The sequence below is a fragment of the Oryza glaberrima genome, chromosome 2, assembly GCF_000147395.1.
Source record: "Oryza glaberrima chromosome 2, OglaRS2, whole genome shotgun sequence".
NCBI lineage: Eukaryota > Viridiplantae > Streptophyta > Magnoliopsida > Poales > Poaceae > Oryza > Oryza glaberrima.
Genome location: NC_068327.1, coordinates 11,268,276 through 11,332,062, shown reverse-complemented (window position 1 = coordinate 11,332,062; position 63,787 = coordinate 11,268,276). Strand labels below are relative to the sequence as shown.

Genomic DNA, 63,787 nt, shown 5'->3' with positions numbered 1-63,787 from the left:
AACATACACACAAGCCAATACGCCGCCAAATATCGACATTAGAGATTAGTCTAGACATATCCCATCCAGTGTCTATCTCTGATCTCGACGGGTTCATATTCGAGGAGGAAGACTGCCCTATCGTCGACTATGAGTTGGTTATCTAGCCGCCAAGTCGACGACAGCTAGATAGGTTCCCAGATATTGTACTTGTGTGATCCAGATGAATAAAGAGCGACACCGAATTCGGCCAACAGGATGTATGGCTATTACCTATCAGATAAGGGGTCCGAACCTGTATAAAAATCCATGTCTCCATCTCTTTTACCTCAATCTCGCATATACCCTGATACCGACGATTCCCATGCTATCCAAATACCCTAGTCACGATATCAAACGTCGACATAACCCACTACACTTCATCCTAAAACCAAATACTCCCTCTATTATTTAATAGATGACTTCGTTAACTTTTATACATATATTTTTAATCATTTATCTTATTGAAAAGTTAACGGCGTTGTATATGAATGAAGATAGTAGTACATGCTAATTAAGATATCCTAGTAGCTTCAATGTTGGAGTTATTGTTTGTCCGAATAGAGAGGAATATTATCTTTCCGAACTAGCTAGAGAAACAAAACCGTTGGGCACGTACTGCCTCCAGATTACCGCCATCGATCCATGCATGTTTAATTTGCTGGAAGCTTACTTATATAGGTACTACCTCCGTCGTTTTTTATCGTACGACGTTGTTAATTTTTTTATCAACGTATATTCATTTATCTTATTTATTTATTTTTACAAATATAAAAAATATTTAAATCATACTTAAAACCCATTTTATAATAAATCAAGACAAAATAAAATAAATAATAATCATATTTTTGGATAAAACGAATAGGCAAAAATAGCTAAAAAGTCAGCGACGTCGTACTTTAAAAAAAACGATGGAGTACTACTATAGTTGCTTCACGTCCATCGATACACAAAATACGGCCGGATCGATCGACGAATTCATTCTGCGCGCTTTACGGCCAATTAATACGTATATATACGTATGCTCGACACGTAAGTACATGGAGTATACGGTGATACGGATACGGTTTCTGACGGCTGACGTCCGTCCGCGCCTGAACGTTTGTGGAATTGATCGATGGAGCGACGGACGGATCAGATGCATCCATCCAGGCCAGCTTCCCGGCCTTTGATCCGTTGCGCTCTCGTTCCTATCCACACCATGCACCTCCAGCTACGCGCATTGATGGCCCCCCTATCTGCGCGCTACGCTACCCGCGCGCCGCGTTTCTGACCGCGCTCTCATTCACTGCGCGCGCGCACTCCCATGCACCGCCATGTCCGTTCGATCGTGCGCCGGATAAGGCAGAGCTTAGGCTGTGTTTATATCCCGTGTAAAGTTTTGGCGTGTCACATCGGATATACGAACACATATTTAAAGTATTAAATATAGATTAATAAAAAACAAATTACAGAATCCACCTGTAAAATGTGAGACGAATTTATTAAGCCTAATTAATATGTTATTAGCAAATATTTACTATAGCACCACATTGTCAGATCATGGAGCAATTAGGCTAAAATGATTTGTCTCGTAATTTACAAGTAATCTGTGCATTAGTTATTTTTTTCGTTTATATTTAATATTCTATGCATGTGCCCAAACATTCAATGTGAGATAATAAAAATTTTACCAGCAGATCTAAACAAAGCCTTAATTGGGTGTCAAATAAGGCGACGTGGTAGTTGTCTACGCCACCACACGGACAAGTAAAGAGTAGAGACTAGAGAGGGTCATAGAGTGGCTCGGCTAATTAACTTTATAGGGTTCTATTTGGTGCATATACTATTTCTTAGAGTAAATTTCATAAAACTACATGTTTTGTAGTTCAAGTTGCAGAAAACCACACACATTTTGACACTTGGCACTTAAGTACATATATTTTGGTAGTGTAGTTTCACAAAACCACACTATCAATGAATGGATTCATCCGTGAGATGACGTGACTGTTTCATTTAGGACGAGAACATGTCATCCTATTAACAGCCATCGCACGAAATTAATAGGATGCCACGTCTTCATCCTAGATGGAACGACCACGTCATCTCATGGGTGAATCCATTCATCGATAGTGTGATTTTGTGAAACTAAACTACCAAAATATATGTACTTAAATGCCAAGTGTCAAAATGTTTGTGGTTTTCTGCAACTTGAACCATAAAACATGTAGTTTTGTGAAATTTACTCTATTTTTCTTATGAAAGTGTTTATATGAAAATTATTAGATGAATGTATTTTCCGATGAAAAATTTTCAGATGGAAGTTTTTAGAAAAAAAAAAAGAACATAAGCTGAAAATGCGTGTGCACTAAATAGTATTCCATCCGTCCCAATATATAGCAATATATAGGTATGTCCAGTATCGTCGTCTAGTTAACCTTGATACCATCACTAATTGGTTAGCCATAAACCGCTGCATCATATTCATCCATCAATTTACGATTTTTTTTTCTCCTTGGTTTGATTAGTATAGCAGCTAGTAGTACGACTCTCAAGCCTACTCGGCTAGTCATATGATATACTCCCTCCGTTTAACAAATATAAGTCATTTTACCATTTCTCATATTTATATTGTTGTCAATGAATCTAGACAGAAATATATATATATATATATATATATATATATAAATAATATGACTTACATTGTGAAAAGGAGGAAGTACGATTTATTAGAAATAATAATAAATTATGAGTAAAATTTTTATGTATTTTTTCTAAGCGATTGAAAAGTAACTCCCATAAAAATATCATTTGTTGTTCAACTGTTGCTCGGGTGCAGCTACGAATTCTTCATCAACTACTTTAGCTGCTAGCTAGGCTAGGAGCCTAAAATTTTCTTTTGCATGTTGGTTGTGGCGGCCTTCAGTACAGTACTGTATTGTTGTACACGTAATTCCCTTTTGTGCCATGCCCTCGTCGTAGCTAGCTACGTTTCTCATTTGCAAGCCATCCTATCTGGGGAGTCAAAAGTGTAGTGCAAGTGTAAATGCAAGATCTGGTCAATGACTTCTGGCCATGGCTGCTTACTGTGTAGTACTTATATGTCTTTCATCATTTGATGTACAATACCGTGGTTGTGTTTAGTTCAGCGTAAAGTTTCGATTTTGGTTAAAGTTGGAGATGATGTCACTGAAAAGTTGTGTGTATATGATAGGTTGATGTGTTGGACTGAAGTTTGGATCCAAACTTTGGATCTAAACACAGCCTAGATAATTCTAAAGTTTAGAAGTTTAGTTCCAAAGTAATTCTTCAAACTTCTAACTTTTCCATCACATCAAAACTTTTCTACACATACAAACTTCTAACTTTTTTGTCACATCGTTCCAATTTCAACCAAACTTCCAATTTTAGTGTGAACTAAACACAGCCTTCCTTCATCCCACATTAAGTTCATTTTTAATTTTTTTTTCATTTGTTCCAAAATAAGATAGTATTTTTTAAAAGTAATTGATACATCGGAGGTTGTGAAAATAGAGAATAATAATTATATTAGAAATAGATAAAGTGATAAATAGTTGTATTGAGATATGATAAAATAAGAGTATTCTAGTTTTAGTTTTTGTATTAGTATATATGTGTGATGGGTGAAAAATAGACTTATTTTGAGATGGGGGTAGTATGTCGTAAGATCTTCCGAGTACAATCGACCGGTCCAAGGAGGAGAACACACATTATTAATGACCATGCTAGTACGGCGTATACAACTGTACATACTCCTACATGCAACGTAAGTGCATAGCGATCGAGTTAGTACGTGTACGTACGCGATAATACAGCAGATAGATAGATAGATAGATAGGGTTGACAATGGGATCGATGATGAACCAAACGCAATGCAAGATTCGACACGGTAACGGGTATAGATCAGCTGCGCTGCACGTATAAAAAAATCCCGGGTGCTATAGCTCTCTCGTCTTTGGAATATGTGCCGTGCGTTTTGACCAGCCAGCCATCCACGGCCGGCCAATTCATCAATCTGTGTTTCACGTCACGGCCTGATTGATTTGATCCATCTATCCATCATCATCATCATCCACACGCTATTCTCTGTAGAGATATCACGCGCATGATGCTACTGTTGTATTACTAGTGCAAGTATTATTACCTCCGTCCCAAAATAAGTGTAGCAGTAAAAATCCGTGTCCAACATTTAACCGTCTGTCTTATTTGAAAAATTTATGAGAAAATTAAAATAAGTTAGTCACAAATAAAGTACTATTTATATTTTATCATCTAATAACAATAAAAATATTAATCGTAAAAAAATTTTAAATAAGACGAACGGTCAAACGTGATACATAAACGGTGCAAAACTACACTTATTTCGTGACGGAGAGAGTAGAAGTTTAGGTTAGCGTACTGTGAAGATATTTATTTTCTTTTTATATGCTGTGAAGATATTTATTAGTAAAGCTGTACCCTGTTTGTTTAGGTTATTGAGCGGATTATCGTCACGAGTTATTTTAATTGTATGGATAAATCAGGTAAGAAATAAAATCAACAAATAACGGTCTAAACAATTTGGTAGATAATTTTTTTATAAAACATACTTTTTAAAAAATTGGGAAGTAAGTAATCTGTTTCAATAATTCGATAAATAAGTTGAAAATGAAACGAGCATCCTGAGTACTTGCTATAGTAGTAATAATGCTATTAAACTAATTTTATACGTATTATGCATAAATATCTAAGTACTATTGAGTTACTGATTGATTGGCAGCAGCATCTTCATCCAAAGTGTTTTGCTGGAAAAAAAAGGGGGGGCCCAAATTCGATCCACCTCTCGGTTGGCTAACTTAATTAATTTTTTTCCTGATTCTTTATGTTTATCTGCTACGTTTTCTTCTCAAAAATATTTCGCAGGGGTTAATTACGTGGTGCCATTAATCACTGCCAGGTGCCATGGACTCATTGCGCATGCATATATATACGGAGACACTTGGCGTCATAACCAAATAAAAACAGGCAAGAAAAAATAAATAAAAGCATAAATGTAGGGGGAAATGGGAAAGTCAATTCTTGGTTTGCATAGCTAGTGTCTCCTCCTCTAATATGAGAGTGTAGCTTAGCCTGCTAACACACTTATTACGGCTATGGCACTAGGCCATAAATTCTGATTCCACATATCTTTTCTTTAAAACAATTTCATCCTTATCACTATAGCAAATCAACCCAAATTTAAATGCTCCTTTGGAATAAAGAAATTTTGGAGGAACTTAGTTTAAATAATATTTGAAAGAGCCCCCCCCCCCCCCCCCCCTACCAACAAAATTTCTTCATTCCAAAGGTCGAACTATGTTGTACTGAACATATTAAGTATTCAATTATATAATCACGTTACTCTTGTAGCTATAAGCTCCGCAAGAAATCAAGATATTAAGAGCTGGTCAAAGAGAAAAATTGGACAATATGTACGTGTCGTTAAATATAATTTAATTGTTGAAGCGAATGTATCATCTATGTTGTTACTTACTTTTCATTAGTTGTATAACAACATTGCACACCGCATTTTACACATTGTAAAAACTTTCAAAACCAAAGCGCGTATATGTACACTGCTAGCAGAAGCAGAGCAACACAACATCCTTGTGAAACATGGATGGGTTGACATGCATGCACGGGTTGGGTTGACTACAGCATCCTTGTGAACTGGAGAAACAGAGCAACTAATCTCATCCATTTATCATTAATTAGCTTACTCAATTTGTGACATCGCCCTCTTTAATGCAAGGCTTTGACCAAATCTGAACAATTACTATTAAGTGAAATTATAAATTTACCACCGTTTTCAATCATTATTATAAACTTACCACTAAAAAGCATAAAAATACCACTAGAGCTGTCATTCTAATGGCATTGTTGCAAAATATATAAAATTAGTGATAAATTTGCAAATGCCTTTATTGTTACTCTTCTGTTTTGGGGAGGTATTGGTGGTGTGTGGTGGTAAGATTCAATTGTGCATCACTCTATTTTTGAGAGTTTAAATCCCGATCCACAAATATCATGTACAGCGCGAGGGCTTTTTAATAAAAGTTTAGTGGGGCAAAGGATATGCCGTTGGTCTCCAAATCTTTAGATTTGTGTTAGGAGAATGTATTCATGGGTGTGTGCGCATGGTGGTGTGTGTTTTCATTGTAATCAAATACTTTCTCTTCAGCTGAGGATGTGATTAGTAAAAAATAAATTGGGCAAATAAAAATATTACGATATTAATATGTATGCCGACTACATCTAAGTGGAGATATTGCTCTATATCTAGTGACGATGCCAAATGCGTCACATCAATCTCTATATCTCTAGTTAGTAATAGTGCATTTATTATTTATACTCCATGCCTCGAAAATGAAATCCAAATTATCTAGGACTCTCGAAAAGGAAAAAATATCGAATCTAAAAACTATGTGTGTAAATAATAAATGGGCAGCATCTGCCACTATTACACATTTTAATTTCATATATGAAAGATTCTGTGGTGCAAATGTATACATGATCTTCATTAATTAACTATTTAATTATGCAAGATATAAGCTCTGTTGGCATCATCACAATGTAATTAAGCATGTTTTTTTTTATAAAACTAATGTAATCAAGCATGTGACTGGCATAAGTCTTGACATGCATAGGTTGACAAAGTGACAACTGGATCCTTGTGAAGTGTACTAGAACTAGGGATGAAAACGGTCGGAAACGATCGGAAAACAGCCTCAACCATTTCCGTAACCATATTTTTCTCGGAAACGAAATCGGAAACGGTAAAGTCGGAAACGAAAACGATATCGGAAATATCGGAAAACCGGAAACGGAACAATACGGACAGAAACATGTCGGTACAGATCGGAAACCGGTAACAAATACGGAAACATTAAACTATAAAAACATATATTTAACTTTACATAAGTATTATATATATATATATATATATATACATAAATTCAAGCTTATACTATATAAATTATAAATTAACTTCATTTTAGCCATGTACAAAAGTTAGAGATTTTATTGAAGAGTCATTCAATCTATAAGCTGTGGGTCAAGTATAGACATGTCCTATAATATCGACATATTTAGAATACGGTAATTACCATATTATAAGAAACGGTAATTTCCACGAGAATACGGTAAATACGGAAACGATCGGTATAACAGCAAAACCATTTCCGTTTTCATTTCCATATTTTTTACCATTTTCATTTTTGTTTCGGTCGATTACCATTTCCATATGGCTCGGCCGGTAGAAAGTCGAAAACGAACGCCGGTCGGCCGGTAATTACCGTTACCATTTTCACCCCTAACTAGAACAGAAGCAGAGCAATTATCATGCACCCATTTCCCATTAATTAGCTTGCATCACTTGTGACATCAATCTCTTTAAGAGCAAGTATAATAGTGAGCTATAAACGTACTATAAGTTTAGGTGGAGGAGAGAGGTAGTGAAAAATTAAGGATGTTGGCTCTCATGCAAGAGTTAGCTTATCACAAGCTCCAAGACAAATGCATTAAATGTGTAAGTGAGAGACAGAGAGAGGAGAAGAAAATTATAGCCAACCTTATAGCTAATCTATTATATATGTTGGCTTTAAGATAGGCTAATAGTAAGAAGTGGGCTCTATTATTATCCTTGCTCTAATGGAAGGATTTAGACCAAGTCGGAACAATTACTCTTCAGTTTAGGACGTATTCCCTCCGTCTAGAAAAAATAACTTTTGAAAATATCAGATTCATCTATATAAATTGATTCTTTTTCATGGAGGGTGTAAGGAGTTGTAACAAATAAAAAGATTAAGATGCATTAATTAATATGTAAGCCGACTGTGGAGATTTTTGCTATGAATGGTGACGCTAGATGGCATTTGACATAAATCTCAAGTTCTCTGCATCTCTAGTTAGTCATAGTCCATTTATTATTTATACCCCACTCCTCGAAATTGAAATCCAAATTATCTAGATTACTCTCAGAAAAAGGAGGGGAAAAAAACCGAATCTGGAAAATTCGTGTGCAAACAATAAATGTGCAGCATCTGCCACCATTACAAATTTCAATTCCATATACATCAAAATATTCGGCGCAAAAGCTCTTCGCGCATGATCTATTGATCTTCATCCATTACTCAATTTAATTATGCGAGATATAAGCATGTGACTGTCATACGCTTAGACAATGGCTTGCATAACACCAGTAGCAGTAGTAGTCCTAGTCTAGTAGTAGTGCTACGACGTAACAACACTTCGGTGAGCGTACGGCGGCTGATCTGGGCCGTCGGTTGCGGATCCGACGGCCAGGAGCGTGCCCGGGTGTCCCGCTGTCAGTACGTGGGAGGCGGTTACCCCGCGTTGCGCGCGTAGACGTACAGGGCGAGCCCTACAGGCCCCGGGACGGTGGTGGGACGGATCGACACGGCGCGACGCACACGCACGCAAACCAAATCTTTTCGGACCAACTCCTCCCCCCCACGAATATTAATCATTTCTAAGCGTATTTATTGTCCTGCGAAGTTTTTGTTTTATTTTATTTTTGAAAAAAGAGATAGAGAGAGAGAGAGCAAAAGGTGACCACCAAGAGAAAGACCGGAGTCACCAGCACTGACCACCAAGACCGTCACGGGAGCGAGAGGGGACGGCCGTGGGTGGGTGGGCCCGGCTCCCGGCTCCGTGCAGGCAGGGCCGCAGCGCAGGGGGAGTCGAGTCTATTTAAGGCCCCCCTCCTCTCGCCCCCTCAGAGCATCCATCCTTCGTTCGCTCATCGCGTCTCGACTCCACTACTGTGGTTGCATATACTACTACACTTGCAGTTGCATCCAGAGCCCGCCCCGCGTCTCTACTCGCTCCGCCGCGCCGTCGTCTCTCCCGACTTCGGCGACAAGCGAGCGACGCAGGCCACCGCGCGCGGTTCGTTTTCGCGAGGGAGGCCGCCCCCGCCGCCGCCGACCAGCCGCCATGGTCTCGCCGGACACCATCCGCACGGCCATCGGCGTCGTAGGTGCGCCCTCTCTCCCTGCACTTCCTTTTCTCTTCTTCGATCTCGGCCATGGCCACCCCTTCTCTCTCTCCCTCTATCTCTCCCTCTCTCTTTTTGTGTTTTTTTTTCTTCCTGTTACCTCTTTTCGGTTGCGCGTGTGTGTGCCTCCTCACCAACCTCCCTGCTGTCTCGTGTCAAATGCGGCACAGATTGTCGCACGGATTTTAATTCTTGTTGTTGTGATGGGGGGAGAGGATTTAATTTCGAGTCGTTTTCATCTGTTGTTCCTCTCCTTTTTTTTTTCTTGGTTTGCTCCTCACGCGAAATCATACTAACTTGCACTTTTTTTTTCTCTGTTGCTTTTTCTCCCATCTTGCAGGCAATGGAACCGCCCTTGTGCTCTTCCTCTCCCCAGTGTAAGTGTCACAAACGGATCATCCTCCCCTCTTCTTCCTCCCCCTCGAGATCAACAAGAACACACTCCATTGATGAAACCGGAGTAGTACTACTACTAGTACCAGTTACTAGCAGTATGTACATACGTGTCACAAAGAAAGAAACGGATGGCGACACGTACTGGAAGAACAAAATTAAATCAAACCACCTAAAATCTGACGAGAGAAAAAGAATCAAGCCAAGATAGATAGATAGATAGATAGATAGATAGATAGATCCATTCCAAGAAAGATGAATGTGTACATGTATTTGTACGTGTATTTGAAGATGAAATACGTATGCAGGCCGACGTTCATACGGATCTGGAAGAAGGGGTCGGTGGAGCAGTACTCGGCGGTGCCGTACGTGGCGACGCTGCTCAATTGCATGATGTGGGTGCTGTACGGCCTCCCCGCGGTGCACCCGCACAGCATGCTGGTCATCACCATCAACGGCACCGGCATGGCCATCGAGCTCACCTACATCGCCCTCTTCCTCGCCTTCTCCCTCGGCGCCGTCCGCCGCCGCGTCCTCCTCCTTCTCGCCGCCGAGGTCGCCTTCGTCGCCGCCGTCGCGGCCCTCGTCCTCAACCTCGCCCACACCCACGAGCGACGCTCCATGATCGTCGGCATCCTCTGCGTCCTCTTCGGCACCGGCATGTACGCCGCCCCCCTCTCCGTCATGGTACGTAGTATTACTCTTACTCCTCCACTTCTTCTAAGATTGACTGACTCATTAGTACTAGTATTTAATTTTAATTGGATGGATTAACTTGGTTAATTAATTTTATTATGGTACTAGGTGGTTTGTCGGTGTCAGTAGACAGTAGCAGAGCAGATGATCATCAACAATTGGTTGCTTGATTCTTTAACACTGGATGGAATGAAAATAATCATATGAAAAGAACGGGGGGATTAGTTTAGTCTTTGTTTGATTGTTTATTACTATTCGATTGACCAGGAGTCAAAACATGATCAACTTTGGTTGGATAAAAGAAACAAATAGTAGGCAGTCACACACATGCATGAGCATGGCCATTAATTCCTTTCTTTATCTGCTAGAGCAGCCCACGCTCTGTCGTGCCAAATCTTCTGCTGCTTTCTCTGCTCTTCCTTACGCTTTTACTCCCAATGATTTGGCTTTTTTTTCTCCCACACACAGAGAGTTAATTTTCTGGTCCCCTTTGAACGAAAAAGAAATAAATAAAGCTATAGGCCTATAGCAGCTAGTACTAGAAGTTGCTTCAGGTTTTCTGCATGCTCTGTATGTACCATGTTGAAAATTCTATGGATGGATGGGAGTTTGTTGATGTTGTTTTTACCATGTTAATTAATTAGATTGTGCTGTAAAAATAAATGGTGATTCATGTGGTTTGGTTTCAGAAAATGGTGATCCAGACTAAGAGCGTGGAGTACATGCCCCTTTTCCTGTCCCTGGCGTCACTGGTCAACGGCATCTGCTGGACTGCCTACGCCCTCATCCGCTTCGACCTCTACATCACGGTAAGCATATCCCAGCTTAATCAAATTTAATTACTACCTCACTTTTTACTCTACTTAATTACCACCTTAAGTTAAACGTAGTAATTAATATGCCTAAAGTAATACTACCACTAATAGTAGAGAGCCCATGCTGATTACCACTTAATTAATTGCTTCTAGAAGCTTAAGCTTAGCACTAGGATTACAAAAGGCTTTGGCAATCGTCTCCACCCAATGATAGTATACTCCTATATAAGGAGTACTTTCTACTTAGCAAAGTAGAGTATCATTGGAGTTTACCAAGGCAGGCAGGAGAACCAATTCGGTCGAGGAGGAGGGTGTGTGTGCAAGTATTTAGGAGGTTGCCACTACTGTCGCCACACGGCACATGGCCCCCCCTGCTCCCAAACTGCTCTCATGCCATGCCATGGCAACCAACCAAACCGCAAGCCTAAAAACTTGGGAGTCCTCTCTCTTGCTGCCTGCACATGTGCGAGTGTGATCCGGTGCCATATATGGCTAGTTGTCACTCACAAGCGACCGGGTCTCTATGCATGAGTTGAGTTGGTTGCGTTCGGATTGGGTTGCCATGGCTGCTTAGGTAGCTGGGTAGGGTAAGGTCGTAGTACCAGCATCATGCGTGCAGCTCCAGCACGCTGTCTCTCGCTCGCTGCTGCTACTAGTAGTGTGGCGCCCCGTGACACGCCCAGCTCGTGGTGGTCGTGGGAAGTTAACAGGCAGGTGAGGTCCGTGCGGAGGCCTCCAATCCCGTGGAGTGCGTGTGCAACGCGTGCGTGCGCCCGGCTCGTGCATGCATCTGCACCATGCGTGGATGGGTGCGTGGGTCCCGGCTGGTCAGAATCTAGGGCCGGGTTGAACCGTGGCCGTGAGAATGGATTTCACGGACGCAGATGAGCCAAATGGATTGATCTTTCGGTCAATCAATCCGCGTTGCGGCAGCAGCAGAGGCGTTCCCGATGAGTTACACTACTACGCAACTTGGTGATCTGATCATCATGCAGAGGCGCAAGCGGACAGATGCCACCACTGCAGCAGCAGCAGCTCGGCTTGTGTCACTGCCTGCCTATGGCTTACCTCTCCCTATCCTTTCCTATCCAATGCTGCAGCTGCGGGCAGGCTTCCCCTGACCGCTGCCACACGCTACTCCGCTACGCTCCGCGCCGCGCCGCACCCCGCACCCGCGTGATGCAAGCCCGGACAGCGCAGCCTCACCTAATTGCTCCTGTAGTAGTAGCATCATGTGATTTTGATATGTCATTAACGATTGGTTCTTGCAGCTAAATGTCTACTAGTACTGGTAATTGTCTGTCTGAATGCCTGAATCTGAATCTGAATCCTGATGTTGTTATTGGATTTGCCTATAATATGTGCAGATCCCCAACGGGCTGGGAGTGATGTTCGCGGTGGCGCAGCTGATCCTGTACGCCATCTACTACAAGTCGACGCAGCAGATCATCGAGGCGCGCAAGCGCAAGGAGGCCGACCATGTCGCCATGACCGATGTCGTCGTCGACTCCGCCAAGAACAACCCCTCCTCCGGCACCGCCGCCGCCGCCGCCAACGGCCGCTACTAGCTCACGCCGCCCTCTTTACTTCACCAGCTAGCCAGTCACTCAGGAGGCATGGCCACCGATGAGGCCTTCATGACTTACTAGCAAAGTGGAGTACTACCTTTAGCTAAGCCGTCCCAAAGGGATATTACTACATGTCTCAAATTAATTAGCTAATCTAATCACCATCACCCTGCCTAATCCGCTGCTGTTAATTAGTATGGCAGAGAGCAAAAGAAGAACAAATTGAGCTGCACTTCTTATATGTACTCTCAAGTGCAGTGCTACTATTGTCAGTCCCATTGGGGGTAATTTACTGTCTTATTTACAGGAGGAGGGCCTGGCTGCTCTTGTTAAAAACAGCTAGCCCTGCCTTTTCTTTTTTCAATATCATCATCATGCCGTGCTTTTCGATCTACTCTACTGTAATTTTTCCTTGCTTTTTCTTGCCTTTCTGTACCTGCCGTAATGTACCTTGGAGGCCATCCAGATGGTGTTGGGGATTATGATACCTGGAAAATGAAGAAAAAAAAGATTTAAAAATATCGTTGCTGTTGTTGTCCTGCTCTGCATTCTAGTAATTTTTCCTCTTCTTTGCATGCCTGTATTTGTATGGTCTGTGATTCTTGGTACCAACTTGAAGCAACAAAAATAAGTATTACCACCACTACTTTTTTTCGAGTACAGTCAGAAGATTGCATTATTTTGTACTATCAGGAATAAGATTCTTGAAAAAAAATACAAGAAGAATAACAGGAAAGCAACGAAAATAAATTACATGAGATTAACCGCGAGCATGGAGTCATTGATTCAGACATGGCCTAAGATCCTCCAAAATAATGCTGACGATTCGTTTTGTCATCATCTAAAGCACATGGTTAATGTCCTAGTCAACTTTGTAAAAAGTGCTCATGGCAACACTGTTTGATTAGGAGATAACAATCTCGGCAACATGAGCAAAATAACCAACTAGAGGAACAAGGAAGAACCCATCCTGATTGGCTTGATAGTTCAGTCACTGTCTGTCTGGTCCTGCAGTTTAAATTGGCTCTGTATTGCTTATCAATCTTGCACAATCCAGGTAAACTGATGGCGATGAGTAATCAAGTTGGGGGTTGCTTAATTAATCATCCCAGCTCAAAGAAACAGAACGCCGTGATGAACCAAACCTCACCCATTTGGAAAACCGGCACAAACGCCCTGCCGAAAGAGGGGGACATGGAGACTGTCGCCTTGGCATAGCATGTGGTAGACAAATGGTATTTCTTCAGAGAGATCAAAGGCAAGTTGAGATGATACATGGAAATGCCTGCCCTGACAAAATGCTTGATGCACACTGAGATGAAAGGGAATTGTATGGGTTGTGTGGCTATATTGGACCAGCCAGCCAGTCAAGAAATAATGCTTGGGAGGAACAGGGCTTGTTGGTTGGTTGGTTCCTTCGATGAATTGGTCACTTCGGTTTGGGTTTGTTGGAATGATCGGCTCTCATATATCTTTGGTCAAGTCTTGGCGTTTGATTGATGGTAGCTATGTGGAAGGCTACCACTTTTTGTGAAAGTTGTTTGTCCATGATGACCTTGTGTTAGTTTTCTTTAGGTTTTATTTCAGTTCCCTGTCATATTAAGTATGCATTCGATAAAGTTTGTATGCTAAAATTTAATGAAAATATTCATAATGTTAGAAAAATTGCACGCAAACGCAACATATCCACCGTGTCATTAGACTATTGCTGCGAGAGACTTTTGATCATCTCCTTTCAAGGTGAATTGCTCAATAATACTGTGAAAACAAATCATAATCTACAAGTTTCTATTTATACATGTTAGTAGTGTTAGTGAACAAGTTTCCTTTTCAAACATTTTTAAATCCCCTTTCCCTCCAAGAAAAAAGTTTTGACAATAAATTTCATATAAGGTGTGTTTAGTTCTTTGGGTGTAAAATTTTTGAAGTATACGGACACATATTTGAAGTATTAAACGTAGACTAATAACAAAACAAGTTACCGATTCCGCCTGTAAACTGCGAGACGAATTTATTAAACCTAATTAATTCTTCATTAGCAAATGTTTACTATAGCATCACGTTGTCAAATCATGGCGTAATTAAGCTTAAAAGATTCGTCTCGCAATTTATATACAAACTGTGCAATTGGTTTTTTCCCCACATTTAATGCCCCATGCATATGCCCAAACATTTGATGTGACGTTTTTGACCAAAATTGTTTGGGATCTAAACAAGGCTATAGCCCTCTTGAAGTTGTTTTGGACACTAGTTTCACCTATCTTGATGCTTACACTAGAAGTTTTGACTAAGTGATATATTTACATTTCGTTAATCCATGGCTCTCAAGTTAAATTCTATCAGCATTATACTGGTCTTTGGGTATTGTTGTAAGAGAAGAAGGGGGTAAAAGAGAGAGAGTTTAAACTGAAGATTTTGATGTATATATATTCAATATGGACGCCATGTTGCTAAAATCACCTAATGTATATGCAAAACTAGACAAAACAATTTTGAAAAACCATTTTAGTGTTTATGTAAACAATTGTAAAGTTCAGATGATAGGAAGTGGCCGTTTAAAGTTTGGGGACGAAAATAAAAAGAGATTTCAACTCAAAGTTTAGTGGGGAGGGGGAGAGAGAGAGAGAGAGAAAGGCAGATTTATAGGATGTAAATCCTTTCCAAGAAACAATAATGGAACCAGCCAGCTTTTTCCAAAATTCCAAATACCAAACATACATAAAGAAGTATGAAAAGAAAAGCAATCCCTCCAATCAAAAGATTCAGATTCGAGAGGCTGCTCCTGCCCTGCCTGCCTGATCTGCCGGACTGCTGCATCTGCATTACCGGTGCCAGAATCTAGACGTGGCGACCAACCACACGGGAAATCTCAAAAAGCCCAATGGAAAAGTTTGCTTAGCTTCGGTAGATCAAGCCTACCACTACAACCACACACACTGGATCTACATGTCTTGAACACGTACTCCGATCAACCGGGAGATCGAGACGATTAGACGACGAGGACGACGATCGACAACAACACACCTACTACGTACTTTACTCATACACTGCACCAAGGTTTAACTTTTCGATTTCGAAGTAAAAATCGTTTCTCACCGGTTTACCCAAATCCGACCGAAAACAATAAAAACTGTCGACTTTCAATCAACATCGAAAAAAACCAACTAATACCGATCGGTGTTTTCATAAACCGAGACGTAGCGGTTTCACGAATGGTTTTTGCAAAAAATTTATCGGTTTTGTGAACCCTGCACTAAACTGATCCGTGTTGTCATCTGCAGCTAGTGTTGCGTTGCGTTGCATGCCGCAGCGAATTTGTTCTCCAGCGTGCAGGTGTGTGTGTACTAGCTAGCTGAGGTGACAACCGCGCACCTAGCCAACTTTGGGGCAGTAGGGGGCACAGAATGATTGTGATTCCATATCCATCTCTCGATCACTGCCTTCTCTTTTTCTTTTGTCTCATGCATGTGTTCTTTCCTGCACAAAATGAGAGCACAAATTTTTTGGGTGTTAAAGGTGCAACGGTGGACAGGTTTTTTTCACACCGGGGGACCGAGTGCGCACGGGTGGGTGTGCCCCTGGCCTTGATTGTGCAGTACGGACAAATGTTGAATACTACAGCTTTAACACGGTTCAAATGTCTGGTGTACATCGAGCATTATGAACTAGTGATCTGATCGCTGCCATTTCGCAACTGGTGTCAGGCACGTGTCAATGATAATTTTAATATCACTACCGGCTTATTTCTAAAATTCGAACATTTCAGAGTGAACTCCCTTATCAATGCTTTTCTTAAAAAAAAATACTAGTATTTTTTTTATTGTGGTAATGGTAGCTCAACATGCCCATCGGTCCTTTTTCTTCTTCTATAAAATATTACAATCATCATTATTCGTGGCGTATTCATGAAACTGTTACTAGCAAAGAACTAGTGATTACTGTTATTTCTTGACTGGCATCGAGCACGTGGCAGTGTGATATTTATATTTTTATAATAAACTACTAGCTGGGTGGCCCGTACAATTGCGCGGCTAGCACCTATATAAAATTAGAGTGATCTTTGTACATATGATTTTATTTAAAAAATTTTAAATAGTATATAGTCATCTTATTGTCTTTGGATTTTTTTAAAAATCAAACCTTATCATCATCAGTTTTCAATTTTATAATTTTTAAAAATCAAACCAGCCGCCACTCCTTGTTTCTTTGCAGCTATTTTATTTGCTTGCTCGGTCTATTCGTTCTTCTTGGGATATTTAAAAATCAGATTTTGTATTTTTAGAGTTCATTTGTCTTGCTGGTATCGTTTTTATTATTTATAGAAGTCTCGTTAAACGTTTTCACTGTGCTCATTTACGATCCACCCGTCCTCTCTTTGTTGTTATTCGAATTTAAGAAAAAAAAATCAAACATGGTCACTGCTGGGTTTTTTTTTACTTTTATATAGAAGTACTGTAAACCATCGCGACTCAACTCCTTCACAGCCTGCCCGCCACCCCCTCCTCTTGATCAATATTAAGATTCTAAAAATCGAAGCTAATTATTCTTTGTTTTGTTTTATAGTTTTTTAGTCCCATCAATCGACGTCACATTACTCCTTTACAGCTCCATCGCTGCCTTCTTGTTGTAATTTGCCATCGTTGTGTTTTAGGTGAATTGTTTCTTTATTATTTTTTTCCAAATTCTTGTTATTTTTAAATTGTATTCCTACTTAAACTCTCTCTTTTTTTAAATTTCAGAATTTATTTTATTTTTATTTAAAATTTTAATTAAACTCGTATTGTGTTTTATATGGACTGTTCTTCTAATTTTTTTTGTTCTAAATTTCAATTATTTGTAAATTATATTTCTAATTGTCTTATCTAATTGTGTGATTATCTCCAATCTTGTCGTTGATTGCTAGCCTCCGTGGATTCTAGCTTTCACACTTCCTCTTAGTTTTGCTCAGGTGTCCTGCTAGACAGACATCAATGCAAGGCAATTTGATCGATCCGCTCTTCCATCCTAGTGTGATCCTGAACAATTATCAGAAAGGTTTTCCATATTGTTTGGACTTATTTATTTTCTTTATTTTTATCCAAGTTTTTAGATATTTAAAATTGTGTTTCTAGTTGAACTTTTTGTTTAATCAAGGCAGTTATTATAATATGTGTTTTTCTATTTTCCTTGTCTGTTTCCACTTTTTTTGTGCGTTTACAATCCCAATCCTAGTACCTTTTTATTTTTTATTTTTCCCTCATTTTCTTTCAATTAATGTGGGATTTTCTAGGCTACGAGAGTGAATGTGGAGGTTCCTATTTCTATTACTTTATTAAGTTAATAGATAGATTTCACCTAACCACGTGTATGATGGTCTAAGTTAGACAAAACCATAAAGATTTAAGCACGTGACACAACTTAAGGTATTATAGCCATAAAGTTTCATAAAACCACACACTATATATTGATCATTTGGACTTTGATCTACCATATATATACTTTGAGCTCTACAATCACACCTCAAATTTACAAGTTCTTCATTCATCATATAAATGTTACATCCTCGCAAGTATATCCTTTTTAAATTTTGAAAAGAGAAGTATGTCAAATTGGTTAACACTGAAACTTTAGGACCATAATACGTAGGGTTATGTGTTACGTAAAAAAAATCATGTGATTTTGTGAAACTTCATAATTAGTGGGGTTTTATGAAATTTATTTACATTTTTAATATCACTCTGGGTTATTTCCAAAATTTGAATATTTTTGGGCTAGACGCCTTTATCACCGCTTAAAAAAAATTAGGCCGCTTACCGTCAGGGCACGGTAACCTCGGTCCCGGCGGTTTGGGAAACCCAGGACACATCCAATATTAGATTTTTATATTTTAGAATGGAGGAAGTACAATTATGATCATCCATGGTAGATTAATGGAATGTTAAAACAGTCTCCCCTAGCTACCTCGATGAAAAGAAGCTAGTATTAGGGTATCTTATTTGCTTTTACTTTTTGAAAAGTAAATGCGACAAAATGTTCACGGTACATTATTTAGGGGATACTTGTTGATTGTGGGCAAGGATTTTGTGCATGATTTATACTTCTTTGCGATATTGGGAAGAAACAATGCTTTTGCATTGTATTGGATATGGGAAAGTATCAGAATCGATTCAGGATGGAATGTTAGGAGCAGTCAGCTTGTGTTTGTTCGTTTCCAACTTTGAGGAGTCATGTCAATGTAGAACTGTACAAGGTAATTTCGTCTGATCACGCTAGCTATCGTGCAAGCACCACCACTACACTCTACACATATACGACGTGTAGCTAGTTGATGATGCCCTGAGAATTTCCAGGTTCTTGGAGATAATTTATAATTAGGTGTTGGTGCTGATCTTCCGTATTTCTTCATCGGAAAATTTTGAGCGATTCCTTGCCACCGTTAATTTTCTTTACTGAAAGCTGAGAGTATATATATAATGCTAGCCTGTTAATTTATCCTACAATCCCAAACTTACACAAACGTCTAACAATAATAATAAATTAATACCATGCATTACTCACCCCTAAACTTTTTAAAAAATTAGGATATGGTTTGTGATGTGGCACTGGTATAAGATAAGGTCGAAAACAATTTATAAATAAAAGTGACTTATACATAGGTTCTAAGTAGTCCAATATGCAACTAGAATTTTTTTCAGAATTGTTTTAGTACAGTTACTAATTTTTAAATTCAAATACATAAACCATGGCTGAAATTGCATTTGATTTTTTTTTTAAAAAATAAAATTACTTCAAACAATTCTTTTTTTTTAAAAAAAACTTACACTAGCACATTGGTGCATTTGAAACTAAAATAGTGGACTTAATAGCATATTAAAGTATAATATTCATAGCACAAAAATGGTCTCTGTCTAGATTTTAAAAGAGTAAAGTGTACAGGCAGTACTTAAACTTCTAGGGGTGTGTCATTTAAGTTCCTAAACTCTCAAAATGCATATCCAAGTCTTAGAACTTGTCATAGTGTATCATCTAGGTCCCAAATCACCACAACCCCTTTAGGATCTTATATGGCGTTGATGTGACATGCTACACGGACATGACGTGGCATCATTTTGACCCATTTAAAATTTTTCTTTTTTCCTTTTTTTCTTCTCTTTTTTCCCCTTTCTTCTCCTTTCTCTGTGACCCGAGTAGAAAAAAGGAAAAAAAAAGAAGAATGAGAAGAAAAAGAAAAAGAAAAGATGGAAAAAAAGGACACGTCACGTCATGTCCATGTAGTATGCCATATCAGCGTTACGTAGGATCCTAGAGGGGATGTGTCGATTTGGGACATAGATGATACACTTTGATAAGTTTTAGGACCTGGATATGTATTTTGAGAGTTTAGAGACCTATATGACATAACCCTACAAATTTAAGTACCGAACAATGCACTTTACTCATTTTAAAACTACCTTTTGCTGGCCAATTATTTTTTTTGCTCGACCAAATTTATGCAGCTATGAGAAAATGACGGTCTTTTAATAATTTATAAATATTTTTTTAATTCTGAAAAATCCAGGGTACTGAAGGACCTCTTGTTTTTTTTTTTTCTCTTTTTGGAAAAGGGAAGGAGCTCTTTGCATTGGCTCATTATTTGTGTGTTCTGCTGGTAGACGATGCAAATGCAAATATGCAAAAGATGGTCTGTAGAATACTAGAATGAACTAAAACGCATGCATATGCATTAACACTGTCCTGGCTGGTTGATTAATTACGATCATGTGCTTTCCTAATGATATGTGGTTCAGCACGTTTCTGTAATTTTTTAATTTACACACGTGCTAGCTCCACAGTTGCATAACATTTCATTGCGTCACGTGGTCTGGTCATGCGTGACAGCGTGACGCACACGTGTGCCGTCTGCTAGATTAATTAGCAGATGCTGCAAATGCATAGATTAACTTGGTTAATCACGATGTAGAACCCAAGTTGGTTCTTGATAGGTCTAGTAGGCCCATTTTGCAAACTTGGGCTAGCTCTTCACTGGGGCCTGTTGAGACTCTTCCATTCTTGTGAATCACTCCAAGGCCCAAGCAGGTCCGGTAGTCAATGCCTTGCACATGATGTCAAGATGATCTTAAATATATCTTACAGAAAAGAAAATTTATTGATTGTAGTAGGAGTACGTGTTTGACAACAGCTGTATTTCTGCAGTCTCCAGCTTGCTGCTCAAGGTTGAAAACCTCAGAAATTTTGAATGACCAATCTGGAGTTGTGGACATACTATCCCCAAGAACTGAACTCACCTCAGTAGCAGGAAAGGAAGTACTATCATCTCTTCTGGAGAAAAAAAAAACTATACTCATCACTACTACCAGAAAACTGGGATTGTAAGCATGCAAGCAGCAACACGTTTTTTAGCACTTAAAAGTTCATTCTGAAAGGGATATAGGAGTAGAAAGTCGAAGGTTTACCATCAGGTCGCCATTTAGGATCTGAACAGATGTGAATCATGGTCCTTCATGCTAAACATTGCTAAAAGATAAGCACCTTTGGAGTAGACGAGCTAGGTTACACAAACACTGCTACACGTACTAATTTTTTCTTACTGAACTTTTACTAACAATCATTTCAGCCATTTGATTTAAGTAGATAGAAGTTATGAAAAATCTAGATGCACTCACAACATAACACATCGGTTTTAGGAAGAATATAGTACGAATCTTGGAATTATTCACCAAAAAGCGAGTTCAGACTGTCTTGATAGGATTGCGCGTGTAGCGTGCCTGTGATATATATACAGCGCACAAACTAAATTAATGTACTGGATAGAAAACTCTGTATAAAAGAATGTAAAACGTGAAGGTTGATTTGAGCTGAGCAGCTTTGACTTAATTTGTGGAATTTGTGGGGTCATATTAGTCATGCAGCATTTCATTTTCAGCCAATAACAAAATTCAGAATGAACTCCAGTTTGTCTGTCAGTAAGTGCAAGTCTCCATACATCACCTTTAGTTCTTCAAAATTTTCAAAGTAAAATCTCAAAAATTGGACATGATTACGTCCTTGTTGACGGCTTTCCATGATTTAATTCCTTGTCCTCTTGGTCACTAAACTTACAGCGTAGCTGTAACCCTTTCTTATAGCACAAATACTTTTGAAAAGAACAAATTTCCTCAGCAAAATTACCGCAAGACGCCGACAAAAGGCACCGTGCAACAAACAATCTGATAAGGAAATCAAGAACCTTTTATGTTTGCCTCATCTATTTGGGCTCTGCACAATTCACATCCTCACAGAAGCAATACATTTGCCATACAAAAGGCTGAGCTGAACCGAGCAAGTGAGAGTAGGCTAGCAGATATTGTTACATAAACAGAATGCAAAACTAATTGGTAGTTTTCTTTGTCATCTAAAATTCCACATCATTTAGATTCTTCAACTCTCTAACGTACAAGTCACATTCTTCAACTGTCAGTGGGCACTATTGCTTCTTGTCTTGTGCCATCTTCTTGCGGATCTCCTGTGCCGCGTTGAAGATGCCGAGTGTTGGTTTGTTGCAGACAAAGCACTTCTTATTCTTCGAGTGATGCTGAAAACAATAACACAAAAAACATACACAAATCATCAGAATCTTCTTTGCCATAAGAGGCATGAAACATGAGCAACTGAACCGTATTTCAACATCTCAAATGACAACGGAACTTGCACATAACACAATAATCAATCTGACACACTAAGAAATGATCAACATAATCAAATTCATGAATCCAATACTAAATAAACAGCAATGTGCACCAAAGAATTGAAAAAGTCAGGTTCTAGAAAAAAAAGTATTTTAACATGGTTGATTCAATTTTCACTGTCACGTTCTAATCCAAGTTAAGCAGTACAAAGATCTAAATTTTCAGCGTTATTCCACTCTGCATACAACTCACATCAAATAAAATAAACTAGAAGGATCCATTGGCATTTCAAGGCTTAAAAAAAGGAAGTACTTAATTAAAAAGGATATGGATGGCCATTTTTTATCTCTTAGTCCATGTCATTTATATAAGATCACAACATTCAGAAAGAAAAATGGTCCATAGCAGCTCATTAGTCATTCACTAGTTCAGTCGAAGAAGATACACAAAAAGTTGAGATACAGAAGGAACAAGCTCATCTTGTCAGCAATGGCAAGAGAAAGCATCAAGGAGTCTAGCAGCTCTAAAGCTAAGAAGAAGCCTCATTTCAACCTTAAGCCAGAGACAAGTAATTTTAATGCCTCTAAATCATGCTGCTCCTAGAACTTTGTTGTGCAAGTTCTACGAGCAGGAAGGACACATACAGAAGGGTTATGCAGGTTCCAAACAGAAGCTAGCTAAGAAGGGTAATGAAATAAATTCATATGTTGATGAATTTCTTTACTAAATTAACCCCTAATTCATGGTGAATTTGACTCAGGAGCCACTGTGGATATTACAAATTCTTTACATGGATTATGTTATGTGAGGGCCATAAAAGGGGAGTGACATCTTAGGGTCGCCAATGGAACAGAGATTGAAATTAAGGCAGTTTTTGCTTCACCACTTGCATTAGGAGACAATGTTTTATTTGTTCCCAGTCTTTCTCCGGATGGCCATAACTTGTTTATTTCAACAATGGGAATGAATAGAACATCACCAAGAAAAAAGACTAAAGTCGACTCCTAAATGCAAGTTGAAGGACTGTCTTGACTTGAGTCTCTGCTCTGTTAGCGACGCTAAGATTTTGCTACACTCCTCTTACAGTCATCACAGAATGCCATCTGCATGAAGTATTCTTAACGTGCACGGTGCCACCTAAGTCAATGCACCATGTATGAGGAGTGAATTCTTTAAAGAAAGATTCATCAACATAAGAATATACATCACTGCCTTTCTTTACTAGCCACTAACAGAAACCTGCACATTCGTTCATTCTTTCTGTGTCATGACCTGTGCGTGTAGAACATGTATAAGATCCAAGAGCAATAGGAGACATTTCCCTTGCTAGCCTTTTATGGAAGAAGTTAAGCTTCTTTTCGGCCTTAAGAGCTGCTAGACATTCCCTGATGCTTTCTCTTGCCATTATTGATAAGATGATAAGCCAAGACCTGAAAATGGGTCCCTTCTGGAGCAATAACTGGCAATAGTGAAGAGTTGACTAGAGGTTGGAAAGATTGATGCAGCTGGACTTGTTCAAGGAAATAGCTAATTGTTTGCCTCATGGCTGTAGTTTGACACTTGCTCACAGCAAGATGATGAGACAGGTACAAGGCCTAGCAGCAGTAAATCACAGAAGGAATAGAATCCAACAATGATATACATTACACATGTAAACCCCCTTCAACTATTCAGATTGTCTAGTTTTGACACTGAATTCACTTGAACAAATAGGTAAAATAACACCCAGACATGATTTCCATTCGGCATGGCAGCTGTTTTAACACACAAGTGCTGACTCAGTTCTCGAGTCATCTCCCTTGCCCCAAGCAAGTGGCACATGCCATCTCTAAACGGGAAATATGACCAGATATAACCTGAAGAAGCTATTCTTACAAAACTATTGTTTCAAAGAATGCATCTAGAATAACCTCATAATAAGAACCTAGGTACAAAACTAAACAAGCCTATAAATTGTACCACATAGCCAACAGAACTACAGCTAACCCAATATTCACATCCTAGACAAATTCTCCAACTCACAGCATATGAAAGGTTAGGTTACTTTGTGTAGTGGTACTCATCACAAATTGGCAGTCTATGTACAAAAAAGACCTACTGTACCAAGCCCCCAAAAAACTCATGTCTATACTAATCGATGCATCATGAGTTGTGGGTGGGTTACATAGAGCCATAAGAGTAAATAGTGGCATATCCTCCAATAGCAAGTTAAAATGTGGTCTCTAGTACTTAACCACTGGTTTTACGAGGCATCAGTTGTCACAAACTGTAAACTTGCCAACACGAGGCTAAGTGGGACCCTTTCTTTATAATCAACACCATACATATACATTGGACAAGAAATGAAGAGCCACCTAAGTTTTCAGAACTATTCCCCACAAAATGAGAAACAAAATGGTATTGCATTACTCCCTCCGTTTCACAATGTAAGACTTTTTAACATTGTCCATATACATATAGATGTTAATGAATCTAAACACATACATATATCTAGATTCATTAACATCTAAATGAATGTGGGCAATGCTAGAAAGTCTTACATTGTGAAACGGAGGAAGTAGTACTTATCTTCAGTGTTTGTTCCACGAAAGTAACAACACCCAAGATTGCATGGTATTTCGTTGTTTCATGATATAAATCAATTACTTAGTGTTAGTAACTAAACTTTATCGTGATTTTTATATACATATTTGATATTCTTCATAAAAAAAATCCATGTCAGAAGTTGCCTCATAAGTGGGTTTAATTTTGTCAAAGAAGAATTTTATGTTATACTACACACTTTCATAGTAGCTTCCAAAGACCGGTAACTATCATCAAATGTAATACAAGAAAAATCTTCTTCTCCAAAAAAAACTATGCCCTTGCTTCTAGCGGTAAAACCTTCTCTTATCCCACTCACATTTATTCTCTTCTACAGTTCTAAGTTCTAACTATAAATTTTTGTTTATTTGCAGTAACACTTATACATAGGTTTTTATAGTTAGGTTCAGAAAACTACCATAACCAAACCTCTCATCTCTCTCCATTAGTCCCCACCACCTGCATGAGATGTTGTCGAGCTATCTGGTATTCTGGTCGAGCCACTGCTTTGTGGGACCAAAGCACCAAAACCTTCAGCACTAACCTCCATCATGACACTGACAATGCACAATGCTCTTGTGAAACCATATGGCCAAAATCTTATGGTATAAGCACCGCTAGCCAAGAAAACCTAGATTTATCTCGAGCTACGTTCATTAAACTAACCGTTTTGTCTAATTTACTCTAGAGTCTAGACTCTAGACTAACACTTGTTTCTGCAAGCATTCCTAGATTATGTGTCTGAAGTCTGAACTATCAACACAGCCAAGTAAATGGTTACATTTGATCCTCTACAAGAGATATTCGTCAGTTGGCATTCATGATTATCGATAAATAGTGAATGCAGAACAGACTGAAACATAAACATAAATATAAGCATATAATGAAAACAGAATAAACTGCCGCATACCTTTAATGCACAGTGCTCGCAGAAATAGTGCTTGCATTTCGTGACCACTGGATCAACAAAAGGCTCCCTGCAAATGTAGCAGGCAAAGGGCAACGCTTCTTCATCATCATCGTCATCCTCCTCCCCTGCTTCGTCATCACTACCATCCCCACCCATAGCGATGCGGCGCTTGCGGGCCTTCTCCGCCTCCTCCCACTCCTTCTCTATCTGCCATCCAGACTTGTAGTCCCCTCTGTCATGCATGAACTTGCAGGAATCGCCATAGCCACAGTACCCTGTCTCCTTGTAGTCCTTGCAAATGTCCGGCTGGTAGTCGAACCGAGCGGAGAGCCGGATGTGCGCCGACGCACGGAGCGGCCCGTGCGACCCGCCGGCCTTCTCCGACGACACCGTGTGCTCCCGGCGGAACCCGGCCTTGTAATCCGTGTAGCCGTGGATCCCCTTGTACACCTCCCCGGAGCCAGAGCCGGAGCCGGAGGCAGGAGCGGAGGGGTTCTTCTTCAGGGACTCCTCGGCCTGCTTGAGCTGCCGCTCGCGGATGGCGCGCGCGTCGCGGTCGAACTCCGTCTCCGTCTCGAGCGTGGCGGTGGCGCGGCTGTCGGTGGAGGCCTGGATCGTCCGCGACGACTCGTACTGGAACCGGCGGGGCTCCGACGAGCCGTCCGCGGAGGAGAAGAAGAGCTTGCTGGTGGACGACGGCGCCTTCTTGGCGCGCGCGGCGGCGATGGCGCCGGACCCGTCTTCGTCGTCGTCGTCGGAGCCCGCGGGCGCGGTCGGGCGCTTCCGGATGTTCTTCGGCGGCTTCCTCACGAAGCTGCAGACCGGCGCCGAGCCACCGGACCCGGCCTCCCCGCCGCCGCCGCCGTCGGCCATCGAGGTGCCCAAGTTCTAAGGGTTCCTCCTTCAAGGGGGCGAGTCGGGATGCCGCCTAAGCGCCGGCGAGGATGGGACGCGCGCGCAACGGGAAGCCGCCGCCGAGAACGGGCTCGCGGCGGGGAAGCAGCCGCCGGAGATGGGGCACGCCGGGGATGGCTGAAACCCTAGGTGGAGCGGGTCGAGGTGGGGAGAGGAGGCAGATCAGATTAGGTTTGCGAGAATTTTAGCCCATTTCGGGGTATTTGCACTTGTCTGATCTCAGTCCACCGACCTTAAGTTTTAAGCCCATTTAATAATGATGGTGGGCCCACATTGGCCGTAAGCCAGCTGAATTATACCAATGTTGGCCCAGAATTTAGCCTAGGAAAAAGTTCACTCGAGGTCCCTCTTGTGGTCGAGTTTCTAAATCATCCTTGAACCGCGAATTGGATACATCGCGTCACCCAACTTCTAGAACCATTGTAAACTCAAGGGCTATGTTTAGTTCACGTCGAAATTGAAAGTTTGGTTAAAATTGGAATGATGTGACGGAAAAGTTGAAAGTTTATATGTGTAGGAAAGTTTTGATGTGATGGAAAAGTTAGAAGTTTGAAGAAATATTTTGGAACTAAACACGGCGAAGGTCTTTTAACAGTATTGTTTTCGGTTTGGATTAACTAGATCCATGCCATTGCAAATTTGCCTATTCAAAAAAATATTATTACAATTCATCTATTCGTAGCGATGCCACTAGAATTTTATAAAATTAGAACTGCCATCACTTTTTCCATCCATCAACTTCCCTTCCCGTCTTCTTCTTCCTTTCTCCCGTCTTCCTCTCTGCATCTCACTCTGTATCTTCCGCAATGCCTGCGCAAAGCCATCCCGTGCCCTCGTGCTCCATCCCGTGCCGGCCGCATGTCCGTGCATGGTGAAGAGGATGGCTGGGGAGGACGAGTGGTCCACACCAAGGGCCGGGCATGGTGGCCGGAGATGACCACCGTCACGGTGGCACCATCGTCTGGATCGCGTCGTAAGTTGATGGATGATTGGGCAAGTTGATGGATGGTGGCACAGTGGCGGCGCTGGTCAAGTCGTGCATCACCATCGTCTGGATCGCTTCGGCGCTGCACGTGGCCGTCAACTCCGGCCAGTACCCTTACGGCGGCTTCTCGCCGAACCGGCCGATGGCTCACCATCGGCAGATGCCGGAGCGCGGCACGGAGGAGTACACGGAGCTGGAGCGGCGCCCGGACGCGGCGTTCATCCGCACCATCACCGGCCAGCTGCGCACGCTCCTCGGCATCTCGCTGATCGAGATACTGTCCAAGCACTCCGACGACGAGGTGTACCTCGGCCAGCGCGACACGCCGGAGTGGACGTTGGACACAGCGACGGAGGCGTTCCGGCGGTTCGGCGACCGTCTCGTCGGGATCGAAGCGCGCATCGCGGAGATGAACCGGGTTACCGGGACCCGCGCCACAGGAATCGCACGGACCCGACGAGGCTCCCCTACACGCTGCTGTCCCCCAAGGCCCCAACACCTCCGACGGCTACCACAAGCTACTTCCGCGGGCGCTCCTCAAGTCCGGCCACCACTTTGCCATCGGTCGATCTCCCTCAACGGCTCCCCTCACACCAAATCCTTGCACCACCGGATTTGCCTCGTCGAGGAGAACCCATTCCCCTAGTTTCCCCTCTCTTTTAGCCACCCCATCCCACCACCACCATCACCTTCTATGCCGCTGGAGACAAGTCCTTCCACCCGCCATTCCGGCCATCTCCCTAGCTCCCTGTACCGGCCGACACCTTCCTCGAGTGAGCCAAGCTCGGGAACACATTTGGCTGCTTGCGTCGCCCCCTCCCAGCCACCGGAGCACCGGCACCCCACTACTATTTTCCCTCTGCTCTACCTGGGAAGAAAGAAGGAAAAAAAGAGAAGAGGGGAGGTTGGAGGAAGATGAATCTGACGTGTGGGCCTCATGTGCAGATGGGGAAGAGATGGAAAATGTGATGGCGATGGCATGTTCTAATTTTGTAAAATTTTGAGTGACACGCTTACGAATAGACGAATTGTAATGGAATTTTTCTGAATTGCCATATTTGCAATGGCATAGATCGAATTAACCCTTTCGGTTTTGGCTGACGTGGCTTCTTTTACTATGTCTTCGTCCCACGCGGCATTGGCGTGGAGTTTATGTAGCAATTTGATAAAAAAAAGTGGGGAGCACGTGTCAGTTACATAAAAAATAATTAAAAAATGGTGGGGCCCATGTGTCACCCCTCCCCTCGCTATCTCCTTTGGACCAGCGTGCCTTCTCCCGCCTTCTCACCTCGATCTTCCTCTCCAAATGCAGGCAGTAGGAGGCGAGCAGAGGGAGAGGAGCTAGGCGAGCAACAGCAGCTAGCGGGAGAGAGCGATAAACTGGAAAGAGCTGCCGGGACGCGGGCAGAGTGATGGCCTCGGCTTCGTTGCGGGGGGCCACTCCTCTCCTTCCACGAGGGGCAGCACATGAAGACGATCTTGCCGTGAAGGAACAAGCTCGCCGAGGAAGGACTAGCTCGACAGTGCCGACTGAGGGTGGCGGCCAATAGGGAGAGAGATAGGGTGGCGGCCTCCTTCCCCTTCTCCCCTCTCCTCCCTAGATGCGGCAGGCTGTGGCTGTTGTCGTTGATCTTGGCAACGAAGCCGGCGGCATGGTGCTGGGCGGGTGATGGCATCGACGCCACTAGACCACACCACCTCTCCACCATCGCATAGCCTCCCGAGCTCAGTGGGATCATGGTCATTTCCGGAGCAGGCAGCGAGACGGCTTGGAGGTTGCCCGACCTTGGAGCTTCCGTCTTGCTTCTCTTTCACGCTTGGAGGCAGCGACGAGCGTGGTAGAGGTGTTGGTGATAGCTGATTTGGACTTGGAGGAGCTCGTGGCCTCCCATTGTTGCAAAACACAGTGCCCTGGAAGTTATGCTTAACTTCAGTGCAGATTCAAATAATTGGGTTCAAGGGCGTGTCAATTGGTTTAATCCTGCAACCAATAAGATAAAACAATAGCATAAATTAGTAAACGGTAGCCGATCAGCCAATAGGTGTTAACAACAAAATTTGGCAAGATATACTCGGATTTGGAGATAAACAACGAGGCGAATTTGATGGAAATTGGATCTTACCAAAATAGATTGCGCATTGGCTGGAGGCTGTATCAACTGGAAACATAGGCGAACCGGGATTGAGCCGATGAGGCATAACCCGAGCCGATACGGACACAGTTGGGCTTGCAACATGCCTAGATTGGATTACAAAATATTGTCGTTCAAAGAAAAAATCTGTTTTAGGCAATTGTATATATTAATTAGGTATTCCATGTCGGTTTCTTAGAGATTTGGCAAGAGTCCGACATATGGACTTGTTTGTATCTTTTTGTAACTTAGGAAAGTTTGAGTCGTGTCCATAATGGATATAGTTTGTACTTTGGGTATAAATATACACCTAGGATCATGTAAAAACAGGAGGAATCAATACAATACTTTTGGTGCTTCGCCACCTTTTCTTTTAGTTTTTTTCAACGAGTTCTTGCGTCGAGTTAGGGTATCGGCTTCGATCTTCTAACACGAGGTAACTTGTCTCGATGGTTTGCATTATCGTGGCTATTATGTCGCTTTAGATGTATTAATCTCTTTATTGCAAGTTATCATTATCATATATCTTAATTAATCTAGTTTAGCATCGTAATTTGGTCATATCGGCTGCGATTTGCTTTAGGGCTTATGCTAGCATCGGCTAAATTATCTTGCCAGATTAGATTAGCTAAGATATCTACCATCCTGAGAATTGATCATTGTTTAGACTTTAGGTTTCTTTACATAATTTGAGTTGCATCAACCCTAGTCCTATCTAGAACTCTAAAAACTAACCTAGAATTGATTAAGAATAAGGATAGTAACAGAGTTTCAGCTGATCTTGCCTGATAAAGTTGTTTCATCTTAAGTTTTAACTGAAGAAAGAAGATGGTGCACTATAACTAATGACTTTATCCTAAACAAGGAAACTACTGATACAACTCCGACTCAAACATAACTCTGATCGGCTGGTGTGTAGGAAAAGAAACTAACTGAGTCCAATTCTAACATGACTTCATTATCTCAGAACTCTATCTACAGAAATAGAAACCAAAAACCTGGAATAATTAACTATTTGCCACTCTTACGAGTGGTGCTAAATTATTTTCCTCTGGATCCGCATATCATAGACACATGAGGGCCCACATGTCATAGACATCGAGTAGCAAATAATTAATTGGCACATCTTAAAAGTGGCAAGAAGTTAAATGTCCCAAAAAACCATCCTTATCACGAAAGTAAATTACAAAAACCCGGATAAGCTTGACAAATTCCATCATTGACTCTTGACTAAGGAAAGTTGCAAAATCTTACTGTTAACAAATAGTCAGTACTCCATCATGGGAACTCAAAATGACGAGCCAATTGTTGGAGGTGAAAGTAGACTTCATTATTTTTGCAACCATGTATAGTATGCGTGGGGAAACTTGACTGCCTGGGTCACACATCTCTTGGGATTTGAAGCATCTACGCCTAACCAATCAGTTCATAAGTGTAATCCATTTCAGTTTGAGCGACCCATCCCATCCTTGACGTAGTAATTCGTAGTTGTAGCATTGACCATGTCCTAATGTTTAAAACTAAAAAAAAATAATAAATGTACACCATTTAGATAGTACAAAGTTCTCATCAATATTAAAGTTAAATTTACCAATAAACGAGTTCACCTTTTTGCCGTATATTTGTAAAACGAAGTTGCGTAAGCTCTTCAATTAATGATTTATGTTGTGATGATGCTTGGTTACTTGACACCTTATACATTTTTTCGAACATGGCTACGTGCTTGAAACTATAGTCATACACACCAAGTAGCAACTTTGCCTCATGAACATAACAAGAATTTGTGTGAAGCATAACTTTAACCTCTCCAAATTCCATCACAGTTGGTTGCAACTGAAGAAAGAAGATTGTGTGCTACCTGTCGTGGCTTTTTAGGCTTATAACTTCATATGGGACCTTAGCCTAAGCGGGGCCCATGTGGAGTGAGCCCCAACTAGGTGGAGCATGACCCTAGACAACACTAGATCCCCCTCCTACCTCCTTATTATGTGTTTCTTTGGAGAGAAAGTGGGATGTGTTGGACTTATCCCTGATTTTAGATGGGTTGGTCCATCTATCCGTTTGGTATGAGAGGTAGAATGGTCCCACTTTTTGAAGATGTCCCACATGTTAGTGAGAGAGAAAATTGGGTGTTGTTTTGGTCCGCTTGTTTTTTAGGGACAAGGGCAATTCGGAACTTACGAAAATATTTTGTGTTAGGAACCTTCATATATCCCACCTAACCCCAAACAAACACCTTAAAAAAATGGGTTCGACCTAACCTAACTCATCCCAAAACCAAATGCATGCTTAAATAGCATCTTTCCACCTTCGTAAATAGCTAGATTCCCCTGCAATATTTCTTAGGTTTTATTTCCAGTCAAAAAAAATATTTCTTAGGTTTTGTTTAGATTAAGGTTTAGCCGTTGTTACTTTTTCAGATAAACCGTGATTAGTTAGTTTGCCGTTTTTTATTAGGGAACCACAACTTATCATGTGTATATGATTTTATTTGCAATATCAAATTGTTTTATCTTGTTGTTACTTGTTTCTCTGATTTGCTTGTAGGATTAAGGTTGATTTGTATCGACAAGATCAACAACCTATGGTGAGATGTATCAATTAGGGCGCAATACAACAAATATCTTGTATGGTTATATCGGGTCGTCAACGTCTCTCAAGCCGTCTTGTCAACTCGCTGAAAGATTAGGCCACCCCTCCTCTCATAGAGTGGTTTCAAAGCTGTGAGCTTGTCACAACATTGGCTTTAAGTTTCACCCGCAAATTATTTTGTAGATGCAAATAATAAATGTTACGACTTACAATTAGTTAATTGTAGGCGAAAAGACACGAGTGTATTAACCGTTACTATCACTATAAACAAGATTGGTGGTGGTCAACTACAATCCCTGTTATTGCTAGCAGATCTATCTCTACAGGGAGTGGATTCTAATCATTCGAGAGAGGATGTTCTCTCGTGTACTTTTTTCTTTCCAATTCGATACAAATAGTTATGAAATATTCTAAAGAAAATTAACAATGTAGAGTATATAATGATATCTATCGATCCTCAAAAAATCAGGTTTAAATTCGACCTACACATCGAGAAAAAAAAAGAAGATTTCATACGAGAACAATACACTACTATTCATACGCTAAATTTATCTTTTTTATTTCTCGGCGCGTGAGTTGAGTTTTGACCTAAGATTTTATAAAGTTGTATAGATATGTTGTATGAGTGTTCTTATTTTTTTTAGAATTTTTTGTAACCGTTTGAATATTTTTTAAGAAAACGAGCAAACATCCGCTAAGGAGATAAAAATAGTTTCCTAAATACCGGTAGGATTAGGCGCCAACAAAGGCATTTGATGCAGAGATGCCACTCTGCACAGCTCACCGGACAAAAAACATCCAACACATGTCAGCAAACATGAGAATGTTTTAAAGGTAGCAATGACAGAAAAAAGAACAAAAAAGATGCATGTGTGGCTCCCATTATCTTCAAATTGCAAGAAGAATCATCCACTCCCGAGTCATCTCCAATACGGAAAAATATAATCAAAACAAAGAAATTTGCTTCTGCAATCAGCTCGACAAATAATTGCAATCGTACAACATGTTGATAGGCTTTTGGACCCTAATCTAAAGCAGAACAATTGGCAAGTATTAGAAGGCCAATAATTTCAGAGAATAAAACAGAAAAGGAGTTTCGAAGCAATTCAGCAAGAAAGTGGTAGGGCATTAAGCAAGCCCTTCACTTTATACTCAAACATGATTAATTGGTAATTTGGTTGCAAGCAACGGCAGGTTTTTTGTTAGAGCAGATTTTCTTCAAGAATTGGGGGGAAAAACAGACCATAATATTTAATTAGCTAGAAAAGAAACAGTCACAGCTGATTTTGGCAAAGCATGAAATACTTTTTTATTTCGCCGGGGAAGGCCGAAGGGGGCCATCCGAGTAAATTAAGAAGGAATAAAGTTATAAGAAAAAGTCGACAGAAGCTGTCGAGGACGGAAGTGCACCAAAGTGCACAACCAAGAACCACGTGCTAACCACGCAAGAACAAACCATTGAGAGAGGAACCTAGAACCAAAACGACCACCGCTATATCGTCACCGAGCCTATGACAACACTAAAAAAGACGAGACTCTGAAAACGATGCCCCAAAGGAGGTCACGACATCAAGGATGCTGCCATCGCCCATCTAAAAGATGTGGTTTTCACCCAGAGAAACTCCACAAGGAGGAGAGGAATCCTCAACAGCGCCCCAAGGGGGGTTGTGACGCCAAAGGCGTTGCCGTTGCCGGCCCGATGAACCACCATGCGAGGCTTTCGCCTGGAGCCCCTACAACCTTGCTTTGAAGCTTGTTGCCCATTAGCTCAGAAACCACCGCACCGGCAATGGCAGCACGAGGTCTCCACACCACCGCACCGGCACCCCTCCACCAACCGACTTTCACACATGCTGCTATACCCTGCCGCCACCCCTAGAAGCTGGCCCAGGCCTCCTCCGTCCCGCCACCTGCCAGCCTCCTCACCAATTTTGGCCAAAGGAGAACCCGCGACTGGACGACGTCGTGCCGATGGCCTGAGCTATCCCCGTTAACCGGCTGCCGCCTCAATCTAACTTAGAAACTCCCCGCAAAGAAGGGGAGGAGCTCTAGGAAGGGTGAGGGTGCCCATCGGCAATGAGGAAAACGACCCACTGCCACCAGCTCCTTTTGCACTGCCACCACTCCCTTACACCTTTGCACTGCCACCACATCGCCAGTGGCGTCAGCGCCGGCGCCACCACCGCAGCAGCCGCCGCCTCGGGTCGCCACGCCGCCGCAACAGCCTTGCCGCCGAGCCCTCCTCAGCCACACCTCCACCAGGGAGGCCGCTCCACTGCCGGGGAGTCCTTGGCTGCACCTCCACCACACCATCCCCAGGCCGCCACGCCGTCGCCATCATGCCGTCGCGCCGCCGCCGTGCCTGGGTTGTTGTTGCCGCATTGGCCAGATCTGGGCGCTAGATCCAGCCTCAGAGGCACTAGATCCGCCACCTCCCCACGCCACCCCGCCATCTCCGCCTCCGACGCTGAGGTCGACGTCATCGGCTTGGCCCCATCCTCCTCGCGCCGAGGTGGGTCTCCAAGCTTGATTGGCCTCGCCGCTGGTGAGCTTCGGCGGCGGCGAGGTGGAGGAGAGGGCAGGGTTGCGGCGGCGCGGGCGGCTAGGGTTTTGCCTCCCGAGCCACCCGTGCGAGAGCGACACGGGAGGAAGGGGTCTCTTCGAGCACTAGTCCTTTTCTTGAATATCTCACCAAAGCATTAAATGCTGCATCTCTACCCTGGCTTCCACACGACAGAGCATTAAATAGTTTATTTTACTAATGTAAAAGTGTAGTCGTCCTCCTTCTCTCCCCTCCTCCCATGTGCGCAACGCGTCTGTACGCTTTGCGTGAGTAACCATCATATCCATTGTCTTATCGTCAATCACCCTTTTAGCCCATCCTATTACTACTTAATAATAAAATTAAACCGAGATATCAAAACATGGTTCTACAAACAAGAAAATAACCTAGTTGTATATATCCACTTATTGATACAGAGGATGGGTTTCTATTCATTATTCGAAAAAAGCAAGGAAATAACCAATGGTTCAGAATAAGCATAAGAAAAACTTTCCACCAGATGAAGAGATGCCCAATGCAATCATAATATTCTTATCATCCTGAGCCAATCAAATATATGCCGCAATATTGCATGGAAAACATTTATTTTTTAATATTCCATGATTGTGTCATACTTTGCATCGATTCAACTAGTACTATTTTTATTGCACCTCTAGCGGGTGAAAAACTGTTCTGTGAGAAATGCACAGGTAAACAAAGTATACTATGGAACGAATACTCCTGCTTTTGTTAGCACGGTAAAAACTCCTAGATAGTACTAAAAGAAAGTGCCCTTCCCATACACTCACCCTAATCAACTAATCACAGGCAGGTGATAAACAACAGCCTTGTTGGTGATTCCAATTGTGGATCATTAATATCGAATAAGGTTCCGAAGATATCTTGACTACAATTAATTACAAACAGAAAAGAAGAACCCACACGAGTAATTAATCTGCATATGACAAATACAATCATGCGGTATGTATACCAGTAGGTCGACGAACATAACGCAGCGACATCTAGGATTCAGGCCAAAAAAAATTACGTAGTAAAGATTTGTTGTTTACAGAGCAGTTTGAAACATCGATTTCTCCGTTGAGGATCAAAACCATCGAGCATGTTCAGCATACAAACAGAGAGAGCAAACAGCTAGATCAGAGCAATGGAAAATGGGCTACTTTAATGTTTCAAAAGCGTGGAACAGCCTAAGGAGAAAGCACAAGATTGCACAGCGAACAAAGAAAGAAAATCTAAAACATATATATGCGTTCCCGTTGAACTGAATAACACTAATCAGGTAGCAATGAATCAGTCAGAATACTAAATACTGTTAATATATTAGTTCCAGTGCATACAGGCTACAGCCCTAAGTAATGAAAACTGTGTAACAACAGAGACTGATCAGACATGAACCAGAGTAGAACAAAACTAGATGAACCCCATCGCGTCAAGCGAGCAATTCGATTCAATATTTGATTATTGGGCAGAATAATTGCCCCCCGAATCTCTTCCATATATACAGGTCTCTCTCAGGCAGACGACCTCACACATCATACTACCGTGATTATAATATCACACCACACATCACAATAGTAGCAATTAAGTAAGAAGAAGCAATTCTTGGGGATTGTTTCTTTGTACCATTGGACTGATGAAGCAGCAGCAGCAGTGGGTAGATGAGATCAGATCTTGTCGATGTCCTCGTCCTCGAACTGGATGTAGTCGTCGTGGGCGGCGGCGTCGTCCTCGTCGACGACGCCCTCGTTGAGGCGGACGTGGTCGGGGATCTCGCCGTAGGCCTTGAGGAGGCGGGCCTCGTCGTTCATGTACTTGAGGATGACGTCGGCCTTGTCGTCCTGGTAGTCGCGGAGGCCGACGAGGACGATGTCCCCCGCCGCGATCCACACCTTCTTGTGCATCTTCCCGCGGATGTGGCACAGCCGCTTCGTCCCGTCGATGCACTGCGCCTCGCACCGCCCGTTGCCCAGCATCCGCGCCACCTGCGCGTACTCCTGCCCGTCCTCCTTGAACACCAGCTCCCGCTTCTCGTCGTCCGCCTCGTTCTTCCCCCGCTTCCGGTTCTTCCCTCCCTTCCCCTTGTTCTTCGGCATCCTCGACCTCGATCGATCAACAAACACAAGAAGCGAGGATTCGATTCGCTCTCTCTCTCTCTCTCTCGCTGCTTTTGTTCGTGGGTGGGGAAAGCTGTGTGGTTTTGGTTTCGTTTATAGAGAAGAAGAGGCCGGGTGGTGGGGCGGGGTGGGATCTGAGCCGTTGATCTAGGGTGGTCGGAGAGAGTGGACGGTTGGGATTTAGTATTTGCGGGGTGAGGAGGTCTTTTTGTTTTGCTTGGGCGGATGCGGAACGGAAACGTGGTGGCCACTCTACTTGGGGATAAGCTGGTAAACGCGTCGTTGACTAGAGACGAAATTGATCCTAATCTCCTCCGCTTTCGTACCGAGCAAGTTTTAGGCAGCGTTCGGCAGCAGAAAAAGAAAAAGAAAAAGAAAAACCCCTCCTCTTTCACTCGTATGCTTTCCGAAACGAAAAGGGGGTGTGTAGATCATATTGTAAAATTTTGACATGTCATATCGGCTATTATATAGACGAAAATGCTAATGGGCGGGTGATCGCTCCCCCGTGCGTCCAACGATCACCCGCCCGCTCCCTCCTCTATACTACTCCTCTCCTCCCTTCTCTTCATACTACAGTAAACCACAAAAAAATTTAAAAAAACAAAAAGTTAGAAAATTTTATGTATAGAAATACTATGTATAAAAAATTTGAATTCAAATTCAAATTTGAATCGGGTATGTAAACTTTTGACTTATAAACTTTGGGTCTATAAACTTTAGGTGTATAAACTTTAGATGTATAGAAATACTATATATAGAAAATATTTGAATTCAAATTCAAATTTAAATTTGAATATAATTCAAATTCAAATTTGAATCGGGTATATAAACTTTAGGTCTATAAACTTTATGTCTATAAACTTTAGGTGTATAAACTTTAGATGTACAGAAATACTATATATGAAAAATATTTGAATTCAAATTCAAATTTGAATCGGATATTTGAATTCAAATTCAAATTTGAATCAGATATAATTCAAATTCAAATTCAAATTTGAATCGGATATATAAACTTTAGTTCTATAAACTTTAGGAGTATAAACTTTAGATGTATAGAAATACTATATATAAAAAAAATATTTGAATTCAAATTCAAATTTGAATCGGATATATAAACTTTTGACTTATAAACTTTTGGTCTCTAAACTTTAGATGTGTGAACTTGAGGTGTATAAACTTTAGGTGTATAAATTTACTAAAATAAGAAAGTAATGCGGTGCCAAAAAAGGAAACGAGGTGGAGGGAGGGAGGGGGGATTGGGGTAGTGAATCTGATCGCTACCCCCATTGGCAGGGCGATCGATCGCCCCTTAGGGCTGCCCTTATGTAGGATGTCGTATGGGATGTTTGGGTACTAATCTCTGTCTCTACTATTATAAAAATTGAAGATGCTTTTGCCGATATTTTGCTACATCATCCGTGTATGAGTCGGTTTTTAAATTCGTTTGTGTTTGGAAATACATATCCATATTTAAGTCGGTTTTTAAGATCGTTCACTTTTGGTAGCACAGAAGGAATCATATAAGAAATATATTTAATAAAACTCGCATGCTAACTTGAGACGATCGGACTCATAACTGCAGCTCATAATTTTCTAAAAATATATATATCCAAGCGAATTCCCGTAGTGAATTTTATTTTAACTAAACCATATAACAATAATAAGATTAAAATAGATTTCCCCCGTTGCAACGCACGGGCATTTTTTCTAGTAAGAAAGTAACTACAGTATCCGTAAGTAAACCGTGACACGAATTTATTAAGCCTAGTTAATCCATCATTAGCACATGTGCACTGTAGCATCACATTGTCAAATAATGGAGCAATTAGGTTTACAAGATTCGTCTCGCAAATTAGTCGCAATCTGTGCAATTAGTTATTTTTTAGCCTATATTTAATACTTCATGCAGGTGTTCAAACGTATGATGTGACAGGTTATAAAATTTTAGGGTGGGATCTAAACCGGCCCTAAGTCTAATTTTCATCCTTGATCTGAAAAACCAGATAAAACCCATCCCTCAACTTATAAAACCGTGCAAATGAGGTCCCTCGATAGTATTGTCTCCGTTTTTGGGTGGCGTGGCGCCTTTGACTAGATCTTTGTCCTACGTAGAATTGACATGATGCTTACGTGACAGTTGATCCAAAAAAAAAGGAAAAAAAATTAGAAACCAGAAAAATAAAACAAAATTTGCAGGACCCATAAGTCAGCCAAACAACAAATAGTGGGACCCACATGTCAGTGGGTCTCACTTCCTCCATCTCGCACTCTTCCCCTCTCTTCCATCCTCACTTCCATCCTCTCCCACTCCCACGGCGGCGGCGTCGAAGTGGGTGACAGCCGGCCACCCATGGCTTGCGGCTCCAAGAATGCCGGTGGCAACAAGAGCAAGAGGGAGAGGAGCGCAGCAAGGACGGTGAGTGCGGCGGGCGGTGGGATAGGAGCAAACGAGGTCCCTCAAGTCCTGCTTCGGCTCCGCCGCCGCCGCCCTGCCCATGCTTCTGCGCGGAAGAGGACCAACTGTCCCCGCCGTCCTTCGCTCCTGCCCCGTCTCCCACTGCCTCCATCCTCGCTGCACGGAGGAAATGCAGCTCAGCTTCCGCCGCACCACAAGCATATGCCGCAGACGACGACGACCCGACTGCCTCTTGTGGCAGCCTTGGAGGCACGGCGGCCGACGACCGACGGGGAGAGGGGCGTCGGCCATCAGGTAGAAGGGTAACGACCTGCGGGAAGGAGTTAGGCGATGGGCGCAACATCACCGAGTTCGATCGCTGCAGGGACATCGTCGGACCTCCGCTCCCATCTCGCTGTCGGGCTGCCGCCTCGCTCGCATCTCCTCTAGCCGCCGCTGGATTCCTTCCCGCCGTTGTTGAGAGAGGAAGGATGGCCGGGAGGGAGAGGGGAGAAGGAGGCGCCGATGCCGTCGCCATGGAGATAGAGAGGAGTCGCCGGACCTCCGCTCCCGCCTTGCCGCCGGATCACCGCCTCGTTCGCATCTCCTCCAGCCACCATTGCATTCCGTCCCGCCGTCATTGAGAGAGGAAGGATGGCTGGGAGGGAGAAGGGAGAAGGAGGCGCCGATGCCGTCGCCATGGAGATAGAGAGGAGGTCGCCGGACCTCCGCTCCCGTCTCACCGCCGGATCACCGCCTCGCTCGCATCTCCTCCAGCCACCGCTGCATTCCGTCCCGCCGTCGTTGAGAGAGGAAGAATGGCCGGGAGGGATAGGGGAGAAGGAGGCGCCGGCGCCGTTGCCATGGAGATAGAGAGCAGGGATATGTGGGTCCCACTATATTTTTTATCTTGTATCTGACTAACATGTGGGCCCATATTTTTTATATTTTTTATATTTTGCTTTCAATGCCACATTACTGCCACGTAGGATGAGGACCAAGTTAAACTAGCCATGTAGGCGCCACGTCAGTTAAAACCGCCGGAGGACTTTGTTTGCACTGTTTTTGTAAGTTCAAGGATTATCTGTATGTGGTTTTCGGGGTGTAAGGACGACAAATTGAGGGACCCCAAGTGAACTTATTCCTTTCCAGAAAAAACCACGTTAGTTTCTTTTTTTTAAAAAAAAATTCTATAGAAAAGTTGATTTAAAAATTAGATTAATCTATCCATTAAGTTTAAAATAATTAATATTAAATTAAGAGATAATGCAAGAAATGCCATTGACAAGCGTTCAAGTCCCAGAAATGCCATCGACAAGTGTGAGTTCCAAGAAATGCCATCGTACAAACGATTTTGTCCCAAAAATACTATCGCCGTTAGGGTTCCGTCCATTTTGCGCCGTTAAATATGGGTTGTGCACTCCTGGCTCATATCCCTCGGGGAAAGGACCCAGGTTTGGCCCAGATCAATCAAGGCCGAACTTTGTTTTTTCTTTTTTGCGGGGCAAAATCCTCCAATCTGCGTTTGTTTACTTGATTTGCGATTATATGTACCTTCTGAATGAACAGCTTGTCTAACTGTTTTGTTATTGTCTTCGTGTTCGAGTAGTCGGATAAGGCGTACCCGCAGATCCGTTCCAGGTGGTGGGGAGAGTAAGGGTGCAGCGCAGGAAGGATGATGGTTCACCTGTCAACCCCGAGATTACAACAAGTGAGCATTAGTCATCTCTTTTGTTCTTCTCCTTTTTGTCCCCTTCTGTTACATTACAGCAATGTGGTATGATCAGTTCTTGTAAGTAAATTATTACGATAAAATGTCGTGAGAGCTGGTTGTTACTTGTTAGTATGCATTAAGCATGATAATTGTGCATAAAAAATACAAATGCTAATTCAACTTTTTTGTTGTATATACATCAGATTATGTGCTACATCAATATGATTTTGTGTATTCCCTGACTGCTATTGGCAATAATAGTCCAAACTAGGTTCAGACATATTAGGTCCACGATGCTATTCTACACTTACCTTTAATTTTGTACAATGTGGGTTTTCCTCATGTTATGTGCTGTTGTCTATAACTTTCTATAGCTCTCTGCCTTTCTTAACCCTCATGACTGGCTAGCAAACTCCTTGCTTTGCTTTCATTTAATTCTTCTAGCCAGAGTCGCATGCCCTGTATTTCTCTTGTAAATTATCTCTGGATTTCAAAAATATGTGGGGTTTTTTACCAGACTCTTTCCCCTGCTTAGGGTTTTGTCAATTTCAGGCGCATTGCGCAAAACCTCCACTTTATGCACTACGCACAGTAAGTTCTTTTTCAGATACTGATCTCACCTTCTACAATCCTCATTACAGAGAAAATGTTGATGCTCCATGTCGCCGAGCTGGTTCCTAAGCACCTTGGAAGGACTAGGAAGCAGGAGCCCTGCTACCAGTTCTTCAGCTGCGGCACTGTCAAGTCCACAAAGGGCAGGAGGAATAAAAGATTGCATCATCAAATTTTGGTAGGTTGTGTCCGCTAAAATGAAGTTCTTTCCAGGGTTACAAACTGGGATTCCTAAGACTAGCTAGATCGCCGGGTTGTCATATTTTGAGTCATATGAACTAGAGGTTGTAGCTATAACACTCAGTCAGTAGATTCTGTAGTCAGTTCTGAATTTCCACATGTCAGTGGGACAAAAAGTCCTTGCTAAAAGTAAGGCGTTTTACTGTTTTAATTACCATGTAAAAGACTTTTATAGCTCTCATTTCCCTTAATGAAATTGGTGTTTTTTTTTTGGGGGGGGGGGGGGGGGGGGGGGGTGCTCTGCTCTCCTAGTTCAAAAATAAAAAAAATGAACTAGAGGTTAGGCTTCGCATTATTTCCTTACAGATATTTGTTCAGTAGATCAAAAATCTCGAAGCAAAAATTATAGGGAAACGGTGAATACTGATTCTGATTACTGAATATTATTTTAGTTGTCCGTCCTTTGGGCCTTACAGTCTTTTGCATACCTTTTTAGAAAGAGGAGGTTGCATACTGATGACATGCATAAACATATTTGCTTATTATTTGAGGGACAAAAATTCTATGGAAGGGATGGGGCCATATACCAGCACCACATGTCGTGAGGCCCATTGCTGGACTTTTGAAACGTAGGCAGCAACAGTCTCAAAGCAATTTAATCTCTTGTTTCCCAAGAATTTTTTTCCTGGTTTCTGAGCTGCCACGAAACAATATGTACGAGTATGCAGCACAAGCTTTATAAATTGTAAAGAGGTGTCATCCATGTGAAACAGAAAGTACGAATTTATTATACGGAAAATAACATGAAAAAAACCATGTGAAAGTTGGAGCTCAGGAGCTGAAAACAAATTACAACAAGAGGTATAGTAAACATGCATGTCACCAGAGGTATATCACTGCAACCTCGAACTTATTTTGGTGCCTGTCGCTCTCAACATTGAGCCGTTCCAGAATCTCGATCTCAGCATATTTGCTCGGGGTGAGCACTTCCAGCTTCTTGAGGCTTGTCAAGTTCTCAATGCCGGCGAGGATCGGTCTCCCAGACCCATCATTGTCACGGAAAATCACTTTGAACGTCTCAACTTTTTCCATGGCTGGCTTCTCAAATCGGATAGCTCTCGGCGTAGTGCAAGGGTCCACATAAAAGCTTTTGAGTGCAGGGAACTTGAAGGCGGAACGTACAAGCAGCTCATCGTCAGTGCAGCTGCCATACGCAAGGGAAACGCTCGCCAGGTTAGGCAGCTCGCACAAGACGCCGAGCAGCTGGTCACCCGTAAGGCTTACCCTCCATATTTGTATCTTGACGAGATGTACTAGTGAATTGAACCACTTGGGCAGTTGGTCCATGACCCCGTCGATCCTCACGCTCTCGAGGAGAAGCGGCGGCGTCTTGAGGCGGAGGAGGAAGTTTAGCAACCTATCCTTGTGCTCATCTTTTCCTGTACCGTAGGCGTAGAGCGACCGGAGGTTGTTGGTCTTATCTAGCGCATCGGCCAGATTTGCAAGGACCTCCTCGTTGGAGTTGTCAATGGTGATATCGAGAGTCTGCAGCTGTGATAAGGCACCTATTTCTTTGACAACATTAGGGTCATTCGGGAGGCATATCGTTCTCAGCGTGCGCAGTGCCATCATTCTCTCCAGCCCTACAGGAATTTTCCACCGACACCTCGTGTACCTATTGGAGAAGAAGAGGTACTCAAGTCTCTCTAGCATAGTCACCGATGTTGGGAGCTTTTCGATGCGGGTGCCGTATAAGTTGAGCGTTTGCAAATGCTGCAACCTGCTGATCTGTCTGGGAATGGTGCTCACATTAGTGTTCCTCAAGCTCAGAAACCTGAGTAGAAACAACTGACAGATATATTTGACATGGCAGTTTTGCACTTCCTTGCAATCTTCCAGATCGAGCACCTTTTGCAGGGTGAACTCGGCAAGGCGATTAAGCACTGGAATATTCCCTCGACGCCCAAACGTGCTTAACGACCGGACATGTATTGCGCTCATCACATCCACGACATGCTTTGGGCCTCCGTCTCAATGGATGGCGAGGCGGCGGACACTGTCATAGGACGGTGTCCCTCCGCCGTATTGGGATCCTACAAAGCTGACAAAGTTCTCCTCCAGGGACTTGGACACTATGACCTCCAGCATCATATCATGCACCTTCACCGCCTTCACGGCTCCATCCAAACGGACCCTAGCTGCATCAATTAAACTCCTGCTTACCAGCTCGTCATAGTAGGATTCTGCAACCTCGAACAAGGTCAATCCCCGTTTCTCCATGACAAAGCCTTCCGCGATCCATCTGAGCAGCAGCCGCTTCTTCTTGATCACGTAATCCTCCGGGAAAATGCTGAGATACAACATGCAAGCCTTGAGATGATGGGGCAAGTGGTTGTAGCTAAGCGCAATTATCTGCTTCATCCCCTCCAGGGTTGGGTGAATCTCCATCTGGGAGCCAATGGAGTTGGAAATTCTCCGCCACATCCTTATGCTCCCTGATGACGACGATCTGTAGCTCGATAGGAGGCCGGCGATGCTAACAATGGCTAATGGCAGCCCGGCACATTTTTTAAGAATACTCTTCATTTGTTCCTTCAGATCCTCGGGGCAGCATGACTCCTTGGAGCCAAATGCTCTGCTCACGAACAGCTTCTCTGCATCCTTTTCACCTAGGGGATTGATCTTGTGCATATAATCTCCAGAAACACTCGGTGAACTGCTTGCTTTGGCCACAGTTTCTATCCGAGTGGTTACCATGATTATGCTGCCACAATTGTTCTCTTGCAATTTTGATTGGATTGCATTCCATGCTGATGTGGACCAGACGTCGTCGATCACAATGAGGTACCTACAGGTTCCATTGTAAATCTTCTAGAATTAAGAACGAAATTTTGAATGTAAAAACAAATAATTAAATGCTGGTCAATCAAAAAAGATGGATAATATATAAAAATAGAGCAATTTTATAGTCCTTGAGAAGGTACCATGAGGTACCACTTTTTCTACTGTAAATTTGGTATCACTTGGTACCTAAGTATTATGAGGTACTAAATTTTGCACTAAATTTTTGGTACCTCATGATACCTCCTTAAGGACGGTAGAATTGCTCAAAATTTAGTGTAAAATTTGGTACATCATAGTACCTAGTTACCAAGAACTTTAAAATAGAAAAAATGGTACCTCATAATACCTCCTCAAGAACTTTAAAATTGCTCTTAGAGTTTTGTAATGAGACTATTCTGTCATGCTAATGAGGGTAGTATGGACAAAAGGTTGTTGTTGTTGTTATATATTGTTGAGATGCAAGGCGCCAGTGGCAAGGAGTGTGGTTTTATTTCAAGGTTTTATGTTCAATTCTCAACATGATTATAAATTTTTCTTAAAAATGTTTGGAGGACGTCTCTCCCTCCAAATTTCTTCTTTTATTGTTGACAAAATAATAAAATAACAAAAATAACCATAATCCATCTGGTCATTATCGTTAATGAATATATATATAGTATATGCATTTAAAATAGTTGTACATATGTTTTTCGTACCTCATTCCAGTGAGACTCCCTTCCAGCTTTTGGAACAGCGTGCTCACATCCATTCTATCGATGTCACCGGTGGACTGCTCTTCGTTGATACTGTTGTCGTTACTCCTTTTCGGCGTGACAACCTGCACAAGAATGCGCTTGAGGAGTACCTGCAGGTCCTTGCTGCTGTCGAACGCCTGGGACACCGACACCATGGCCTGACGCTGGAACACCGACTCCAGCTTCCGGCACACCTCCCATGGCCAGCGTCGTCTTCCCTAGCCCACCGAAGCCCACGATGGAGAACACCTTCAGATTGCTGCTTTCGTCCACCGCATTCAGCTTGTCCGCCAGTGTGTTAGCCTGGCCCTCGATGCCGACCAACTGGTCAGAGCCACAGGCAGCTGGGTGGAAAGCCGCCGCTGTCGCGGGGACCAGAGCAGCAGCAGACGCAGTGCAGCCGCGAAGTTCCTCGCGGTTGACGCCGTACCGGGCGTGGCGCTCGCTGATCTCGATCGCCCGGGCGCGGAGAGCCTTGATGTCACCGGCGAGGCGGCGCCGCGGGAAGAGCGTGGAGGCCAGCTGCCTGGCCCAGCTGAGCACGCCGTCCCTCATCGTCCACCGGCTGACGCGGCAGCGGCAGACGTAGAGGTCGACGCAGTCCTCGGCGTCGTAGGCGACCTCGCGGACCTGCCGCATCCACTCCCGTACGAAGTGGTCGACGGAGCCCTCGCCGGCCTCGGACTGCATGCGGAAGAGGGCGTTCATGGTGGCCAGCTCGTCGCGCAGCTGAGCGACCTCGCCGCCGACGCCGCGGAGCTGGCGATACTCCTCGCCGAGCAGCTGCCCAACGCTGAGTACAATGCCCTGAGCTCCTCCAGCGGCCTGATCCATTTTCTCTCACCTGCAGGTTGTTTGGGCAAGCAGGATGCAGGATGCAGAATGCTCCTCCATCTCTTTCTTTTATTTTTCAACGTGTATGACATATGGGGCCCGCTTGTCAGCAGGACTATTGTTCCAAAAGCCACATCTGTTGAACCAAACGAGCTTTTCCAAAAGTCACAGCCCATATTCCATAGCTACTTTTTAAAAAGCCACAGCCCACAACTAATTTTTCAAAAGCCACAGCTCAAGCAAACACACCCTAAACCACGGTATCGATCTTTCACCCTTCTGACCTTCTCGGACGGCGAGTATTAGGGGTTGTTTGGTTCGTGACCACATGGTGCCACACTTTGCCACACCTCAACTTAAGCAGCTTTGACTAAGTTAGCAATGCGTTTGGTTCATTGTCACACTTATGGTAGGATTCTTTTTCTAGCACTTTGGTCCCACATGTCATTGTCTCATAAAAGTGTGTTACCACTACTATAGTGGACCCGACAATGGCGCTGAATCCTGTTAAGTCTATGATCTGCCCTGCTAGAGAGCGCAGGCCGAATGTGTGAGTGTCTAGGCCAGAATGGGCCTGAGCCTATAAACTTGTGTGAGTATATAAGCGCAAGTGTGAGAGGGGGAGAGGCATCGATCAAGAATAACTAAGACAAATTCCTCCCAACTACTGCTTCTTCCCCTGCTCCAAATCTTTTCTATGTCTTCTTCCTCTTATTCTGTTCGAATCCAACGGATTGAGTTCTACTGAGAGAGAGATTAGACAATTCGTAACAATAGGTATCGGAGCTACCAATCCTGGATTACCTTGACAAACCACGCTATCATTCTCGGGCGCAACTCAAGTCGCAGGAAATGGAGCAACAGCTGGCGGAACTCGCGGTGGCCATGGCGACGATTCAGAAGCAGAACTCCGCCATCCAAGCCTCGGTTGGATCCTTGGAAGAAATCAAGTCCATAGTGGTGGGGTTGACCAGCTGGAAACCGGCGGTGGATCAGGCCATGACCGACCTTCGGGAAGATCTCGGTGAACTGCGCAGCAAGTGGAGTGGCTGTCTCGCAATCCGGTGCTTGCCGTCAAGCCGTCCGAGTTGCCGGCTATTCTCCCCACGCCGACGAAGCCGCTAACCGCGGTGGCGAAGGAGGAGGAGCATTCGGCAAGCGAGAGTGTCATTGGTCACGGGCCGTTAGGCCGTGGCGTTGCAACGACGAATCGGGGGAAGGCGTGTGGGGAGGAGTCCTCTCCTGCGTCTCTCCCGGCCAAGGGTACGTTTCGAACTCCATTTGTGACTCGGATTCCTTTTGAATTTGGGGAGAGTTCGAGTCGGAGTTTTGCTTCCGTTTTTCATGGGGGAGGGGTTGGAGTTGATTGCCCACAATTTGATGGAGAAAATCCCCGAGCGTGGAAGATGAAGTGTGAAACATATTTCCGGGTTAGTGGAGTTAGTCCAGAAGTTTGGGTAGGTGTCGCTGCGTTGCAATTCATAGGTGGGGTGCTTACTTGGCTTCAATCCACTAATGCGCATGCTGAATTGATGAGTTGGAGCGAGTTTGCTGAAGCAGTTTGTGCTAAGTTTGGGAGAGAGGAGTTCCAGAGTTTGATTAGGCAATTTAATAGGCTTAGACAAATTGGGTCGGTGCTTAGCTATGCGGAGAAGTTTAATGAATTGATGCACCAACTTTATGCTCATCACTCGTCCTGGAATCCAGTGTTTTTTGTCACTGAATTCCTTGACAGGTTGAAACCTGAAATTCGTTCGGCAGTCTTGTTACATCGTCCTGCCGACATGGATACTGCCGTGGATCTTGCCTGTTTACAGGAAGAAGTGCTTGCTACGGGACGCCGTGAACTGCGACGGGTTGAAGCTATGGTAGCAGACCGAGCTGGACAGCGTCCTGGAGGCAATGGTGGGCGGACTGATGACAAAATGCAGCCGATAGAAGATTGGATTGCTGCTCTGCAGGCTTATCGCAAGGCTAAGGGTTTATGTCACAAGTGTGGTGAGAAGTGGAGCAGAGAGCACAAATGTGGACCCACTGTTCAGTTACATGTGGTGGGAGAACTATTAGAATTGTTGGATGAATCTGATGACAGAAATGTGCTAGATGAAACTGAAGACGGTTGTGACACTGAACCTGACCAAATCAGTGAAGTCTGCCAGATTTCAAAGGAGGCAATGCTTGGAACAGAGTCCTCTGGTACTTTGCATTTGCAAGGATTAATTACTCATCATGACGTGATGATGCTTGTTGATTCTGGAAGTTCTCACAGTTTCATATCTGCGGAAATGGCTGACAAACTAGGTACTACACAGAGGTCTGTACCTTCTATTCGGATGAGAATTGTTGATGGGGGTATTTTGCAATGTAGCAGAGAATTGGTTGATTGCCTGTGGTTAGTTCAAGGGGTATCATTACAGAATAACCTGAAGGTTCTACCTCTTGGAAGCTATGATGTGATTCTCGGCATGGATTGGGTTGAGCAACATAGCCCAATGCAGATAGATTGGCGAGCAAAAACACTAAAATTTCAGTACCAACAAGTTGAGGTTTGTCTGAAGGGAGTGAGGGCCAATACTCGTTCTTGTGTCACACTCACAGCTAATCAGGTTCAGGGATTGATTCATCGAGATGCAGTCATGCAGGTGGTCGAACTCAGCTCTTTGGTGACTGAAACTGAAAATTCTAAACCTCTACCAGCTACTGTTACTCAGCTCCTAGATGAGTTTGCTCACATCTTTGATGAGCCAAAGGGGTTACCACCATCCAGAATATTTGATCATGCAATTCCTTTACTGCCAGGAGCTAAGCCTGTCAATTTGCGTCCTTACCATTACAATCCAGCCCAAAAGGACGAGATTGAAAAACAAGTAACTGAAATGTTGCAACAAGGAGTGATTCAACCCAGTTCTAGTCCCTTCTCTTCACCATTACTTTGGTGTTAAAGAAAGATCTGACTTGGCGCTTTTGCATCGACTACAGACATTTGAATGCAATTACTGTTAAGAATCGTTACCCCCTTCCTATCATTGATGAACTCCTTGAAGAGCTAGCTGGTTCTACTCTGTTTACTAGTTTGGATTTGAGAGCGGGGTATCACCAAATCCGAATGAGTTCTGAAGATGAACACAAGACCACTTTCAAAACTCACAATGGTCACTATGAGTTTCGTGTGATGTCCTATGGTCTTACGGCCGCCCCAGCAACGTTTCACGGGCTGATGAATCAGATTCTGGCACCTCTACTTAGGAAGGGAGTTTTGGTTTTTATTGATGACATTTTGGTGTATAGTAAGAATCTGCAAGATCATCTCATTGTTGCGGCAGGTGTTTCAGCGGGGGTGTCCACTGATCCAAAGAACATTTAGGTTGTTCGTTCTTGGTCAGTTCCTAGTAATGTGAAAGAAGTTCGTGGATTTTTGGGACTGGCAGGCTACTACCGAAAGTTTGTGTGCTCTTTTGGGATAATCAGTCGACCTCTTACTGATTTATTGAAGAAGAATTTTGTGTTTGTGTGGACTTCAGAACATCAGGCAGCATTTGAAGCACTTAAGGAAGCTCTTACTACTGCCCCAGTCTTAGCGTTGCCAAATTTCTCAAAGATGTTTGAAATCGAGACCGATGCTTCTGATAAAGGGGTTGGTGCTGTTCTTATGCAGGCAGGGCATCCGCTGGCTTTCCTTAGCAAATCTTTGGGGCCTTGCAACAGAGGATTATCTACCTATGAGAAGGAGTACTTGGCCATCTTACTTGCGGTCGATCATTGGCGATCATATTTGCAGTTTGGTGAGTTTATTATTCGAACTGATCAACGTAGTCTCGTTCATCTTGATGATCAACGTCTGGCAACTCCCTGGCAACAGCGTGCGATGACAAAATTGCTTGGGTTACAGTTTAAACTGGTACATAAGAAGGGTTTGGAGAATAAGGCAGCCGATGCTCTGTCCCGTTGTCACTCTGAAGAAGTTTATCGGATTAGTGTTGTTTCTTCTGGGATACCAGAATGGTTAGCAGATGTTCAATTAGGCTATGCCAATGATCCAGCTTCTTCTCTTTTACTGACCAAAGTCTCTCTCACCTGAAACTTGTCCATATTACTCGTTAAAGGATGGTGTTTTATACTATCGAGGTCGAATCTGGTTGGGTAATTCTCCCTCCATCTATTTTTGATAGTCATATTTCATCTTGGCACACAGACCAAGTATAAATGATTCTACTTATCATCTATTTAAATATGATACTAGTCATTCATCGTAAACAAGTGATTCATTAATATTAACATTTCTCGATGCCCATGTAGCCAATCTTGTGTGGAAGAATGAATAGTCACGCATTAAATCCAAGAAAGTTATTAAGATGATAAGTTGTTGGATTGAAATATGCCTATCAAAAATAAATTTTTCAGATTTGGAAATATGACTATCAAAAGTAGATGGAGGGAGTAATTCCACTTTGCAAACTAAAGTGTTGACTGCCTTACATTGTTCGGCTATTGGGGGGCATTCTGGCATTCAGGCAACCTTCAGTAGGGTGAATCGGCTGTTTGCTTGGCCAGGGATCAGGAAAGCTGTCAGACAATTTATTTCTAAGTGTTCAGTGTGTAAACAAGCCAAAGCAGAGCGAGTTCGATACCCTGGTTTGCTCCAGCCTCTGCCAGTTCCAGACCATGCTTGGCAAACTGTTTCATTGGATTCTGTGGAAGGTTTGTCGATGTCGTCAGGTTTTGACTGCATTCTAGTGGTTGTGGATAAGTTCAGTAAATATGCTCACTTCATCACTCTAGCACATCCTTTCACTGCATTTGATGTTGCCCTGGCTTATCTGAATAATGTTTATAAGCTACATGGACAGCCCCAACATTTGATCTCAGACCGCGTTCGCATATTTACCAGAGCTCTGTGCAGAAGGAGCTGTTCCGGCTGGCTGATACTTAGTTACAAATGAGTTCTTCTTATCACCCCCAAACCGATGGCCAAACAGAGCAGGTAAATCAGTGTCTTGAAACCTTTCTCCGTTGCTTCTTTCATGCTTGCCCAAAGAAATGGTTGCGTTGGCTTGCTCCGGCAAAATTTTGGTACAATACTACGTTTCATTCAGCATTGGATAAGTCTCCATTTGAGGTACTATATGGTCACCCACCTCGACATTTTGGTGTCGTCGACGGTGTTGCTTGTGCAGTTCCGGATCTAGAAGAATGGCTGAAGGAACGTACTGTTATTACCAGCTTGCTTTGACAACATTTGCTTCTGGAAGACGGCGAATGAAGTTTCAGGCTAACAAAAGGCACTCTGATCGGGATTTTGAGATAGGCGATTGGGTGTTTCTTAAGGCACAGCCTCATGCTCAGTTTTCTCTGACTGGTCGCACTAATCACAAGCTGGCGTTTCGCTATTTTGGTCCTTTTCAGATCTTGGCTAAAGTGGGCAAAGTGGCATATCGCCTACAGCTCCCGTCAGATTGTGCTATTCATCCTGTAGTCCATGTTTCTTAGCTTCGTTAGGCTTCGCCACCATCTTCTGACTCTCTGGTGCGAGCCTTGCCAGTTCTGCCTGCTGAAGAGGAAATTCCAGTTCAAATTCTTGCTCGTTGAGCATCCAAACGGGGAGCCAGAGCTGTGGAACAACTCAAGATACGTTGGTCAGGTCAGCCTTCTTCTGAGGCAACATGGGAAGATAGAGCTGCACTTCGCCAACGATTCCCCGATGCGCTGGCTTGGGGACAAGCCACGTCTGAAGAATGGAGGGATGTTACCACTACTGTAGCAGACCCGACAATGGCGCTGAATCCTGTTAAGTCTAGGATCCGCCCTGCTAGAGAGCGCATGCCGAATGTGCGAGTGTCTGGGCCGGAATGGGCCTGCGCCAGTAAACTTGTGCGAGTATATAAGCGCAAGTGTGAGAGGGGGAGAGGCATCGATGAAGAATAACTAACACAAAATCCTCCCAACTAGTGCTTCTTCCCCTGCTCCAAGTCTTTTCTCTGTCTTCTTCCTCCTATTCTGTTCGAATCTAACAGATTGAGTTCTACCGAGAGAGAGATTAGACAATTCGTAACAAAGTGTGGCAATATTGTAGATTGCTAGCCAAAGTGTGGTGCCAAATTTATTCTTCTAACCCTAGGCAAGCTTGACAAGAAAACTATGGCAACCCTAGGCAATGTTACTGTATGAAACAAACAGCCCCGGCCCTTAGAAGTTCACAATGGCACCGCTTTAAAATCTTTCCATCGCGTTTGATTTTCTTCCTGCTCTGTGCCAAGCGATCCGTTATTTTTCCACGTACTTCTTCAATACTACAGACTGAAAGAGCTCTGCTATGGAGCTGTAATTAAACTACCCTCGAGTATCAAAGTATGTTTCGTTTTTTATATATTACTAGAAAAGTGCCCGTGCATTGTAACAGGTAAATGCTATTTAATCTTATTATTGTTATACGGTATAGCTAGGGTAAAATTCACCGTTGGAATTCGCTTGGATATTTTTTTTAGAAAATCATGAGCTGCAATTAGGAGCCTGACTTTCGTCTCAAGTTAGCATGTGAGTTTTTTCTGTAAAAAATTTATTATACAACTCCTTTTGTATTTCCAAAGCAATCGAACTTAAAAACTAATTCAAACACAGATTTGTATTTCAAAACACGAACAATCTTAAAACCGACTCAATTACGGATGACGTATAAAAATACCAGCAAAACCATCCTTAATTTTTATAATAATAGAGATAGAGATAGAGATAGGCCACCGTTTACATTTTTAAAAAAAGCATCAATAATTAATTTAAATAAAATATGTTAGAGTCTGTGTACGTAGTCGGACATAAAAGTCCGATTCATTTAGTTAAACCATAACCATAAGTCTGACTCATTTAGTTAAACTAGCTGGGTGGCCCGTGCAATAGCGCGGCTAGAACCCAAACAAAATCATATATTTTTCAGTATGATTTTGCTTAAAATTTATTAAATAGCTATCCCCGTATTATCCCCGTATTTCTAATTATATAGTTTTTAAAAGTCACACCTACTTCTGTTATATCCTTCTTTATTTACTTGCTCAGTCTACTACTATTTCTATTCATTCTCCTTGAAACCTTTAAAAATTGAATCTTATATTTTTTTGAGTTTATTATCTCGTTAGGTTTCATTTTTATAATTTCTAGAAGTCCTGTCAAACGCTGCTATTATACTCCTCTACGGCCCATCCACTGTCTTTTCTCTTTATTGTCATTGGGATTTTACAAATCAAACATAATTATCGTTCGAGCTCATTTTTTACTTTCTGTAAGCCAAACGGTCAGTGGCTTTGCCATTGTACTCCTTTATGGCTCGCACACTTTTTCCCTTCTTTATTGGCATTGAGATTTTAAAATTGAACATGATTATCATTGAGAGTTTTTTTACCTTTTAGATGTTTCGAACCTTTAAAAATTGGACATTGTAGTTTTTAGAGTTTATTGTCTTGTTGGGTTTTATTTTTTATAACTTTTAGAAGTCACGTCAAACGATGGCACTATACGACCATCCGTCGCCTACTCTTTATTATTATTGGGATTCTAAAAATCGAACATAACTATCGTTGGAATTCATTTTTTATTTTCTAGAAGTACCGCCAACCGTCGGCGGCTCTCAACTATACTCCTATACACCCCGCCCACTGCTTCTCCTTTTTATTGTCATTGAGATTTTAAAAATCGAATATGATTATCAATAGGGTTTATTTTTTTTACTTTCTATAAGTCCCGGCAACCGCCTTGCCTGTTTGCTTCACGGCCTGCCTGTCGTCCCTCCTTTTAATCATCATTAGGATTCTATTTGGTGTTTTACTAACAATATTTATATGTCGTATCAACCGCCACCACTCTACTCTTTTATAGGCTTGTTACTTAATTTATCTCATCATATGTTTTAGATGGTCTTTTTTTCAAATAGTCTTTATTTTTTATCACCAATTTTAGTTATTTATAAATTGTATTCCTAATTGTAATCTTTTTTTTTCTAATTTCAGAATTTATTTTTTTAAAATTTTAAATAATATCATATATTGTTCTTTTTATATTTATATTTTTTATTTTGAATTTCAGTTGTTTCAAAATTGTATTCTTACTTGAACTGTCTTTTATTTTTTCTAATTTTCGATATTATTTTTTCTGAATTTTAATTAATCTCGTATTAGGTTCTTGTATGGATTCTTGCTTATTTTTAATTCCGAATTTCAGTTAATTTTAAATTGTATTCCTACTTGAACTCTTCTTTTCTTTTTGCTAATTTTGGATTTTATTTTTATTTTTATTCCGAATATTAACAAATCTCGTATTTGGTTTTTATATATACTCTTTTCTCAATATTCCGTATTTTTAATTTCGAATATCAGTTATTTTTAAATTATATTCCTACTTGGACTCTTCTTTTATTTTATAATTTCGAATTTTATTTTATTTTTGTTTCGAATTTTGATGATCTCGTATTGAGTTCTTATATGGACACTTGTTTCAATATTGCTTATTTTTAATTCTGAATTTAAGCTATTTTTGAATTGTATTACTTGGAATGTCCTTTTCTTTTTCTCCGATCAATGTGGGAATTTCTGGCCCCACAGCGAACGTGGTGCCTCCTTTCAAAACTGTTTTAATAATATAATATATAGATTGATTAGCAAAAATGCCCGTGCGTTGCAACGGGTCAAAAAATTCTAATGATAATATACGTTTTTCATGAATAATCATGTCAATGTCAATGTTTGTATTTTAATGAGCGGCTTGTTTTTTTTATAAACGGTGTTTTTTTCTTGCGCGATTTTCTCAAACCAGTCAGAAATGGCAAATTTCTTTCTAAAAGTTTTTTTAGCTTTTTTTTCGCTTTTTTACTTACAATGAAAACCATATTTTTCTCTCTTTTTTGCTTTTCTTTTATCGTGTGTTTTTTTTGCCTTTTTTTACAATTATTTTCTCACGTGTTTTTTTTGCTTGTTTTTTCTTCAAATAATCTTTTTTTGCTTTTTTCTAATACAGGACTTAGGGGAAACAGAACTTTTGTTGTTGTTGTTTTTCTTTTTATGCACCTTTCTACTTTTGTTCTCTCTTTTTTATTATTATTTTTATTAAAAACGACCACAAATACCTTATTGTGAGATTATAGGGACTCAAATGTAAATATAAAAATTACAGGGACTCAAATGCAAAAGTACAAACCCAAAAATTAAAATAATATAAAAATGGAATGCTCTCGACCGGTAGGTTCCGTTTTTATAAACAGATCTTCAATCCGGCACATCATTTTATTTTACTAAGATTTAAGAGATATCACGGTATAGATTGAAACCGAGAGGAGTGGTGGCAAGGTATCTCGGACTCAAAAAGGAGTGGCGCCTTTTATTTTTCGGGGGAATCGGATCTATAGTCAGTTTATTTTTTTGTTTTCTGAGAGGGAATCGGATAGGAGTCGGACTTTTTTTTAATTATTTTTTCTCTATTTTTTTCACGGAGATTTTTTGATGGTTATGGTTTTTTTTCTAGCTCGCCTGGTTTTTTTGACGGACGATGGAAGCATAACCAAGTTACCAACGTTTTAACTATTTTAGGTTTTCGTTCTCGTTTGCCGTAAAAAGTCCGAACGAGAGTAATCGGTGAAGGACAAACCACCTTATAAATTACTACCTTTCTTCACAAATTGGAGAGGTGGTACCTGCTGCTGCTTTTGTTTGCTACGCTAAAGCCTGCAGCGCTGCATCACCACTACCGCTGCTACTTGCTCTTGTTGGTTGGGCCAACCAGCTGCTGCTTTTGCATTTCTTTAGTCCTTTGTTTCCTTCAATTATTCTAGGTCATTACAACCTCGTTAATAAATATCATATCTTCATGTCGTTATCACTTTGGATCTTTTAAGACATTCTTCTGTGTTCGGCTTTCCAGGTATATATTAGGGCCGATTTTATAGCAAGTGGTGTCAGAACCTAGCCACGGAGGGAAAATAAGGGATAGAGAAACGAACGAGGTGCCCCAGGCCATGCCAGGATGGACACATTGTCCGAGATAGGACATGGTGCAAGCTTAGGTGGAGCACAACTGTGATTAACGGAAATTTGATTGGTGGATCGTCGAACTCTTTGGGCTGGCGCCTCCGACCGTACGATGAGATACTTTCAATAGGAAGACAATCAGACGTGATGCTTAGGATTGATTGAAGCTGAAGCCGATTGATAATTCTGTAAAATCAAGGAGTTGATTTAGATTGTGTGATGAAAAAATTGGTGGTTTGTGATATTCTATATGTTAAAGATTGGTTTCTTGTGATGAGATTTCGGAGTTATATAGATGGTTGATTTTATGAAGTAACCGAGTTCGGTTGACCCCGGGCAGTCATACCGACTGGGTGTCGCCGGTCAGACCGCAGGTCATGTGGCTGTCAGACCGACCAGCCCCACGGTTTGACCGACAGATTTCTGATCATTGTCGGTTTCGGGTTGTCTTTTATCGTTTTTGGATGTTTCCTTCGTGAATTTGACTAGTAGATGGTTTATATACGTATGGATATTGTTGTTATGCTAATGTGAGTGAGGTTGGGATGAACTTGTGCTCGGAATATTGCTTCTTAGTTGTTGCATGTGCAGGTGTTGCTTGAGGCCTTGGGAAAGTGTTGCCGGTGATAGATCGGAGTTAACTTGGGAGAAGTGGACGTCTAGGGATTAAGAGATCATGCGGGCTAGAGAACAATGCACGTCGTGATGAAGAATCTATATGGTATAAAAGAGGGATTATGTACGTATGGAACGAGGAGTCCTGATTCGGGAAGATTGATAGAGATAAGGAAAGGCATAAGTTGGATACTTGCAAGAGAGGGTTTCCCACGTGATTGAGAGTCCTAAGTTGTGTTAGATTCATGGGCTTTGCACAGCCTACCTCGTGTATAAATAGAGAGAGAGGGTGTGGTTTTCCGATATCGATTTTAGAGAGACTTGAGTTGAGAGAAAGTTAGAGTTTCGAGTTTTGTTGGAGATTTTGATGAGAAGTGTTGTTTGTGCACTTTGTAAAAACTAGTTGATGCAATAAAGTCGAGATTCAATCTACATCTTCGAGTTTGTCATCTACCGGTGTTATTTGGGTCCCGACGGTCTAACCGCCGGCAAGGTGGCAGTCTGACCGGCGAGAGTGCGGCGGTCTAACCATAGGTGCGCAGGTGGTCTGACCAGCGAAGCAACGGCGGTCTGACCGGCGACAGGTGGGCGGTTCGACCGACGGTGATAGAGCTGCGCCATCTACTCTATTTGAGGTAAATCTTTTATTCTGCAAAAGATTTTGGGTTTTTTTTTATTTTCCCTACCATTCACTCGCCCCTCTAATAGGTTTGTTTGATCTTGTTTGTGCCTACAAGTGGTATCTGTCGACGGGGGATACCCATAGACCGGATATAGAGGGTACTGGGGTACGCTGGTACGAGGATCTACGTAATACGACATCAAGTAGGCAGAAAACAAAGATTATACTGGTTCAGACCCCTTGATAGGTAATAGTCCTAATCCAGTTGATATGGGATTATATGACAGAAACCACAGATTACAAAGGGAATAGTGGAACACGACAATACCGACGAGATCGTAATCGAGTTGATTCGACTAGATCACCCGGCGACTTGGCTCCTGTAAGCTCCGGCTTCGTAGGCTGTGTTGGATGTGTTGGCTCTGAGATTCGATGCCTTAGGTCCTCCAGGGGGGTCCCTTTTATACCGCAGGTCAACTGGTCTCCAAATAGGACTCGGAGACATCGGACCCGACACGATACAATGACGACCCAGTTCTATCCGAGTAGGACTCTTTCCATCTATAGATTCCATGACGGACTTCCTTAACTTATGCTGAGAGCGTCCGTACACGCGCAAACATACCATATCAATATGTGACGTATATCGAAGGGTAGAGGGTATACCTTACCCGTAACCCTGACAGTAGCCCCCGACTTCTGCTTAAATGAACTCGTGAGACTGATCACGACTTCACATGTCAAAGTTGTCGTTGTTCTCGGTGTGAGGACAGAGAGACAAGGAGTGATCGACAACGTCGAGTGAAGTTCAATGGTCATGAGTGAATTTAAATTGAAGTCCGAAAAACTGCCGCGCGTAACGGACCCAGAAATTTCCAGCGGTCATCTCTTTCCTTTCCTTGGAATTCGCACCGGCGGAGGTGCGTCTATTTAAGGGAGTTTTGGGGATCCGATTTGAGGTCCGCCTGTTGAAAAAACTCTCCAGCTTCCAAACGTTCCTCGTCTTCACAGCTCCCACAAGAACCCTAGCTGGTCCATCTTGGTTCCTTCTCCAGCGATTCCCGGCGGCGATGGATCTCGACAAGTCTACCTCCACCAGCGCGTCGCTGAAGAAGCTACAGGCGGATGGCGCCCTTCCCGGTCACGGGACCATGGAGAGAGAAGCAGGAGGTATTGAACCCCAGCCTGTCCTGGGTCGCATGGTTGCGATTGAGGACTACATTCTCTGTGGTTTTCTTCCTCCGCCTTCCGAATTTCTTCTCTTGGTCTTGAATTTCTATGGCCTTTATTTGCTCCATTTGAGCCCCAACTCCATCGCCTTCCTCAGCATTTTTTCGCATCTTTGCGAGGCCTATATTGGGGTAGAGCCGTTTCTTGATCTTTTTTGTTTCTACTATGAGTTGCGCTGGATGGAACCCAACAGGGTATCCGGGTGTGTCGGTTTCCGACTTCGGGATGGACTGAAGTCACGCTATATCCCCTTCCAGTGTCCTTCTTCTCGTAGCAAATGGCAGGCGAGGTGGTTCTATCTTCAGATAGAAAACTCGGATCCAGTCTTTGTTGTTCCTGAGGAACAACTGGACAAGAGTTCGTCTTGGACCACAAAACCCGCCTTGACCCCATCCCTCCAAGCTTTCATCGATATCATTGATGACCTTCGAGTACGGGGGTTGTCGGGGTATGAAGTCGCTGCCGACTTCATTGGTAGACGGATCCAGCGACCCTGGTTTCTTCTCGGGGTATTTTTCTTGTATTTGCACTGACTTGCTTGTGTGCGTGTTCCTCCTGACTTATCGAATTTTGGTTCTCGATTCACAGGTCTGAGCAGTGAGGCCGTGGGGCGCCGTGTCAGCCAGCTGATGATTAGCGGCCCGACAAGGGCGAGTAACGTCCCCGTCCCCCTTTGCGAGAAAGGAGCAGCCGAGCGCAACGCTGCCATCAATGTAAGTGTACTTAGCGGTCCCTTTGCATTTGTCTTTCGGGATCACATTATGACTTCATAAAACGTAGGCTCTCTCTGACTGATATCATCGGGCCGCTCGTGGACCATCAGGTGGCGACGTCGCTGAAGGAGAAGGTCGCCAAGGAGGCGTCTGACGCTGCTGCTGCCGCCGCCACGACAAGTGGTGGTGACGTTCCGAAAAAGGGGAGGAAATTCTCCTCTGTAGTCGGACATCATCGGAAGACACCCACCCCCTCGGTAAATTCTCTTGTTATTTGATTATATAGTCGGAAAACTTCCACCTCACATCATATCGGTATTACTCCAGGCCTCGGACGCGTCTCCCCCGCCTCCGCGACGGCAGCGGCTTGTGACGCTCGGCGAGAAGTGAATGAATGAATTTGAGGTTTCGTGATTTCATTGAACTCTGTCTCAATCGCAGCCTTTTGCAAGGCGGCGCGGTCAAAGGCGGCGCAAGATGGGTCTGGGGGGACCTCCAGCGCGTCTCCTGCCGTAGCCTCGACGGATGTCGTGGTCGTGCCCAGGAGCCGTGAGGCGACACCTAGCGGCCCAGCCAGCGATCTCATGGTTGGTCGTGGTTCGCCGGTTGCCGTCCTCACCTGGGAGGAGCTCCAGGTTGAGATGGGGCGTCTCCTCGAGGCTGGTGCTCACGGTGTTATCCGCGAGATCGCGGAGGCGAGGACGGCGGCTGCGTCGTCGGCGAATGAGCGCACCGACCGGCTGACGCGCGATCTGGCAGAGGTTCGCGAGGACCTCCAGATGATGAGGGAACTGGTGGCCGGCAACGAGCGACAACGGCAGGGGCTCGAGCGCCGCATGTCGGAGCTTGGAAACAACTTGTCGGAAATCCGTGGCTCGTTGCGGGTCACCTATACTGGTCTGCACCAGCTCCCCGGGGAGTGCGGTATCAAGTCCACCATCCCGGCGAATCCCGATGAGTTCTCGCTGACGTCTTCTCTTGCGGAGCTGGTGACGGCGATGGAGGAGATCCCCTCCAAGCATGCAGCTAGGATCGGAGAGGAGACGTCTAACGGGATCTACACCGGGGCGTGCCACGTCCTCACGTGTGTGAGGCTAGCGCACCCTGAACTCGATCTGCGGAAGATCTTAGATCAGGGTGCGGCTAGCGACACGCGTAAGGACGTGATGGAGGAGGTCGGCGATCTGGGGAAGTCCATCCTCCCGCTTTTTGAAGAGTAGGGTCTTAGCTCTCCTGTACTCTTTTGTCATGCTATGTAAAACTTTTATTGGTTCCAGCGGCCCTTTTGTGTGCGGTCATTACCTTAGCTTTGTTTAGCATTTTGATCTCGAGTACTTTGTTGTCCTTTGTAGAGATGTTGATGTCGAGGATGTCCAGCAGCGCGGGCAGCCTGAATTGCCAGTAGTCGTTCCGTTACTTGCATCCGAGCCACATGTGCCGGAAGGCGATGTAGATCGAAGTTCGCATGTGGAAACGAGCGTGGCAGCGACTCCCTTAGGTTGGTTGTCTTTATTACCATTTCCTTTGCCCTTCCGTTTGGATCGACTTGGTTTGTTGTGTTCTCGGGAGAGGAGAGCAGCTTGACTTAGTCGTTTCCATGCTGAGCAGATCTCGAGAGTGCGCCTGCTGACCAGGATCGTCGTGTCCAGTATTGGAGGATGAAGTTTGAGGTCGCGGAACTCGAGATGACTATGCTGGAGGTGAAAAAGGACCAGGCCGTAGAGACACTCTGGGGTCGTGAGGTGTGGTTCAACTCGTATCTGAAGAGTTGCTGCACATCCATGTCGAGAGTCTGTAGAGAGCTCCGAGTACCCCGTGGGGATCCCGAGAAATCAGCGGCCGGATATATCTCGTGGCTGAATGGGGCCTGCGCCCAGCTCAAAGGCATCGGTCAACGTATCGACGAGGCCTTGAAGCAAGAGTGTCCTCGCTCAAGCCGATATGCCGAGGGGCATGTATTGGCCTGCATACGAGATCATCGTCCGCAGCTGCACCTCGAGTTCCTCCGCAAAGGGTTTTCTCGTTCTCGGAGAACTCCTACGGAGATAGATGGCCTGGCGAAGTCGATGGCGCCGCTGGCGGAGAAGGTTTTCCAGTTGATGGACTGGCGTTGGCCTTCCTGGTAGTCTCCGTATCCTGTGACAGATGTCTTTGGAGAAAGTGTAATATAGTTTTGGATTTTGATGGAATTTGTAAGAAATACTTGTGGAATAGAAAAGAAATCTATCTTACTGAGCTTTCTTACTCTGGTCGTAGTGTGTACTTCGCGACTTCGATCAGTCGTTTGATTTGAGTTATACACTCTCCCTAGCCCCCAGCCTTGTCATCGGAGAATTCTTCTCGGAAGATAAGGCTCTTGGACCTTTGACATGCCTCGGTTGAACAAGCACTGATCCTAGCCCCCAGCCGTGAAGTTGGAAAGTTTATTTCCGATTACACGGCTTGGTTAATACGCACGGCGAGAACTCTTACATGACCAGATCTTACATGGTCTTTCGTCTCTTCAGGATCCGACAAGGCCTTATCGGCTCTGGGTGTCCCCAGCCGAAGTTCCCTTAGGTTCCTCAGAGGCCTTGTCAAGACGGTGTAAAGGGACATGAGGATAGGTTTCAACGCTAGGTGTCATCTGGGTAAGGGATCATCAGGAAGGAACACTTTGATTGTAGCCTGTACCTGAAAAATAGGCTTTATTGAGGCTGTAAGATGTCTTACAAGTATGGATACTATTGACTTATACATAGAATTTATGTAATTGACCAATGTTCCAGGAATTTGCCAACTCGTGACCATCGCCGTCTGCAATTTTGAATGCGCCTAGCCACAGAACTTGTGTGATCGTGTACGGTCCTTCCCATTTGGGTGAGAGCTTGTTGCGCCCTGCTTGGCTTTGAACCCGTCGGAGGACGTAGTCGCCGATCGAAAGCGTGCGTGCTCGAATGCGCTTCTCGTGGTAACGGCGAAGGGCTTGTTGGTAGCTGGCTGCTCGAACGGCAACTCGTTCGCGATGTTCCTCGAGTAGATTCACATCGTCGTATCGCTGCTCCTCCTGATCCTCATCGGAATACTTCTGTACTCGTGTACTTTGATGTCGTAGCTCGATGGGGAGCATGGCCTCTGAGCCGTACATGAGGAAGAAGGGTGTCTCCTTGTTGGACGTTGTCGGTGTGGTACGCACGGCACATAGTACTGATGGAAGTTCCTCGACTCACTTCTTGTCGTGTGACATGAGCCTGTTGTAGACGCTGGTCTTGATTCCTTATAGTACTATGCCGTTTGCCCGCTCGACTTGTCCATTGCTCTGAGGGTGAGAAACTGAGGCGAAGCAGATCTTGACTCCCAGCCTGATGCAGTAATCCTGGAAATCGGCACTGATGAACTAGGAGCCGTTGTCTGTTATGATACGATGGGGCAATCCGAATCTGCAGAATATCCCTTTGATGAATTTGATGGCATTGTCGGCCTTGATTTCCGCTGTGGGTGTCGCTTCAATCCACTTGGTGAATTTGTCGATTGCCATGAATAGGAACCTATAGCCGCCCTGTCCTCGTGGGAATGGCCCGAGTATATCTAGCCCCAAGCACGATAACGGCCAAGTGAGAGGGATAGTCTGTAGTGCTTGCGCTGGCAGCTTTGTGTGTTTACTGTGGAATTGACAGGCTTCACACCGCTGAACCATGTCGCAGGCATCTTTGAGGGCGGTTGGCCAGAAAAACCCTTGTCGGAAAGCTTTTCCGACTAATGTCCGATCGGCGGCATGTGACCCACATATCCCTTCATGTATGTCGAGGAGGAGGTGTCTGCCGTCGTCGGACGAGACGCATTTTAGGAGTACCCCGTTTGGTGCCTTCTTGTATAGATCTTTGCCGATCATACAGTAGACTTTTGCTTTGCAGGATATTTTCTTGGCTTCTGCGTCGTCCTCAGGTAACTCTTCGCTGCTTATGAATTTAATGAGTGGGGTGCGCCAGTCGTCCGTGGTCTCGATATCGGCAACGGCGCGCTCTGCCTCTGTAGCCCCCGAGCTGATGTCGGGGGCGACCGGGCTATCTTCGCTGCTTACCTCTTTCATTGATGGCCTTGTCAGGACGTCCAGAAAGGTGCCAGGTTCGAGTGGTTCTCGTCTGGACGCACGTCATGCTAGATCATCCGGTTTGACGTTGTCTTTGCGGTATACATGTCGGACCTCGATCCCATCGAACCTTTTCTCTAGCTTCCTGACTTCTGTGAGATACTTGGATAACTCGGGGTTAGAGCATTTATAATGTTTGTGCACCTGGTTCGCGACTAGTTCGGAGTCCCCTTTCACGATCAGTCGTTTGACT

The 63,787-nt window shown here is 43.2% G+C and overlaps 3 protein-coding genes and 2 pseudogenes across 3 annotated transcripts; 2 read left to right on the top strand and 3 right to left on the bottom strand.

Moving 5' to 3' along the window:
* The first annotated feature begins 8,861 nt into the window (after positions 1-8,861).
* LOC127762883 (bidirectional sugar transporter SWEET4) lies at positions 8,862-13,046 on the top strand. Its single transcript, XM_052287412.1, has 5 exons — positions 8,862-9,037; positions 9,396-9,432; positions 9,757-10,135; positions 10,834-10,953; positions 12,327-13,046. The coding sequence occupies exons 1-5, from the start codon at positions 8,995-8,997 to the stop codon at positions 12,525-12,527; spliced, it is 780 nt and encodes a 259-aa protein (XP_052143372.1). The 5' UTR covers positions 8,862-8,994; the 3' UTR covers positions 12,528-13,046.
* Positions 13,047-21,713: 8,667 nt separating this feature from the next.
* LOC127764265 (zinc finger CCCH domain-containing protein 15) lies at positions 21,714-26,739 on the bottom strand. The gene is made up of 2 exons (XM_052289118.1): positions 25,665-26,739; positions 21,714-22,077 (listed from the first exon to the last, which is right to left on the bottom strand). The coding sequence occupies exons 1-2, from the start codon at positions 26,535-26,537 to the stop codon at positions 21,970-21,972; spliced, it is 981 nt and encodes a 326-aa protein (XP_052145078.1). The 5' UTR covers positions 26,538-26,739; the 3' UTR covers positions 21,714-21,969.
* Positions 26,740-27,218: 479 nt separating this feature from the next.
* LOC127764764 (linoleate 9S-lipoxygenase 2-like) lies at positions 27,219-28,465 on the top strand (annotated as a pseudogene).
* A 7,676-nt stretch (positions 28,466-36,141) lies between these two features.
* On the bottom strand, positions 36,142-37,047 carry LOC127761557 (eukaryotic translation initiation factor 1A-like). Its single transcript, XM_052285871.1, has one exon. The coding sequence runs from the start codon at positions 36,942-36,944 to the stop codon at positions 36,516-36,518; it is 429 nt and encodes a 142-aa protein (XP_052141831.1). The 5' UTR covers positions 36,945-37,047; the 3' UTR covers positions 36,142-36,515.
* A 5,610-nt stretch (positions 37,048-42,657) lies between these two features.
* On the bottom strand, positions 42,658-46,281 carry LOC127763940 (disease resistance protein Pik-2-like; annotated as a pseudogene).
* Positions 46,282-63,787: the final 17,506 nt, after the last annotated feature.

Excerpts from the sequence above, each read along its gene's own strand:
- LOC127764265 (XM_052289118.1), bottom strand. The coding sequence starts at position 26,537 with ATGGCCGACGGCGGCGGCGGCGGGGAGGCCGGGTCCGGTGGCTCGGCG. Across the intron at positions 22,078-25,664 it reads GCGAGCACTGTGCATTAAAG|CATCACTCGAAGAATAAGAA; the intron begins GTATGCGGCAGT and ends TATTGTTTTCAG.
- LOC127762883 (XM_052287412.1), top strand. The coding sequence starts at position 8,995 with ATGGTCTCGCCGGACACCATCCGCACGGCCATCGGCGTCGTAG. Across the intron at positions 10,136-10,833 it reads CCGCCCCCCTCTCCGTCATG|AAAATGGTGATCCAGACTAA; the intron begins GTACGTAGTATT and ends GTTTGGTTTCAG. Across the intron at positions 10,954-12,326 it reads GCTTCGACCTCTACATCACG|ATCCCCAACGGGCTGGGAGT; the intron begins GTAAGCATATCC and ends TAATATGTGCAG.
- LOC127761557 (XM_052285871.1), bottom strand. The coding sequence starts at position 36,944 with ATGCCGAAGAACAAGGGGAAGGGAGGGAAGAACCGGAAGCGGGGGAAG.